The 72089-nt window shown below is 36.9% G+C and overlaps 2 protein-coding genes and 1 long non-coding RNA gene across 4 annotated transcripts; all 3 read left to right on the forward strand.

The window, feature by feature from the left end:
- The first annotated feature begins 13759 nt into the window (after positions 1–13759).
- Positions 13760–49334, forward strand: EPYC (epiphycan). Of its 2 annotated transcripts, XM_072973245.1 has the most exons (9): positions 13760–13796; positions 16146–16312; positions 19012–19017; positions 30704–30708; positions 36766–36934; positions 41618–41776; positions 42621–42823; positions 44114–44209; positions 48719–49334. In XM_072973245.1, the coding sequence occupies exons 2-9, from the start codon at positions 16159–16161 to the stop codon at positions 48887–48889; spliced, it is 963 nt and encodes a 320-aa protein (XP_072829346.1). In that variant the 5' UTR covers positions 13760–13796; positions 16146–16158; the 3' UTR covers positions 48890–49334. The 2 variants fall into 2 exon arrangements, with proteins under 2 accessions (XP_072829346.1, XP_072829347.1); XM_072973246.1 differs by lacking the exons at positions 13760–13796; positions 19012–19017; positions 30704–30708 and having other exon boundaries at positions 16159–16323.
- A 6693-nt stretch (positions 49335–56027) lies between these two features.
- CCER1 (coiled-coil glutamate rich protein 1) lies at positions 56028–57831 on the forward strand. Its single transcript, XM_006197890.3, has 2 exons — positions 56028–56070; positions 56201–57831. Exon 2 carries the CDS (start codon positions 56435–56437, stop codon positions 57671–57673), a length of 1239 nt encoding a protein of 412 aa, XP_006197952.1. The 5' UTR covers positions 56028–56070; positions 56201–56434; the 3' UTR covers positions 57674–57831.
- An 8996-nt stretch (positions 57832–66827) lies between these two features.
- LOC140700215 (uncharacterized) lies at positions 66828–69943 on the forward strand. Its single transcript, XR_012078542.1, has 3 exons — positions 66828–66869; positions 69251–69481; positions 69877–69943. It is a non-coding gene; the product is annotated as an uncharacterized lncRNA (long non-coding RNA).
- The last annotated feature ends 2146 nt before the right edge of the window (positions 69944–72089 follow it).

Raw genomic sequence — 72089 nt, forward strand, 5'->3', positions numbered from 1 at the left:
ACAGCCTCCACACACTTGCTCCCAAATTCTTCTCGACTGAGGCAGATTCAGTTGCTTTCAATGAAAGCTCATTTGAGTTCCCTAGAAGAAGTATTTACCTATTGTACATTTTATTTTCCTAGAAGATCTTTAAATTGCTGGCCATTTTAGAGATTCTGAGGTTCCATGAGGGGTCTGTGCAATGATTTGTTGAATTTGAAAAGATTCACTATTACCTTTTTCCTGCTCAAGTTCCAAATTAATTAGGGTTGACCATAAAATACAAGACATTCAGTTAATTTAAATTTCAGGTAAATAATGAATAATTTTTTCATTAAAAATATCCCAGATATTGCATGAGACAGGCTTACACCTTTAAAAAAATGCTACTTACTTGAAATTCAAATTTCACCATGTTTCCTGTATTTCATTTCCCAAATCTGGTAACATTCACTAATAATTGAGAGATATAATTGCAGAGTAACCCAAACAGAGGAGTCAAACATCACATTTGCTATTGATATAATAATCAGTAATATTGCCAAAATAATTAATAATTGCCAGAGTTTTGACTTTTATGTTTATAAGAATACTATAATAAATTATAATCATAAAAACTGATTAAAAAGCTTTGGCTTTTCCAGGTGGCATAGTTCAATAGACATTTTACCCGAAACTGGTGGGGGCTGATGACAGATGACACTTTTTTTAACTTAAGAAATAATTATTTTGAAAAATGAAAATTGTATTAAAAAAGAAAAAATGGTGTTATCTGTAATTTTAACAGATCTAAATACCTAAACGATGTATTTCCCTCTAGTTTTGCGTTTGTGTGTGCATGTGTGTGTGCATGAACATTTACACAGAATGTGATATAGATGTGCACGGACAGAGTGAAGAATTGGTATCATTGTCTCTCTGCTGCCTTCTGTCAATCTCTCCAGTTCTGAAGTTCGTCATGTTTATTAATTTTTATTCTCTAAGACCTATGGGTGACTGGCATATCAGGACTGAATAAAGACTTCACGAATAAAGGAGGGGCTCTTCTGAAATGCTGGGTAAGAGAAAAGTCAGGAAAATCCAACAATAATCACCTACTGAGTGGCGTGTCATACAACCAGTGCTCAGTAAGTGGCGCCAGCACAAGGGCTGACAGAAGAGGTACTGAACAGTCACCAGTACCAAGTACTGTTTCCAAAATAGACACTTTGACCGTGTGAGGAAACAGTGACCCTGCTGGCCTTCCTGCATTTTACTTGCAGCTGATGTATTTCTACATTAATTTGACTCAATAAAACTGAATAACCTGAAGAGCCATACAATATCAATTTTGAAATTATATTTTCTACATTTAACAAACGTTGATTGGAGCCCTCCTTTGTTCCAGAGACAAAGCTAAACAGTGCACATCCAAAGGTGAGAGAATAAAGCATGATTGTTGTCCCCATGGAATTTCAGTTTTGTGGAAATTAAATGTGATAATACATCAACACAAAATATTCAATAACAAGTATGGAAAAATAAAGCAGGATGCTACGGAGAAGGAGAAGAAGAAGAGGTACTTTTTGGAGGTATCAGGAATGCTTCTCCCAGACACAAATGATTGGTGGTGGGAGGAGAGTGCAAAGAAGACAAAAGGAACGACAGAGGTGAAGCACCTGAAACAGGAAAGCACATGGTGGGTGTACTTGGGGCACTGAATACTAATGTTGCTGAATCCTTGGCATGAAAGGAACATGGCTGGAAAGACATTAGGCCATATCATATTTGATGGCAAAACATATTTCAGCCACATCAATGATTTTTTATTTAATTCTAAGCACAAGAAAGAGCCATTGCTTCACTGTAGACATCAACCATGTTATCAGAGAATTTCAAAAATTACTATAGTGTAAAATGATGCACGACAACTTAAAGAAACTCAGACCAATGCATTAAGTACAAATATAAATTTTATAGTCCTTTAAATGAAAAGTTCCCTAGCTGTCATAAACAAACTGTCCATATTTTCTCTTCTAGAGAAAAGCATTTATAATTTTTTGAGGCATTTACTTGGTATTTAAATTGTAATAAAGAAGATTAAATAGAATTAAATCGTTAATTTTCTTTTTGTTAATGATCTTGGCAATTAAATAGTAAAAAAAAAAAAGTCTAAAAAATGATTATAACCAAGGAAGCTATGAGACAAGGAGAGAAAAAGTAGCAACTAATAGACGCTGTATCAAATGCTACCTGAAGCGGCAAACACTGGGGTAAAATTAATGTTTGAGGCACAGAAAGGGTGAAAGCTGGATGACATTTTGGGATCAGAACCAAGCTTGGAGCAAAAAGCCTATTCACCTACACCCGCCATGAAGGCCAAGATGAAAAATATATCATCTTGTAAACAACTCCATGAATTAACTTATTCACTCCAGAACAAGTGAGTTAACAGAGTTAGACAACGTAAAGTAACCCCCAGCCAAGAGAAGACTAGATACTAATTGTAACAGAGCCAAGAAACATAAGAGTTAGAAAACTTGGTGGCGAAGTGTTAAAACTGCTGGCATTTATATGTATGTGTAGACCTTAAAGGTTAGAAGTCAGAAAATATTCTCTATTAAGAACATAAATGTGCTGTGTAATACAGTTTCCTGCTCTGATAAAAGTCTCTTTTGATTTCAAATGTTTTCCTTTAGCAAATATTTGCTAAAGGACACAAAATTTCTCAAATAGGCATATAATGTACACAGTGTGTGGGTTATCCCTGAAGATTAATGTAGAAGCCCATCCATAACTAAAGTAGCAACAGTGGGACGGGTAGTACCCATAATAATATTTACCTCATTTTAACGTGGTCGATCTTTAATCTGGCACGATACTGTATATTTAGTCTAAGTTCTTTCTACATCAGTAGAATTCCGTAAAGACATACACTCCAAGTACAGTGCATGAGATATAACAGGTACATAAAAATAAGGCAAATTTGTGAGTAAATTGATATATTAATTTTCGTTGGTGTGAAAACAAAAAGACTGAATATTATTTTTAGAACAGTTCTGGATTTACAGAAAAATTGAGCATATGGTACAGAGATTTTCATGTTACTTTCTCCCACCCCCTGTACACATTTCCTCTATTATTATTATCTTGTATTAGTGTGGAACATTTATTATAATAAATGAACCAATATTGATACATTATTATTAACTAAAGTCCATCATGTACTTCAAGGTTCACCATTTGTACTATACAGTGCTATATAGGTTTTGGCAAATGCAGTGTCATCTATCTACCTTTACAGTATCATACAAATTAGTTTCCCTGCCCTAAAAATCCCCTCTGCTTCACCTCTTAACCCCTACCCACTCCCTCTACTCCCCTGGCAACCACTGATCTTTTTACTGTCTCTACAGTTTTCTCTTTTCCAGAATGTCATACAGTTGGAATCATACAATATGTACACTTTTAAGATTGGCTGCTTTCATTTAGCAATGTGTATTCAAATTTCTTCCATGTCTATTTATGGTTTGATAGCTCACTTTTTAAAATCATTTTAATACTGCTCCATTATATGAATGCATTCACTGTTTATACATTCACCTTTGAAGGATATCTTCATTGCTCCCAGTTTTTGGTGATTACAAAGAAAACTGCTGTAAACAGAGTATCCTCAACTCCTCTCCCTCTCTTATAGCATACTGTCATTTATTTTGCTTGTCCGTATGCTATAATCACCTAAAACATTTTTGCCATGATTACTTAAACAAATCATTATCTATTAAATAAATAAAGAATAAGAGAAATAAAATATTTTATATTATGGTCATTTCCTTCTCTTATGCCCTTCCTTTCTTTAGGTAGATCCAAGTTTCTGACCTATATTACTCTTCTCTTGTTTAGCAGTTTTCTTTTTTAACATTTTTTGCAGGGCAGATCTACTGGCAACAGTAGATTTTATGTCTGCTTAAAAAAGTCTTTATTTCTCCTTCACTTCTGAAAGATATATTAAACAAATACATAATTCTAGGATTTGGGGTTTTTTCCCCTCCAACACTTCAAATATTTCACTCCATTCTCTCCTTGTTTGCATGGTTTCTGACTAAAAGTTCAATGTAATTCTTATTCTTATTCCTTTAAAAATAAGTTTCCTCTACTGTGTAAGAATTTTTTCATGGTTTTCTCTTTGTCTTTGGTTTTATGCTGTTCGCATATGCCTAGGTGTTGATTTTGCTAATGTTTTTCCAATTTCCTGAATCTGTAGTTTGGTGTCTACAAATAATTTTGGAAAATTCTATTAGTACTTCAAATATCTCTTCTATTCCTTTCTGTCCTTCTCCTTCTCATGTTTTTATTTACATATGTTACATCTTTTGCAATTATCCCACATTTCTTGTATTTCATTTCTTTATTTTTTTTTTAACTCTGCATTGCACTTTTGAGTTTCTCTTGGCATATCTCCAGGATCACTGACTCTTTGCCATATTTACTCTACTAATGAGCCCATCAAAAGCATTCTTCATTTCTGTGACAGTGCCCATAATTTCTAGAATTTCCTTCTGATTCTTTCTTGGAATTTCTATCTCTTTGCTTACATTACCTATCTCTTCTTGCAAGTTGTCTACTTTTTCCAGCAGAGTCTTTAACATATTAATCATAATTGTTTAAATTTCCTATCTGATAATTTCAAAATTTATGTCATATCTGAGTCATGTTTGGGTACTTGTTTTGCTTTGTCTCTTCAGACTTTTTTTTTTAAATCTTTTAGCATGCCTTGTAATTTTTTGTTGAAAGCTGGGCATGATGTATTGAGTAATAGGCACTGAGGTAGTTAAGCTTTTAGCGTGAGGTTTTATGTTAATCTGGCTCAGAGCTGGGTTGTGTTAATGTTTACCAAAACTGTAGGTGCCAGAAGCCTCAATTTTCTCTAGTTTCCTTGTCAGGCATTTTCCTTCCTGTTGCCTTTGGGTTTCCCTAAGAATTCTTCTTAAATAAAGTCTGTGACTCTCACTTGTAATCTGTTGCTTTTATAATGAAGTCCTGTCGATGTGGTGGTAAAGTGTTGGGAAGAGTAAGCATTATATATTCTTATAATTAAACCTCAGATTATTAGACCTTAGCCCCTGGGATGAGATCTTCAGAACATTCCTTAGCTCTTTTCTCATTCTGTATTAGAGACGACAAGGCTAGCATGGCCTGGGGTTGGCTGATTGCCTTTTTCTCAAGTCAGATAGAGCAGCTTCCCATGGAGGGAGGCCATTATTAATTATCCTTTGGGTATATTTTAAAATATTTACTAAAAACTGTAGAAGAGTGGTAGAGTTAAGAAAGTACATTTAAAAAAAGAGTGAAATAATAAAGAATTGACTAAGGTGAAAAATGCTGCTGATGGAAAAAAACAAGATGAGTTTCAACACAACATAATTATTATTCCAGAAAAGTGATTACAATAAATTAAACAAAAATAAAAATTCAAAAATGCTAGAAGAGATTTTTCCTGAAGTTAAGAATACAATTAACATCAAAGTGAAGAACGCACCTTCTTTTTCTGGAAAGATTGATACAAACCCATAAAGGCCAAGCCATCCTTTGGTGACGTGACCAAAGGTTCAGTCTAGAAAACATCATATGAGCCTCCAGAGAGAAAGAGTAAGTGACCTAAACAGTGGAAAATAATTAGGCTGGCTTCAGACTTTTTCCACTGCAACCTTTAGCGCCAAAAGACAATGAAGCAATGTCTCAATGTTCTAAGAAAAATATGACCTAAGAATATCCTACCAAACAATTTATCCTTAGAGTAAAAAGTTCACAGACATTTTCAAACATGCAAGGACTCAGGGAACACAGCACACATGAGATAAAAATGAATATAGTTAAAAAAAGAATTGTACCAAATTGTATATCCCAAAATGAGGCAGATGTGCAAAAAAAAAAAAAAAAAAAAGAATGGATTATTAGTATTAAATACTACTGTGCATATATCTAAAGTCACACATCTGTGACATAATATTGTATAATGAGATGAAGAAATGGTCTGGATCCACATCTTAAATTATAGTTTCAACTCTGACATATTTTAGGTGTATAATCTTGGGCAAATTAACAATATGAACTGTTTCATGAGGTTTTTATGAAATGTGTTATAATATGTAAATAAAACTGCAAGACACATTAGAACCCCTCCAAATATGTTAGATAAGGCAAGCAACAGTATGTCATCAGACGATAGGAAAAATGACGATTCTCTGCCAAGTAAAAACATAACAGGAAAATGGAAAGTACAAATGCGAATAAGTACATACAAATTAGAAATATTTTTAAAAGATTTAAGTCAATATTTTTCATAATTTTAAATCTTTAAATGGATAACTTTGAATATTTTGGGGTAAAATGTCTATCAAACTTTTACCAATTCCTTCAATTAAAGTTCAGTAAATTTTTCTCATATTAAATAAAGGTAGAGCTAAATATTTTTAATAAAATATATTATATCATTTTATTATATGTTATAAACATTATATCTATTATATCATTTATTTTTTATCTGTACATATGCAGAAATAATAATATTTGGGGTGGCAAGCATTTGGATGATTATCTGACCTTTATCTTAAAACTTAACTATAGTCCCTGAATTTTTATAATGATGAATATATACAATTTGTACCAAAATAATAAGCCTTTTAAAAGTGCAACATAAAAGGACAAATAAAAAATAATTCAGTCTAAATTATGATAAAATAACCATTAACAGTATCTATAAAAAATAATTCAGAGTCTAAATTATGATAAAATAACCATTAACAGTATCTATAATTGTTATTTTAATTTTTTACTGATTAAGCATGAGTTAACATGAAAATAATATGGAAGATACAGTATACCATAAACTATGAATAAAGCAGAGATTTAATGATACTGGCAAAACATCTTGTTTACCAATGATTTGTTGATACCCTACATCCAATTCTTTTAGAAGACATATAAGAATCAGAAATTTAGCAAAAGAAAGCTCAGCGAAAATAGTTTTCAAAAAGTCTATGCAGAAATGTTCAAAGACTTTGCTACTCATGATTAATTCACTTTTCTTTCACTAGTCTTTACTGGGAACCATTCTTCACTCTCTTTTCAGCCTGTTGCAAACTCAAGGATAAAGCATTTGGCCACAGGTCTGAGTCTGTTCATTAACTCATTCAACAAATATTTATTGAATGACTAACATGTGCTATGGACTAGAAGTACGGCAATAAACAAAACAGATAAACTATGTTCTGTGGAGAAAATAAATAAACTAATAACTAATGCATTAATGTCAGATAGTTATGAGTGTTATAAAGAAGTTGGTCCTCTTCTAGTTGGAGTGGCCAAGGAAGGAGTAACTGAACAGGAAACATTTAAGCCAAGGCTCAAATGAAGTAAGGGTTAGCCAAATAGACATGATTTGTCCCAGCTCCATTGTTCTTTTTTTTTTTTTTTTTTGGCCTGTCTGTTTCTTTTTTGAGTGAGGAGTCTGCGATCTGATCAGAATCAACAGCACAAAGGGAAATAGCTTCTTGGGCTGTGAAAAAAATTACTTTTTTTCTAAGTCAGTTTGGTCTTGAGTTTTTTTGTACTTCTATCCAGGAGTCCTAAGTGGTAGGGAAACTCTCTAAGGTTCTCATGAAAGTCTGTACTATGTATCTTTGTGTGTGACACAAGGAAGTGTCAGCAAGTAAACATAAAACCTTGCTGCATAAGGCCATTTAACAGCTTGAAAAGTGTCACTGGATAGCTTGGTAGTTAGGTAAAACAGGAAAAAATATTTTTAAAAAAGAGAGGGAAAGGCATTAATTTAGCATGTTAGCCAAGAACCAATTATCATAAGTGGAAGTAGTCTTATGTATCTTAGGATAGCCCAAGCAAATCATTATAGTTTATCAAGTGGTTATTTATTACTTTGAATTACTCTGCATTTGATTCACAGGGTCAATCACTAATTAATTGATTCATTCAGAAAACACTGAGCGCAAATTGTGGGCCAAGGGCTATTTTAGACATTAAAGATACAACTGTGAATCTGACCAGTAAAGTTTATGCACCATGCAGTTTATATTCACCTGGGAGAGACACATATAAGAACAGAAAATTACAATAGCAGGTTGTAAAAAGTACTATGAAAAACAACTGTGATGAGGCATCACCTTCCTTCCCATGAAGGAAGAGGATCTACTTTGACAGGGAGTGGGGCCAGGGAAAGCAAGCCCCTTTGAAGTGATATCTACGCAGAAGTGTGAACAGTTGAAAAAGGGAGTTCTAAAATAAGGGGCAACAATATCAAGGGCAACATTTTGAGGAAACAATGATTCAAGAATAGAGTGGTCATCCATCTGACTGCAGCAGAGTGACTAAGGGAGAGGTGCTTTGGCTGAGCTTGGAGAAGCAGGTCAGCTCCAGCTGATGGGGACATGGCTCAGGAGTTTAGATTTTGTTCAAAGAGGAATATAAAGGTACTAAATGTTTTCAGTGAAAAAACATGGAGTTTTTTTTGCATTTACATTTTAAACGACTTTTTGCTGATATTTGGAGAGGGAATGATAGAGCCACAAAAAACGAAGCAAGACGACACAGTACTATGTGTTTTTGGTAGTCCAGGTGAGAGAGGATGGCAGAATGTATTTTAAGCAGAACTCTCTCTTTGATAGATTGGATAGAGAAGAAATACGAAGGAAATGGGAAAAAAAACCACTACAATAATTTAAAGGATTTGGGCTGAAGCCAACTAGAGAGGTGTGATATCATTTAATAAAATGTGAAGTAGAGGAACAAAGTTTAGGGTGGGTTCAAAAGGCCATTATTTTAGTCACATTGTGATTTTCCAATTAGACATCCAAATAAAGGTGTCAAGTTCTAAGTAGTCAATGACATAGAAGAATCCGCAGCTCAGAGTGAACTCTGTGGCTGGAGATGTAATTTTAGAAGATTTTAAATACGGTAGGTGTTCAGTGTTGTGGTAAAGAACTTGGGGTTTGCTGCCAGATGGCTTCAGCTTTGATTTTGGCTCTGCCTCTTACTAGCTGAAGTCACTTAATCTCCCTGGACCTTAGTTACTTCTCCAGTAAGTGAGGATGATAAACAATGCCAGGCACATAATGAGCATTCAGAATGGTAGTTATTATTAAATTACTCTTGTTTTTGTTGTAATTTTAGAATGGAAACAGATGAGATCACTCAAGGACTAAAACCTGAGATACTCCAACATTTATAGGCTGGGTAAAGAAGGAGAAGGCTGACAAATGAGAATTGAGAGGGCATAGCCAACAAGGTAGGGGAAAAAACCACACTGAAACCAAAGTGGGCTGCTGGGACTGCAATTAAGACAAAGCCAGAAAATTACCCATACCAAGCCCAAACTGCAGTAGAATGAAAAGTGAATGGGAAAAAGAGCAGAAGAAACAGCAAATGCATACCATTTGCTTGAGATATTTTTCTGTAAAAGGGGACATAGAAATGGGATAGTAGTAGGATAGAAAGTGGAGTCCAAAAGCCATTATTTTTTGAAGATAAGACATAATATCTGAACTCATAATTGAAGAATCTGTAGGATGACTCAAGTCTATAGGTACATTTTTGGACTCTGGAATGCTTTACAATAATTTGATTTTGAATTTTTTTTTAGAATTGGCATGTGCTCTGACAGTTACTATCAGAGCCATTGTATTTTGTACTTTCATTCAGTTCACTTGTGTTATATAGAATGCCTGCCTGACCCTTGCACAGAGCATGTGTATTGGTACATAGAATTGACCTAGCAGAGCAGGGAGATACTGAGAGATAATTAAAGGAGACAGATCTTGAGAAGAGGAAAGGGAATAAGATCCAGTGCACCATTGGGGGAATTTACTTTTAACTTCTTGCATAGTCTCAGAAGGGAAAACAAAAAAGACGTGTACAAGTGCAGGTAGATTTGATAGTAGAAAGTTAATTGAACATTTCTCTGATGACTTTTACCATCACTCTGTTGATGTGCCGTGAGGAGACAAAGAATATAAGATGTTTAACGGAGTAAATGTTATCATGTAGTCATCTTAGAGTGCTGGAAAGAGGATCAACAGCAGAAATACAATAGATCAGCTGGTCAGGCTTGAAGCTTATCTTTAAGAATTTAAAGTGACACCAATCATTGTCATATGTGATTTTCACTAGGACAATACAGCTGTTCAGATACAAGAGAGAAGGGAGTTGGGAGTTGCATTCAACCACAATGGGAGTTTTCCCAGATGAGTATGATGGAAGGAAAAGAAGAAAGAGAGCAGAAAGTACTTGAAAGGGAGTAATTATGATAAAGGTCCATCATATCTAAAGTTAAGGAGGGACCTGAAGATATGAGATGTAACAAACAGTGAAAAAGAGATGGAGTCTGGAATAAAGTTCTCATGAGACAAAAGGAAAAATAATAACAATACCCCACTAATAGGGCTATGTAATGCCTGATGATGACAAGCTAGAGGGTGTGACAATGATGGTGGGTAACTTAACACGAGAAAACAAGGCAACTACTAGACCACCATGAAAGAAGGATTGTGCACATGGAAGCACGTCACTGGAAACGATGACAGGGTATCAGTGGAGGGTATGAGTGAGCCAGGAGCAAAACCCATCAACAAGGAGACACTGGACTAGGAGGTCAAGCAGTTGATGACAGGGAAGCTATTGTAGATGATTAAACCAAATGTCCTGAGTTTCAGAATGGAAGGAAGTTTTTTTGAAAGAGTAAAGAGAAAAAAAAAATCATTTGGAAGAGCAAAATGTAGAGCAGGGCCACATCCCTCCATGTTTGAGTTAACCTGAGCGAAGAAGAGAAAGCAGCCACTACTTTGAAGGACTGCAGCGTAAAACCTTGGTCAGGATTCTCTTAAGGTGAAGAAAGCAAAGGGGAATTTACCAACAGAAATTGAGGACAAAGTAGAATTTTTAGATAGAGATCAGGATTTTTCAGATTGCAGATCAGGCCTGAAAGATTCTGGAGAAGGATACTGGATAAAATTTGGGGATACAGGCAGCACAGTGTATTTGGGTTTATGGTGATGCTGGAAGACCCAGGGATTTGGGCTTCTACTGATGAGGAGGTCTCTGCGGACATGTGGGAATTCTTCACAGGAAGGTAGTAGCAACGGTTTTATCCCTTATAATCAGTGGAGTGGGATATCTGTACCCTTCTGCAGCTTTTACTGATGTGGCCTTTGGGGCTGGGGACAAGGGCAGACACAGGTGGGCTGTCCTCAGAGTGACTGCTCCTCTCTGCTCGCCACTGCCATAGAACAGAGAGAAGGCAACCATTAAGAGAAGTCCTTTCTACGTAAAATTAATTGTTTCAGCAAGCAGGATGGTATTTCATTAATTTTTGTAAAGATTTGTAGCCAAAAGGATTTGTAAAATGTTTGGGACTTAAAGGGTAAAGCCATAAAGGCCTCAGTTACTAGATAATACAACTTGTCGTAATAACTGATCCCCTGAGGGTGTCTGATAACCAAGCTCAGGCTCTATTAAGAAAATTAGCATGAAACTAGAGGATATTTACCAGGGATAAGAAAGACTGGAACTGGTATTTAATCCCACCCTCCTCACTGTTCAGTGGAGATTAGGTCCTCCTGAGATTGTAATGTTACAAAGTTGAGCTCCCACAGTCCAAAACAGATTTTGACATATTGGAGAGGGTCCAAATAAGAACAAAACAAATGATTTTTTAAATGTCCATTTTTTCATAAGGAAAGAGAATTCAGAAGAAGACTCAGAAATAATTATTTCTGCTTTCAATTCCGTATTAAGCTAATAACTGTCTTAATATAATATTAATTATATATACAGTATTAGTTCCAAATATAACACAATAAGTAATTTGGTTATTAAATCATCATGAAAAAACTGCTTTAGTAGAGAGTGTCCTGAAGCCTAAGGAAGACATCACTTAAACACCAATAGTTTAAAGGATAATGTGAAAATGTTATTACTGGCAGCAGTCTTACAAGGTCAGCCAGAAAGCAAGGGACTAGGTAGATCCTACCTCATGGTCACCCGACAATGTGTGCAGAGCACTAGATTAAATAATGCAGGAAGAGGAGGAAATGTTAGATATTTTCATGGATATTTTATTCATCTATTTTTATTCTAAAGCATTTGAAAGAGTTTAAAAACTCATGATAGGTAAGCAGCTTTAGAATCTAAGAAACTGAGAGATATCACTGCCTTTTTACCTTCACCAATATCCCTCAGACAGGCTCAATAACATCTGGGAACTTGACCCAGTTTGGTTTTCTCTTTGTGTCACATGTGACACTGGATAACTTAACACCCGAGTGTCAGTTTACCCACCTGGAAAGAGTGATAATCACTCTGATTGAGAATGTGTTGAAAGAATTAACAATATATAAAATCATCTAACACACGGCGTGGGCCATTGCTGCTGAACAGAGCCAGTGTGGGGATTCAGACTCGGGTCTCTTTCCAGAAATGCTTCTGAAAGTAGCCTCTAGATGAAGCAGTGAGGCTGCAGGATGCCAGGAGGAAGTTGCTGCCTCCAAGATGGCCTCTCTGCTGTTTGAGAGGTCTCGGCAGATTTCATACTTTACCTGGTATCACTGCTTCCGTTACAAATAAAGCTGGGCCCGAGAAGAGTAATTCACACTAACAACAAATCATCTGGAAGCAGGTTTACAGAATGGGGATAATGACTGAGAGTGCCCTGAATAGACCAGCAAAGCAGCTCAGAGGAAGAAAGATGGGAGGGAAGCAGAAAGGGGAACGAGAGTTCTGAAGACAGACCATCTTCTCCTGCATCACTCTGTCCAGGACCAAACCTGCTTTCTAAATCTAGTACAGCTATTCACCTCTGGTCACCAAGGAAAGAGTCCTGATGCACAGGTGAGAACCAGACTTCTAGATTTACATAAAGCATACCAAAATACAAGATGCAAGTTTCACCTTTCTCTAGAACTTTTGCAGTCTGAGTGGAAGTGAAGAATGGAAATTTAACACAAATATATTTTCTCTCCATAACTGTAGTAAAAATCAGTTTCACGAACCATGTCAGGTACCGAAACTCTAAAATAAATCTTATACTTTGGGAGAAAAAAAATTTAATGTAATTTGATTTGTTTGGCTCTGACAGATAAAAAAGAGGAAAGGAGACTTTTTCTCAAAACATTCAGATCTTATTTATGCATTACTTTTGGACATAATTTTTTATAAATACTCATGCAAAAGGTTCATTGTTTCATTGTTTTCAAAGCATTCCAAGCAATCAAAATAATATGGATATTTTTTTCCATATCCAACATCATACAGGTAAGATTTCTGCAATATTTATTAGATTATTAATGAAAAGCAAAGGCAGCAATTTAAGACATGCAAGGTTTAGGAAAATTATTTCTTACTATATTCCTGAAATATTCATCTATTATCACTATATACATTAACTTCTTTTCTTAATTGGTAAAATTGTTATAGTTGAGGTAAACCATCTTTACCTATGTAAAATCATCTATAAATATATAAAAAGTTAAAACCAACTTTTTCTATTTATTTAAGGTGACACATTGGCGATTATAACTCCTTTAACATAATTTCAAGAGCTTTGTGTACTATCTAATTTGAATTCTGCTGCTTAATTTGAGTGACTATAAAATAATTTGGGGTTTTTAAAGACTGAGAAGCATTTCCCAACGTTGGCTTTTTCAAACAGAAAATTGAGTGTTATAAATTCCACCTCCCACAGACCAGAATTCACAACCATTGGTCAGGAGCAGACCACTGGCTCTGCGTCCTCAGTCACTTCGTGCCATTTCACCAAGTAGGAGCCAAAGGTAAGTCTTTACACTTGCTTTCTTCTTGGGTCAGAGACTTTTTTTTCCTACTATAACAACCTTTAAAAAAATAATTCAACTTGCTTTAATATCTCATGGTGAAATTTGATTCAATGGATTGGGTTTAATTTTGCTATTTTTATATTTGTATTATTCTTGGAAAATCTAAAACTTTGAATTAGCTTAGGAATTCATAACACAGAGCATTTTGCTATTTTAGTTGACCTTAATAGCCATGACAGATGCCAATAAAATTATAGTCGTTTCCAATATATTCCTGAAATCAGATGCCCTGACACAGAATACATTTTTTGCCAGTATTGACAGGCACTACTGATTGTCATTGATTGAAATATTATGCAAAATAAGAAAATAAATGAGATTTCAGGTGTTTAAAATATACTAATGATCATATTACAATTATGCATTTATGTATCTTTTTAGGCTATATATTTTAAAGTTTTATATAAGTATATTATTAAAATATCACTAAATGGTATAAAGTGGACAAGTTCAAAATTTCAACAAATATACTACATTAAATACTAATTATTTGAAGGAAGGAACATGCTTTTTTAACTAAACAGGGATGTATGTTCTTCATATTTCTAAGGTTCCCACACACTGCCTTATTGATGATAGCTTTATGGAATATGTCAAATTCAAGTAAACTCTAATATGCAGACATTTATAATCAAACAGAGAGTATGAACTGAGAAAAAGAATAAGCAAGTGCATAATTTGTTTGAACAATGAAAATTGACAGAAATGTAAAAGGAACATAACCTTTTTGGTTTAATGGTGGCCACTATCAATGCATCCCACCAGAATATGGGAGAATGGTCCTTGAAAGATTTGCAAATCACACTGTTTTATTAAGTAGTACTTTGTGGGTAATTGCATAAAACAGTTCCAAATCTGAGGACCTGCAAAGACCTCTGCAAAGGCAAGTGAAAAAGAGGCTTAGTTTATCCAGTGTGAATAAAAAAATTTATGTGAAGAAAGCATAGGAGGGGATAAAAAGGAGCTCCTTGTACTGCTTCTTATTCTCAGAGGAATTTCATATCCTTCTGCCTAAACCTGCTTCATAAAGACTCTCTTTCAAGTAACTGAAGGTCAGTTTGTCTGCCAGTGCATTCAAGTTGAAAAGCAATATTTATCATGAATTCCCTTTTATATGTGTGCATAGGTACAAACACCATATGTGCTCTTCTTAAAGTAAACCTAAGAAGTGTATCCAGAATGCAAAACCTTTCAAATTAAACATGCTTGATAAAAAGCTTAACGAATATTTTGCTTCCTCAATAAATGATCACTAGGCACCGCTTTTGATAGGACTAATTTAAATGCTTAAAAATAAACATGAGAGTTTTTTTTTCTGAATTAAAATGTATCCAAAGGAGTATATTTAAAGGAGAACTAAAATAGAATGCTAAGATCTTGATTGAATCCTCTAATGTGTGATGTTATCATGGAAAATAAGAATTGTGTTTACTAAAGAGTTACAAAAGAAAAGATTACTCTCATTCTGTGTGTGTGGAAATCCTCCTCTAAGGAAATCTTGCTAAATGGTGACTTTTAGACACCTATGCCTATTGATTCTGAGTTTAAACTTCAGATAGCTATTAAGAACTGAAATAAGACACTGACTAAAGGAAAAAAATAATTTTCTTGTCTGCTCCATCTAGTTAAGAACAAGTTTTGAAAATACGGCATGAAATATTAACATTGTGTATGTAGATATTAAACTATGTATGTTTTAAGGTTCCCCAGAGGATACAAAGAAGTAAAAGGGAAAAAAGTCATTATTTTGTCTGGAATAAGCCCTGTGCTTCAATGTACAAGAACAGGTCCAGCTGTATTACTAGCCAACTCTGTCTTGGTTTCCTTGCCTATAAAATGATGAGGGAGTTACAGTGATTATCATCATCGTCATCGTCATCGTCATCGTCATCATCCCTACATCCCAGAGTTGAAGAAAGAATGTTAATGCTTAGTAAATGGTAAAACTCTCAGAAAATGCAAAGGCTTTATGAATAAGTATATCACAATCCTTCTGAATCCCATTTTCTCCATGTTTCTCTATAAAATAAAAATCAACTTGACTGTAATTACAGTATCTACTGTGAAAATGTGGATAGGTTTGTGAATTAACTTGAATATCTGTCATCAATAGTCCTCAGAAGCCACACACAATTTTACACACTATGTTCATAAATTATCCATGCAAAGATAGCTACCAGCTTGAGTTTCTCAGTATTGACAGTGATTTATGGTTCCTATTTAGTACAAACTATTCATAAGTTATTATCAATTAAATATTTACACATTTTAATATTTTATGATTAGGAAAGTTTGAAAAATGAAAATGTTAGCGAGACTCATTCTGGGACTTGCCATCTTTGATGCTGCTGCAACTGCCCCAACTCTAGAGTCCATCAACTATGACTCAGAAACGTACGATGCCGCCTTAGAAGACCTGGATAACTTATACGGCTATGAGAACATACCGGTGGGTCAAGCGAAGGTAATTGATTCCACTCACTCTTGAGACTTTTTAAAGCATTGTATGAGGAGTTATTGGGGTTTCTTCTTTTCAAATATATTCTAATAATTTTATATTGACTGTTTCTCCAGAACATGTTCAAAGTGTTGGAGGTTAACACTGGGAGACTCTTTTGCTTTCTTACACTTCATTTCTTTCTATCTCCTTACACAATTGAAAAATGAAGAGTTCCTATCAAGTTAGAAGAGAGAAAATTAGAGGAAAAGGCAGCCTGTGAGGAAAAGACAAGTTCAAGCAATGTATATATAATGAAATGATAAAGAAGTTTGGGAAGTTTGAAGGAAAGAGAAAGATGTGAGATTAAAATACAATGGAAGAAAATAACAAGGTTTGGAATGCCTCAATATTCCAAGAGCAAACGCGCTGCCCTAAATGACTGGGTCCCCTCAGCTGGAATGTTGGCACTGGCAAGGTTACAGTCCATTACCTAAATCTGATATGACACGTTCCTAATTAAATGGTGGGGTTTTTTTTTACATAACTAAAGGATACAGATTAATTTTTCTGAATTAGAAAACAAACAGACCTTGAAATGCTGGAGTATAACTAATCTAAAACATTGACAACACTAATTAAGTATAAATAAACCAAAAGGGAAATTACATCACCTTTATAGGATTATAACCTATTTTGGGCAGTCATTCAAGTGTAAATTTTCTTAGAATAACTGCATTTGATAATTAGGAAAATGAAATATTTAGACAAAACCACGCCCCTACATTGCATAGGACTTAGATATATCCTTGTTAAGACAGTAAACGTTCTCATTATTGTTTTGGTCCCTTATTAAATACAAGAATCAGATTTTCACAATACAATGGTTTTCATAAGTCTTCTCCCCTACCGTCCTTTTCTTTCCCTGTTTGTCTTTCTTTTGACCTCACTCTCTCGCCCCAAACACAACATCCTCTCTGTCTGTCTGTATCTCCTCTTAACGTTTTAGTAAAACTGTAGGCTTGACAGCAAATCATTTTTCTTCTGAACATTTGGTTATGACTCTGTTTTTCTAAGTTTTATTAATATTCACTGTTTGATTCATTTCACCGTGTGGCTTCTGCTATGAGGAGGGGATTTTATGTTTAGAATCTATAGTCATTAATACCAATCTTTCTGTATGTGATCTCTGTATTTCTACCTTAATGCATCAATGTGGAGTATAAGAGGAAAGTTTTTCAGTGCTTAATTCATCTGGTCTGCTCCTTTTTCCATATTGCATAAATATTTTTGTAAAAAAAAAACTCAGTGCATATCTGCAGTTATCTACCAAATTAAATATTTTAACTTAAGCTTATTTGTCATTCCGCAAAAAAATATTTCAGAGGATTGGTGAGTATCATAAGAGAGTTCCCTATTTTGAGTAGGGCTGGGGAGAGTGGATTCAAGGGATTATTTATTTCCTTCTGAAGACCAAATTTCCTCATGGGATTACCATTTGAGAGCAAGGCTGCCCTAGGCAAACTTGTGAAGGCAGTGAGCTTTCTCTGCAGACCTCTTTCAAGCCACCCCTCGTGTTAGGATCCTTTCTGTTGCCCAGGAGGCCCTAGACATTCTCGTGATATTCTGAAGTTCTTCCTGCCATCAAGAAAATTAAGCTAATAAAAATATCTGTATAAAGATTATTTAAGTACACAGTCTTTCTTCAGCATTTGCTTATTCTGGAATAACAACCTTTCTGCAAGGTACTGAATATGTGGCATTGTATCCTTACACATCCCAGCCCTTATTTCATGCAAACATCTCCCATTTTCACACTGGCCTAGCCAAACTTGGAAACCTCACTAACTGAGGGTTCAAGAGAGCTACTGACAATCCCTTGTAGTTGATTGAAATATACAAGTCACACCTGATTTAACAATCCTTTGTGGTGAAGTTATCATTGGAAAACTGGTTTTAGGTAAATCATAGATAGGTAGATAGATCGATCGATCGATCATAGATATACATTTGCATATACATATGCTATAATGAAACTATAACACATTTGAAAACATAAACTATACATCATTTTGAAAAGAAATTTATGAAGTTGTTCCAGTAACAAAAATCAACCAACCCACTCATCCACCACCTATGAAAAAATATCCAAAAACAAACAAAATGAATATAACAAAGCAAATAAGATGACATGAGGAACAAAATTCAGGAGGAATTGCTGGGCCTAAAATCTGTTTCTAATATAGTATCCAGTGGATTCTGGATATTCTAGATCATCAGAAGTCACATCAGCCATCAATGTGGACTACTGTTACTGCATAATCATTTTCAAAAATAGAAATATTTTCATTCCCCTTTTCCAACCACAGAGCAGGTAATGGATATACTACCACCAGCAGAGATCAATAAAGCTCTATTGAGAGTCTCCCCTGAGACTCAGGGATGGTTTGGCTCACTAACTAGATAAATCACTGGACTCATAAATGCAAAAGCCTTGCAGCAGTACAGTAATTCAATGGAGAATGAAAGAAACGCATTCCTCATTCAAGAAATTTCCTATTGGCTGATTATTACTGATATTCTTTTATTAATTGTTCTTGTTATTTACTGATGAATGCATACCCTATCTCACTATAAACTATTAGCAATTTTGAAAGCACATATGGTAATACTTCAAAAACAAAATCTACATGAGGAGATTAGGATGACAGGAAGATAAAGGTGGGGGAAGTAATATGATAAATAACATAATTCAGTCAGTAATTCAAATTTGGGTTTCAGAAAACAAGTTTATATTATTACTTATTGCATTTATTTTCTATTGCTACGTTACAAATTGCTATAAGTTAGCAGCTTAAAACTATACTTACTTTTAAATTCATGATTTCTGTGGGTCAGAAGTCCAGGGCCTCATAAGGCCAAAATTAAGATGATGGCCAGGTCTGTTACCTCACGTGGAGCTTGGGGTTTCTTGTATCTGTAGGACTGAGGTCCCCATGTGCTTGCTGGCTGTCAGCTTCTCTCAACATCTAGCAACTTCCTGTATTCCTTGTTACACGGATCCATCTGTCTTTGAAGCCAGCCACAGATAGTTTTGCTTGCACTGAATTTCTCTCATGCTTCAAATTTTGTCCTTAACCTCGAGACACTGATTTAAAGGACTCATAAGTTTAGATCAGGCTGACCAAGATAATCTCCTTTTTAAAATTTCAACTATATTCCATATCAAAACCTATTACAGGAGTGATATCCGATATGTTCGTGATGTGAGGAATCAGAAAGGGCAAGCACACACCAGGAGATGGGCCACTTAGGAAGCATCTTAGAATTCCACCTACCACGTAATAATATGCTATTTCATCTTACATAATTACATTCGCTTACTTGCGCATGCACTGTTCCTGTATCTCCAGTAAACACCAAGGCTGTTCTACCTCCCAGTGCCATGGAGCACTCGATTGCATTCACTGTACGATGGTATGGAAGGCCTTTACCGCAACACCACCCAATGTTGGAGGAGAAATTTCTCTCAGGCCTCAGTGTCAGAATGGGTTGCAATTTTTAAGAAACTTGCTTATTTTCTGGGCAGTACATTTTGTAACTAAGTATGTTTGTCATTTTGCTCAGAAAGCTGGATCTTAATTTTTGCCTCATTCTTCCCTGATTTGCTGTTACTTCCCCCACCTTTATTTTCCTGTCATCCTACTCTCCTCACATAGATTTTTTTTTTTGAAGTATTACCATATGTGCTTTTAAAACCGCCTTATATACATTCTGGAATGAGACAGGGTACGCATTCATAAGAAAATTAAAGAATATCAGTAATAATCGTTCAATAGGAGACTTCTTCAGTGAGGATGCTTGTCTTGCTATTACTCTCCACTGATCTGCAAACTGAGGCCAATTTTTCTCTTTCATAGGAAGAACAAGTAGCTAGACTGTTTAAAATCATCCTTACAAAGAAAACTGCCATGAAACAAATGAGTTCAGCTTCAAAAATATCATTTATAGGTGGAGAAGTTATAAGCTTCATCAAAGGAATGAAAATTAAATTTAGTGGAGTTACAGGAATGGAAGGGAACTCAGCGAAGGCAGCTGTATCAATTAACAATTTGGCAGTGACTCCTCTTGTCATCACGATAACATGGTGTTACATAAAACGTTTTAGAATATACGTTGATGGCCTGGAACACCTGAAACTGCTTAAGTAGAATCAAACTAAATCAAACTTTCGGACTACTCATAGAAATCAATGTCCACTGTAGACAATGATATATAGGAAGGATCTTAAAATTAGGTTATCTAAATGGAATAAATAGAACTTTGTTAACGCCAGAGGATAGCTTGCCTCAAAGCTCATCTCTATATTTTCTGAACAAAAAGTAATTAAATTAGTACTATTTCCACTATTTATTTCTTGTGGTGACAAAAAAAAAAACCATACAATACTTTTATCTTTATATTTGGAATTACGTCTCATTTTGCCTAAATTATACAGTATCTTTTAGAGTTTCAAACATACAGTTGCTCCTCTTATTGGAAGAAGTAACTTGTCAAAGTTTCAGTCAGCCTGAACTAAATACTCTTTTCAGGATATGGCAAAAAGTAAAAGCTAACCTTTCTCTTCACTCTCCCTTTTCACGGAAGATGCTCTGGAGGATGAGGAAAGAAGTTTGCTGACGATCATTTAATAGGGTTGTCTGATTGACTTTCCATATGCTGCTTTCAGAAGCAGCATTAAACAATTTGATTCTCATTTTAAGCTATTTGAAAACTTTAGCAAAATAAAGCAACAGAAATGTACAATCATGTAGGCTCATCAGGGAAAAAAAATCACTGATAGTATTTGCCCGTGACTTGTTTGTGCTTGTATTTGTATTATACATTATTTCTGAGACCACAAACATAGCTTAATTCTCACAGCTGTCCCTTGAAATAAGACTTCTTCTTCTTCTTCTTATTACTATTATTAAGAACAACTGAGGCTGCCCAAGGTTATTCAGGTAGCAAGTTTCAGAGTAAAATTTAAATCAGATTCTTTTAACGCCAAACCAGAGAGAATCTGGTACTAAAACCTCCATTAGTTTTCTGCTGCTTCTCTTTTATCTTTACTTCTTTTAGCTGTGTCCAATATTGAGATTTATTTTCTCTGAAATTAAGTAACTTGCTTATTAGGAATCCAAGAAACAAAGTTTTCAAGTGATTGCAATTAACACACTATCTGAGCACCTCTTCTAGCTGTCAAAGTATTTAAGGGAGAGAGAGGAAAGATAATCCTTTTGAACTGAAAGCAGCTTTGCCAAAAATATGGGGTTTGAGCAATCACTGCCAAGCACTTTTCTTTCTCACTCATTTTCAAGATAAAGTAGAAAATAAGAAATACAGCTTTCATTGCCAGTGTTCATGGTCACATTCTTTGAGATAATTAACAGGAATCACTTAAATCAATTTGAGCACCAGACTTATGCTTGGAACAGAATCCCGTGCACTTAACATACCCACATGCCAGCGTATGAAACCCTTAAGAGTATTCTTTAGTAACCCAGGCTGAGTAGCCCTGAGCGTTTTAACATGTTTGGAAACCAATTTTTGATATAATGATAACAAAGAATACTTTCAGGATTTATTATCAACTGGTGGGATAATTTGGGATAAAGATACATTTAAAATTCTGTTTTGTTTAACAAAAACTTTAGTCTGTGCTAGAGCAAAAATTCAAATAACATGCTGGATTTTGAAGACTTAAAAAAAAAGGGAGACAGACTTAAAATTTAAACATTATTTGCTGAAGAACTGAGCTTACTGGTTAAAAAAAAAAAGGGGAGACAGACATAAAATTTAAACATTATTTGCTGAAAAACTTAGCTTACTGGTTAGGAATTGAGTGGCACAGTGGAGACCCGAAAGTAAGCAAATAATTGGTGAGGACATTTGCTTCTCCATCTGGCTTTGCCAGGGCACTTAAGCCATTAACACCCACACTACAAAGAATGGTGGGAGAAACCAGTAGCTTTGGGTGTTGCTCACGTGTACACCAGGTTCATCCTTGAGAGGCAGTTTTTTATGGTGTTGAGTGACATGGGCTATGCAGTCAGACTCTCTGTGTGTGAGTCTCAAGCCTGTGACACCAACTGTGTGGCCTTGGATAGTTACACAACCCCTCTGAGCCTCAGATTCCTATTTATAAGATACCTTGCAAGAATTAAATAAAAATCTTAACTCTTTCACTTAGAGCCTGGCACATAGCAAATGTTCAATAAATGTTACCTTTATCATCAAATCAATCATTTAATCAACAGCCACAGAAGCTTAAGCCCTGGTGACCAAGGAAGCCTTCGTGGAAGGGATGGGATTTGGACTATAATGAAGACCAACTGTATTGGCCATAAGTTCACTTTAGGTCCACTTAACAATATCTTGCTGAGAGCCAGGAATAGGAGCAGGTAAGTCAGACTAAGTCCCTCCCTGTCCCTCAGTACCTCTCAGTCTAGTCATCTTATAAACACTTTCAAAACAATGAAGGAAGTGAAAACAGAGAAGTATAAACAAGATCTGTAGTTATCTACTAGGACATAAAGTTTCTAAGGTTTCTATGAGTTCAGTCACAAAATATATACATATGCTGAGAAATGATGTCTCCAAACCTGTCATCAGTCACAGACCTGACAGCAAATCTAAGATATAAATTATTTTACTCACATGTTTGTCCACCACCTTTTTTGAACAGTATTTAAGGCTATTTACATGAATAACTGCCGTAAGTACAGAAATGAGTACAAAAATTACAATAAATGTAAACAGATAAACTAGAAAAACATAAGCTGTATACAATATTATCTTATAAAATAGTCTATAAAATATGTAATAGAGTATATTGTATTATATTCTCCACAATACACCTTATATTATATACTATTAATTACATGTTATGTTATATTATGGTATAAAAATATTGATTAAGAAAGTAAGGTAAAGAAAAATTAAGAGTTGAGAACATCATACGAAGCCAGGAGTCAAATATATATTTGGAAATGATACTACTTTATAATATTATGACACATACAGGGATATATAATATTGAAGTTTTTCTGGGCAATAGTGTTAGGTTTTAAGGAACCTCATACATGCTCCTGCTATGCCCTACGTAAATTCAGAATCAACTGAGAGACGGAAATGGGACTCAGACAAATAGAGTAAAAATATCCCCTTATTACTGATAAGGGCTAGGTTGAAATATATGACTTAGGTGTGAAGCAACTATGGGCTTCTTAATACACAACTTCAGCAACAGACTAGGTCATCAGTCCTAGGCAATGCTGATCAATCACAGGCTGCAGAATACAGTGATCCTTAGTGCACTTAGTGCATATGAAGGGGCAAAACGGCACGCGTGCTCCCAACAGGCAGGCATCTTCCCCTAAAGAAGATGAACCACTCAGGCTGATTTCCTTCTCCCACTCCCCAATCATCCTGATCATTCTTCCTCCCTTAGGAGGAGTGAGTGAAGGGGCCAACAGAGGATGTACCACTTCCCAGGATGGTGGCCTGTCAAACCATCGGGCTTAGCCATCAAATTCAATATAGCTCTCCACGTAGAGAGAAAATCAGCCCATTTTTTAGGACAGTAATGCTCCTACCTTCATGAAGCCTGCCCCCATGCCAACCACCACTCCTAGGTGTCCTCTGGAAGTCTGTGGATCTTTGACCCTAGAAGGCTCTAAAATGGACCCAAGGGCATCAGTGAATTTATCTTAAAGGCTTCTCCGTACCTGAGATTGAAACTTCACTCTCAGTTCTATGTTCTATGTCAAATTATATCAAGCCACATTATCTAATAACAGAACTTACGAAAGCTTCTGCAATGAAATGAAATGCTACATAAATCAACGCCAGTAAGACAATTCCAGAAACAAAAAGAGGACACAGATTTGCATATAGCTCCCCTACCTCTATAATGTTTTTGAGGAAAAATTAAAAGCGCACATTAATGTTTCTTGTACATCAAAGTCTACACTTGTTTAAATTCAAAGAGGTTACAGTACAAAATCAGAATTGCTTGCCTTGTGATTTAAAAGTCCAAACAATTTGCAGTCCAAACCTCCCCTGTCTCAATTCCTTTTGCTTCATCCCTACTAGATAAATTCTTCACGCTTGGATCAAGCTGGATTCTTTCAGTAACTATGATCTGAGTGGCCGCTTCTAAATACAGATATAGTTCCCTCCGAGGCACATAAATTGTTATTCAGTCTCCCATGACCTTGATACTTGAATAGCATGAAGCATTAATGGCACACACAATATTATCACAATATTGACCCTAATCCACATCAAATTTTAAAAAACAAAACAAACTATAGTTACCAAAGGGGAAAGGGCAGGGGAGGGATAAATTAGGAATTTGGTACCAACAGGTACGCATTACTATATATAAAATAGGTAAACAACAAGTATCTGCTGTATAGCACAGGGAGTTATATTCAGTTTCTTGTACTAATGTAATGGAAAAGAATCTGAAAATATATGTACATATGTGGATGCATATGTGTAACTGAATCACTTTGCTGTACACCTGAAACTGACATTGTAAATCAACTACACTTTAATAAAAAAAAAGAAATCACTAAAAAAATTTAATACTGAGCCCCTAAAAAAGTTATTCTAGGCAAAAGTATCTTCCTCACAACTACTCCATACTCTTGCTGGAGCCCCAAGAAGAGAGTTGATGGTTCCTGAGAAGTCAGACGGTAGAAGAAATCTTGGTTTAACTTCATCCAGATGTTGGTCATTTCATGCTCATTGTCTCTAGTCTGCAAAGTTTGAGCTCAAAAACAATTTGAAGAAACCTCCCACCTGGAGTTAAATTATGGCACTCTTTTACCACTATTAGAGGAGCTGTTCTCAAAGTGTCATCCTGAACTGGCAGCATCAGCATCACTTAGGAGCTGGTCAGGAAGGCAAACCTCAGGTCCCACTCCAGGGCTCAGGAATCAGAAACCCTAGAAGGGGTCCTGCCATCCATCAGTGATTTAACAAACCCTCCAGGTCGCTCTGATGTATCTATGGTAAGAGCATCACTGAACTAGAAACATCCCCAAACTTAATGTCTCTTTTCTCAGAGTATCATTTGAGATATTTCTGTTTCTTGTACAATTTTTAAATAGCCTGTCTCCTAGCACAGGTGACTGACGGCAGGCCTAATCGCCAGGTCTGCCTGAAGCTTCTTTTTCTTTATGCAAATGCAAAGCCCTTGAATTCCCATTTTCCTGCTAAGCCCTGGGTTTCTGGTACCTGGTGCTGCTTTGACTGTGTGTTCTGTCAGGTGACAGGCTCTCTTGTAAGCAAAGATTTTCAGCCTAGTGTTTCTCTAGCCTGGAAGCTATGTGCCCCAGGGGCTTTTACCCTTGCTTGTGCTGTGGAATTTAAGAAATCTGCCTCCCGGAGAGTTCCTGCCTCTTAGGCTTTTTGTTTCAGCTGGAGAACTCAGCAGATTCCTAAACTGAAGATTCTGTTGTTTCTGAAGCCTGTGGCCCTTGGGAGGCTAGTAAAAAAACAATCCTTCTACCGTATTCTCATCCAGACTTTACTCAACATATCAAAGTTCCAGGACTTAATTAACATTTCTGTCTCTTATGTCCTATTCTGCAGAACAAATTTCTCCTCTAGCATGGTGGTTTCTCAACTTTGGCCATATATTTGAATCACCTCTCGAATTTTAAAACATCCTAATGCGTAGCCCCCCCTCCCCGACTATTACAATGAGAATCTCTGCAGGTAGGACCCATGTATTTGACTTCCCTTAGCCATTTTTTCAGTGTGAGTCTGTTACTATTTTTAGTTTAACCAGTTTAATGTGCTTTTTAATTTGGTTCCTTTACTTCTGTAGTACTGTGCTAATGAGAGCCTTCTCTTTTCTTTCTGGTTCAGACCTTTGTTTTTCAGATATAGTCTTCTAGATTTTTTTCTTGTAGCATCTTCCATAGAGACATTAAAAATCAATAAATTATAAATCTGACAAAAGTAACATTCTTCAAAGAAGTGTTTGGAAATCTTTACCTTGAATTTTCTAACCTTGAACATGTTCTCCCACCATATTAGTTTCTAACCCAGGTTTGGACTTGACCTGTTATTGTCCTGTCTAGCCTTTTTTTAAGATGCCTTATTTTCATTGGAACTTCCCTAATTCCACAAATTTCTCATTCTAACACTCCTAGGGCAAAGTACGGTAAACCTTGTCTTGAGTTTGCTAGGAACAGAGGCTTACGTTGTGTTTGTTTAGGCGCGCACGCGCGCACACACGCGCACACACACGCACACACACACGAAATAATTCAAGAATTATTGCTTGGTAAGGTTGTCATCCACCAGGTTGTACAATTAATTGGCTTGTGATATCAGTGTACACTATACGAGGTGCAGATAGATGGGCCCCAAAGGATACTCACTGTCACATCATGCCGTTATTTTTGCTAACAATGTGGGCTTTGATACAGTAAATGGTATGTATGCCAACATACATTAAATACTCCATTTCTTAACATATGTAAGAAGAAAATAAATAAAATATATCTAAAAGACATTGAGGCTGGATCAATGTTTTTGTAAGGGTGTTCTCTCTGGAGTAGTGATATCAAAACTCTGATTAAAGACATAAATATGAAAGAAATCAAATCCAGGACATTTAAGATAAAAATCCACCCTAATAACTAACTATGTTGAATCTATAACATACATAGAATGGCGACTGAGGAGATGCACACATTTTGGTACTGAGATTAAAAAGGAGGATCACAGGGTGAGATACTGCCACAGCCAGTTAACTACTACTCAGCCCCCTTCTCCTATTGGCAGGATGATTTTTGTCATGCTGGTGACGGTGAAGCCTTACGACAGACAACAAATTTAAAGATTCTGAACCCACGGAAGACAGCCCTCTCTTCACCTTATGCTGCTACAGAGCTGACTTACCTGGGGGCCTTTGTTCTGGTCTACAGTCACCAACAAGCTTTCGATTATAATTAGGCCCCTAAGTGAGGCTACAGAGACTACAGAAAACATATTGGTGGCCATAAGAGGGTTCAGGTTAGCATTCTGGCTTAGTACAGTTTTTTGAATTTGTTTAAAGCGATTCTCACCCTAAGAGATAAAGCCAAACTTCTAACTGTGTAAGATTTTGCAATATTTTACCACTGATACTGAATAGCAGAAAACAAATTTAGTGTAATAATTATTTTGAAGGCAGTTGGCTATTAGCTGCTCCTCCGTGGGACATCCTCTGTAAATGCACATGTTTTCCTATTTAAAATGACTATAGTTACCCTCTGGTAATATACACACCGTCATCATCATCACCATCATCACTATCATCACGAGTGCACAGCAGTTGTATGCACAGAAGTTCTACATATTAAAAGGCACAGCTTGTGCATGCATGACTGGGACATTGTGCTGTGTATCAGAAATTGATACATTATAACTGATGGTACTTCAATTAAAAATAAATAAATAAATAAGAATTTTAAAAAGCCATAGTTTATTATACTTTGTGTCTCAATAAAGTCTGTTAGAAGGAACAATTTGCTTTGTTAGGATGGGAAAGATTAAAACTTAAAAAAAAAAATACTGAATTACTCCATCATAAAATAAAGAGCTGAGTTTGAAAGGTTCCAAGCATCTTGGTTTTCAGTCCAACTTCTTTGTTTTCAATTACTGTGATTGACTCTCTCCACCTCCTCCCATCCTCATGAGATTACTGATTTCAGCCCACACTAAATTGTCCTTCTGGCATCCTTACTTGGGGAACAGGGGCAGTAAGGGGAAAGGGAACACGAACTGACTTTGCTATTAGATAGTGTTTCTAAAGCCTTTGCCAAATTCCCTACCAATAATATTTGGAGACATTCAGTTAGGGTTAGAGAATACATTTTGTGAGAAGTAAGATATTGGACACCTATTAAATTTCTGGAGCCTAAGGGGATGATGGTGAATGGAGTCCTGAATAAACTGGGATAAAACTGAAGTAAAAAATCTTTCTGGCAAGTAAAAGTGAAATATTGCCATTTTCTGACAACAAGAAAAGGAAATGAGAAAATAAACACGTGAACAAAGAAAAAAAATGCTAAGGTCCCAAAAGAGACACAGACTAGAAAGGGTATGATTAAATGAAATCTTCAGATCACCAGTTCTTGTTTCTTTTAAATTGAATTTTACACTTAAACATTGCATTGGATACAAAGAAGCATTACCATTTAGGGGTATGGATCTACGAAGAATAACCATAAATTACGATAGATTTTTAAAAACAAAGAAAACATGTACATGTTTTCAGAAATAATATCCCAGCAAGTCAACATCAAATGCTATGATGATTATGACGACTATGTTGATATAAACAAAAGCCATTGACTACTTTTGATTTTGACTTGCATATACTCATTCATTATATAGATTTATTAATTTTGACTTAAGTTAATAAAATACTGAGATTTAAAAAATAAATGAATTAAAATAATGGTGAATTCACTAAATGCAGTAATATATTTCAGTAAGTACTATACCAAACAACCAAGATCAAAAAACAGTTGTTTGTAAAAAAGAAATTAGAGGGGATAGACAAAAAATGTGCTTGTATTTTTTTCCCCGATGTCAATGATGTCAATGCTAGATAAATCAACTCCAAAAATATTAGAAATTGTCCCATCGGTATAACTAGGAAATGGATAAGAAAACAAATTGAAAAGGTCTATATTAGGGCAACTTACATTAGCAGCTGTAACAAACAATTCAAAATTCCAATGGCTTAATGCAGTAAAAATTTATATCTTGCTGACATGAATACCCAGTTCAGGTCAACAGGTTTACTGTCTCCCAAGTTGTTATTCAGGGATTCAAATATCTTTTATGCTAGAACATCACCATCCTCACCTTTGGACTTCAAGGTCATGGCAGATCTTCTGTTGACAGATTGAAGAGAAAGAATGTGGAGAAAGTGTACTTACGCTTTGCTGATTTAGACCAGATGTTGCACAAAACTTCCTCTTCCAATCAGTTGGCAAGAACTATCCACATGACCCGACCTAGAATCAAAGAAAGTGGAAAATGTATATAAGCTGAATGCTCAAGAAGAAAATGAAAGTTTGGTGAATATATGAAATTGTCTTAGCCATCATGTTTAACCTGGCTAAAGCTTAATTCTACATAATATTTATTTCTCACAACAGTAATAAAAATTGTAATAAATGCTGTTTGAATTTTACAATCTACCCACATCAATGTTATATGATTTTTTTTTAATACGTGTCAATTTCAGGGAACAGAATGACTGCCAAGCACTTCCACAGGGCAACATGGCCTTGATATGGTCTTCAGCCTTCAGGTTCAGCAGCTGACTAACGTAATCAGTCATGGTCAAATCAGACTGTAGGTTGACGAACGACACCAAGAAAAAATCATGAGGCTTAAAATATGTACAAGAAAGTCCATTTATGAATGTGAATATTAAGTCATTTCCAGTGATGATAACGCTCACTTTTTCGATCTAGAGCCCCTTTCTCAGATTTTTTTTTTTTTTGGCTGAGTACAGGTTCAATGTTAAGAAAGTTGTGTTGTTCTGTGGCAGTATTAGTAAGATTCTAATCCTGGCCTTCCTACATAGAAGCTGTGTGATCTCAAGCAATTTATTTAGCCCTCCCTGCTTCCATCCTCAGTTTACAAATCTATTAAATGTACACAATTATTATACCTTCTACAGAAGGTTGTTCTGAAAATTACATGCAAGTCAATGAAAATCTCATAAGTTTCTCACATGTAGTGAGTATTCCATCTATGCCAGTTATTTTCACCCAGCCCGTGACGAGATCCAGGAAAACCTCTCCTCTCCATGTCAGAAATGATCTCTTTAGTGACTATTACTTATGTTCAACAAATTTAATACTTCCTCCAAACAATGCTGGCTACAATAACATACTATTCTTCCTTGTATTTGATTTTTCTAGACCACAATCTTCTTCAGTTTACTTTTTCTTTCTTTAACTATATTATCATCACTAATATCATCAAGAGTCAAGAAGCTGCTCCCAAGGGCTTGGGAGGAATGGCCTCTTTTCATTGTGCATTTTTAAGATCAGTCCTACATCATAAGAACAATCTAAAGTAACTTCAGTTTCTTGGGTTGGAGACCTCACTGTGACTCTATCCTTCACCCTATTTATATACAAAAATCTGTAGTTTTTCCTGTTCCAATGGAAACAATTACATCTTCATTCTTGGATGAACATCAAAGAGTCAACAAGGATCTCAGTATCTATACATGCTTTTACATTTCTCTTCCTTCAGGGCTTTACTGTACTGCCCTGTTTCCCAACTGCACATACAAAGAAAAGATTAGTAAAGTTTCCCATCTCTGCCTAAGTTGAGGTGTTAAGTAAAAACTATAGGAAGTACACTTGAGAAAAAGAAGATGTGAAGAAAGGTAGAGGAAACTTTCAGGACTGGTTATTAATTGACCTCTTAGAGCTAACACGTACTCAGGCAGGGTCATTACAGTCCCAAAATCCAGGTGGCATCATTTACGTAGAGTACCAAATGAATAGTGCCTTTAGGAATTCTGCAATGCAGTGGCTCTCATTCTGAGCATATAATTTCAACTTTCCCTTAAATATAGAACCAACACCCTTAGATCAGCAGCAGATTCAAAACCAGTGTCATCAAGTGAATTCAGAGCACATTTTCTTTCATTTCCTTTCACAATATGTTTGCACCTACAGTGAATGAAAGTCCATTGGCAGATGTGGAGATGTCTGAGCCATTAATTACTGTAATCTCTTTTACATTTGCTCTCTTGTATTTTTAGTATGTTGATATTCAAAATAAACCTTTAAAGTATCAAAAATGCCACTGTTTACTAATTCAACAGTACTTATCAAGAGGCCTACAAATTGCTAGGTACATTGGGAATATAATGATTAAAAAAACAACAATATGATACATGGTATTAACCCTCATGGGAAAATAGATTTTAGTCAATATTCACATATAAACCATAAAAAACTGTACCAGTTATCTTGTACTGTGTGACAAACAATACCAAATTTTGGTGGCTTAGAACACCCATTTATTTAGTTCACAACTTCATAATTGAGCAACTTGGGCTGTGTTATGCTTTCAGTTTGCACTGGGCTCACACTCATGTACCTTCAGCCAGCTGCTGGGTTGGTTCAGGGCTGGCTGGCCTAGATTGATCTCAGCTTATGTGGCTTTCCTCTACTCTGTGTGCTCTTTCAACAGGCTAGTGCCAGCTTGTTTATATGATGACTGCGAAGGGCTCCTAGGGAGTAAATGAAAACCTGCAATGTTTTTGGAGAACTACCCTCAAAACTGGCACAACATCAATACATTCTGTTGACTAAAACAAATCAGAAGGCCAGTCTAAATTCAAAATTCAAGGAATAAGAAATTAGCATCTACTTTTTGATTGTAGGAGTTGAAAAGTCATGTTGCAAAGGATCTAAGGAAGGGAATAACTGCAACAATTAAAAAACAAAACTACCAGAAATTCAATGGTGGATGTGCCAATAGAAGTATACGAAGTTCTGAGGGCCACCAAACATGTTTGTCTAAGTTGCATTTATCATGAGATGTTTCCTCGAGGAAGTAAGACTTGAACTAGATATGAGAGACAGATAAGTAGTTGCAAGAAACTTGGGGAGGTGTTGGCTATCTCTATCATTCTGAATGTGGTGATGGTATCACAGATGTTTGCATATGTCCAAACTTACCAAATTGTACACATTAAATATATGAGGTTCTTTGTGTATCAATTATACTTTCAATAAAGCTGTTAAAAATCAAATAAGGGAAAAGAGATGAGGAGTGGAGGGAGTTCCAGGCAGAACGACCAGTGCATGCAAATGTCCTTGTAGAAGAAGGAGCACAGAGAGTATAAGGAACTGAAGACAGCCAGTGCTCAAAGGGCACAACTGGCAGGAGAGGGAGGAAGGGGACATTGGGAGGGCAAACCATGCAGGACTCTGTGAGTCAAAGAGTTTTACATTCATGTTAATAATAACAGCAAACATTTCCATAGCACTTACTATGTATCTGACATTATTCTAGGAGTTTCACATGTATTAACGTCCTCCTTCTAACACTATTTATTTATAATACTATTTATATCAGGATTTTACAAATAGATGTTCAGGGAGGTAAAATAACCTGCCCAAGGTCTCACAGCTAGGCTAGATTCAAACTCATCTAGGCTGGACCCTTCCTCTTAATCAATATGTGACAGTGCTTCTGCTAGGCCATCGCTCCTGTGGTTACCAAGAGCAACAAAAAGCCACTGAGGGATTTTAAGCAGGAGTGGACAGGGCCAATTTTGCAATTTTAAGAGTTTATTCTCACTGCAGGGTGAATATATAGTAGAAGAGATCCCAGCTTCCTGTAAGTAGACTATTTCTTCATTCTAGGCAAGAGAACATAGTAACTTAGATTATGGTGATGGTAGTAGACAGGGAGGAAAAATCATGGTATTGATAGATGTTTAGAGAATATTAGTGACAGGTAAAATGGACAGTTGATCATAACTTAAAAGTAATACTTGGCTCAGATATTCAGTCTGGTTGATGAGATAAAGACTGGCGAACTTTATGTAATTTATAAGTTCACTCATTCAGTTAGTGATCCTTTCATTCATTCATAATGGTAGGCATCAAATCTGAGTAACCTGAAATCTTTCACAGCATTCTTTCCATCACATATATATTACATTTTCACTGAGTTCCTCATTGGAAACTTAGTGCAGATTAAGTGCAGAGATCAAAAATTATTAAAACATCAAAACCCAAAATACATTAAGTTTCATTAATTTAAACACAATGCTTAACGGCAAATGGTTTGTGACCATCCTGAACAGATAATATCAGCATGTTCAACAAGAAGTCTCTGCCGAAGGGTTTCAGTGGCAAATGAGACAACCAGGAAGAAGTGTGACTGCTGTTTCTGAACACACTAATTTTTCATACCTTCACTCTGAAATTAAGACAAATAAATTAAGCAGGATTAATGACAGTAATATGGTTGTACAGATCACTTAGATGTGCTTTTTGTTAAGGGACAAATGGATTTGATTAAAATTATCTTTAACCAAACGTTATTGTCACTTAAAATGGTGCTGAGTACTTTTATAGAAAGACTCTTCTATGGACAACTCTGTTGATTATCGGAGAATGAGTCTCAAATCTTTTGCAGTATTGTTAGTAACAAAGTAAATATTACCGATGAAAGTCTGAGTACACAGAATCTAGTACCAGAAATGCAACTGAACCACTTTCTATAAGAGCTCTTATTTCTCCAGCAAGCAGAAATTTTGTCTAGGACATCTCAGGGTCATTTCAGCCCCCCTTTTCCTGAGACTGCGTGGAGGTGTTGAGTTGTTTACATGGAATGAAGGCCATGCCAGGTGTGAAGGCTGAGGCAAGGCTGAGGACTCCTCTTGGCACTATTATCTCTCCAGCCTGACATCTGCTGAGACCTGACTCTACCCAGATCACTCTGTAGGCTATGAACTTGCATCTCTGGTAGAGATGTACCTCCTTCATGGACATGCAAGGTGCTCTAAACACAATCTACCATGGCACCAGTTATCTACAGTTCCAAGGCCAGTAAGCAAGATACTACACATAGACAACCAACCAACTCCAAGATGTACCCTGCTGGTACTAGGTCAACAAGCTAAAGCAAATGCAGCAGTGACAAAACTCAAGGTCATATGTGGGACTGACCCTGCATTGTGTTTTTAAACTTTATGGAAATATAATGAACTGATTAAAAATTCAGTTGAGCAGGGAGCAAGTCAGAGTAAAATAAGGAGGTAAAAAGAAAAAGAATGGAGAAAAACTCCAAAAGAGTGAATATTTATATCAGAGGCTCAGTTATATTTGCATTTAAGTGTTACCAATTGTAGCCTAAGGAAGCGGGGGTAGGGGGATGGGTGCAGGGGGTGGGCACGCATGGCAGGGATGTTTTCTGGCCACTTGTGTTCACTCCCAAATTTAGGTTTCTGCAGCCTAAGCGTAAAAGTCTGCCGCATGGAGAGCCAGGTGGTCACGTTTCCCTGGCCTCGTTTCTCTGCACGCATTGCCTCACAACTTCATGTCACAGTATGAACATTGCTAAAGAGGGAAAGAAGACAGAAGCCTAAATCACTTTTATCTGATGGTGAGAATAAAGGTGTCTGCAATGCCAAAGGCTCTCCAGGCACAGGACTTGGAGGTTACAGTTCTGCAATTCTGCTGAACTGAAAAGGCATTCCTTTTCCTTGGTCTTAAAAGTTGTTCAACATTCACATTTTATTAGCAAGTAAGCATGGACAAAACAGTTTTTGATAAATACAAAAGCTGTTTTGCCTCATTGTACTGACAACAAGTGAGATCTTACAGCTTCACATCAAATCAGTGGAAAAACAATTATCTGTAAGAAGTATGTGCAAACGTTTTTCCTACAAAGCTACAGATTCAAGGCAATGTGTCTGGAATGTGTTTCTCCCTTTAGGATGCCTCCATTTCATGAAACATCTGTCTCAATTTCCGCTCTTCCTGGAGCCTCCTTTTGGTCTCTGCAAATCCATTCCTTATGAATCTGCCTCCTTCTGACCCTGCAGATGGAAACCTTATGTCTTTCTGTTTAAGGAAGTGTGCCCAATCTTCTGAAGCAGAGATTTCTGGACAAGTTTTAGAATACCTTCATGGATGGCTTTCTAGTGCACCAAATACATATAATTTGCTTTTGGTTTGCTTTCATGCTTTAAATGCATTAAAGTAGGCACTAATATATTCTTTGGTATTTCTTAGCAAAATCTCTAAAATTAAGCTTAGAGCTGCAAATTAGATGCATTTTGGACAGCAAATTTTAAAACTGCATTCAAGAAGTGCTTGTTGATCACCTATTACGCTACAGCCTTGAGGTACAAAGATAAAAGGCATCACTCAAGGTGTACATCAAGTAGGCTCGTATTGGCAGAAAACTGATGGAACCAATACCATACAACGTAGGAAGGGCTGAAATGGAGAAACTAGAAAACGGAAGGAGACACAAGTCAGCAAAGTGAACTGACAAAAGAAAGTTCAGCGTTCCTTTTTAAAAGGATAACTTTCATTTGTGAAGCCATGTATTCAAATGTTATCAATGTGACATTAAGTTGTAAGTCTTCAAATCTTACGGTTATCTTAAGACATCTATCTAAAATATTCAGAAAATATCTGACTTAATTATGCATTTAGTTTTTACATGAAAGTAATAGCTTACATATCATTTTGACATTAAATAAGTTAGAGTTATTTGTGTGTTTTTTTTGCTTGTTTAATGAAAGCAAGTCAAGAACGTAGAAAGAATCCAGAAGCTCTATCAAGGGGATAATGGGAGAACTGGGGAATTCTGAGATGCCATGAGGAAATTAGGCCCCAGAGGGTGGTTCCTGCATGCTGACAACCAATTGTCTTAAGCAGATTTCCTGCCCAAGGTTACAAAAGGTTGTCAGGGAAGCAGGTGTAGGGAGGTAGGTGTTTATTAAATGATACAAAGGAATAGATTTTGAGACGAGGGAAGGAAGTTCAGAGTGTGTGGTTTTTCTAAATGCAGAGCTCTCAGAAGCAACAGCTCATTGCTTAAAATATGCAAGTAAGAAGAGAAAAGCAAGTGTAATCTAAAACAAAAGCCCTGAAAAAAATCTGTATTTTTTTCAATTCTATAAAAGTGTTTCCTATTGTCAAAGCTCTCAAAAATGTCAATTTTAACATACCCAAATCTTGCTGGTAATACTTGCTATTCAGATAACAGTGAAAATACATGAGAAATGGTGTATCATAATCAAATTGTGTAGTTTTCACGGTTCCATGTATTTTATTTTAGTGTAAAGGATATTTTTTCACTAAAAAGACAGCTGGAGACCTGTAAGTCTTTGTAAAGGGACAGAGTATTTAAATCTAGAAAGCCAAGCATTAAAAGGACTGGAAAATATGCATCAATTCCATATTGGTTATTGTCTTCAAGGAGAGTTGAATTTTGGCTGCAGGGTGAAGGGGGTTTTTGGGTTTCACTCTGCACACTTCTGGATTAATTTGAATCTTTGACAATAATAATGCCTTCTTGCAATGCTGTGTATTTAGAATACAATAAATGAGATTTTTTTAAACCTATGACATAAACACATAAAAGTGTTTAAAAGAGCAAGAAGACCAAAGGGGGGAAAAAAGGCACTGGAAACTATTACTAAGATTTGAGAAACAAAGTTAATTAAAAACAACAACACTAACTAGAACCATATGTGGCCTCCCAGGCAAGCCGCGTCATACTGTGTTTAGCTTGGAACACGAGCGGCCTCTTGTGGCAAAGATAGATATAATTTAAATCTGTGTCCCTGATACAGAGGGCGATGGAAAAGGCTGCCTGCCTGAGGAAATTCTGCTTCTTTTTCAGATTGAAATAGCGACAGTGATGCCTTTGGAGAACAGAGAGCTCCTCACCCCGCCCCCACAGCCAGAGGAGGCTGAAGAGGAGGAGGAGGAGTCCACCCCTAGGCTGATCGATGGCTCTTCCCCTCAGGAGCCGGAATTCACAGGGGTTCTGGGCCCACACACCAATGAAGGTCAGGTCCATCAAAGCAGAATTGTAATGACTCCCGTTTGTTCATCCCTCAAAACTGCCAAGCTCCAACTCTGCAGGGAAAGCCATGTGACCCACAGAGAAAGCTTTGCAATAGGCTAGGTTTGAAGCAGAAGATTCTGTATTAAACTAATCAGGCTGTTTAAATAATTCAGTGTTGGCATGATGGAAATTTTCAAGTAACAAAAGATTCTGGATGAAAATATTTGTCTGGCATGATTACCCAAAAGCTCTGTGGTGGAATGCATTTCTAGAACAAAGGATATACTATTAGCAAGGTCAGTGTCTGAGAGATCAGGCTATGGCAGTTCGAAGTGATAAAGTGATGGATGATGATGATGATGATGATGATGATGATGGTAGTAATGGTAATTGTGTTGACTAAGCATGTACGTTCTGTGGGCCATTAACACTCAGCACTTCACATCATCTCATCTGATGATCACAACCTCTCTGTGAAGGTATTAGTACTAATTTTTTAAATGATTACCAAAGAAACTGGCTTAGGAAGCGTAGGAACTGCCAGGGATCATGAAGCTCTTCGTTTCACATAGTGGGTTTGAAGCAAGCCTGTCAAATTCTTGTCTGTGTGCTTACTGGAAAGCAGGCCTCTTTTCATTCAGTCTTAGGAAGCAACAGAGAGAGGAAAAGAGAAGAAAGTGTTCCATAACTTTGGACTTCATTTTGTGGGACCTGAAGGTGATCTAAACCAGAGTCTTTTAGTTCATGAGAAGGAATTCCTGGTGCTAAACATGATTCTATGATTTGCCTGTATTTCTTGTTAGAACTTGTCCATGTCAACCTTGGGGGTATTCACGTGGACTCACACCAGAATACTTATACACACACACAGAATGGCATGATGCGGGGGTTACAGGAAAAATGAACAGAGTTCCCAACACAAACGTTTAGTTAGTATCCATTGTCTCTGTACTGTAAGTTCTGGAGAGATATACTTGTCTTAAAAGGACTGCTGTTTTCACAGACATGTTCGTCTAGGACAGGGAGACAAACACAGAAACCACCTTAGAGGCAAGAATGTGTTACAGGTAATGGAAGAAAAGTCTCTACAGAACATACGGGGAGAACACAGGAGAGGAAAGAGCATTCAAAGCCCAGCTTTGAGACTGCTGGATAGACAGTCTTGAGCAAGGCAGGCAATATTTTCTTGCCTTTGTTTCTCATCTAAAAATGAGATAATAAATGATAGATCTTACCTCATAGAGTTGTTGTAAGGTTTAAATGAATGAATTTAGTGCCTGGCCCACAGTGAACATAAATGTTATTCTTATTATTCTATTGTTGATAGAAGAGTGTATTTTTTTAAACTCAACAAAATTTTCAGTGTACAGTCCAGTACTGTTAACTAAGGCACTGTGTTGTAAGCAGATCTCTGGAACTTAATTCATTTCACAGAACTGAAACTTTATACCCGTTGAACAACTGTCTATTTCTACCTCCCCCTTCTTTGGTTACCACCAATCTACTCGCTTGGAGTTTTTAACTGTTCACCAATAAACAGTGTAAAAAGTTGTCTTTTGTGAAACACTGCCTATACGCCAGGCCACTAAAATGTTTTATGTACTGTAACTCTTCGAAGAGACACCACAATACTAAGTACACACTAGTTATTATTATCTTCACTTCATAAGTAGGAAAACTAAACTTCCAACATACCATACAAGTTGCCTGAGATCATGGAGGTGGTACGAAGTGGTGCTGGAATGAAAACAGAGGCCACTAAATCCTGTCCTTAATGAACACATCGTATTCTTTCCACACAGTCAACTTCCTTTGGGTAGTAGGATGCTCTACAGACCGAACCAGGGGGATACACACACAATGAGAAAGTCCTCAAAACAACATCTCTAGAATAGCACTTAAAGTAATTTCAGATCCTTCAGAAGTGACATCGTTACCTGTACTTGGGGTCTTTCAGCTGAGCCAGGAACAATAGAAAAGCAGAATGCCCAATCTGTTTAAAAGCTTTAGCTAAAATTATGGCTTAATAATGTCAGTTTTGAAACCATATTAAAAAAAAACTGTGACTTTAAAAAAGTTTTAGTCTGAGAATGAGTAATGAAGTTAAAATTTTAATTGACATTTTAATTTCCAGAGAAGTACTGCCAGAAATTCTAAAAATTAAAATTAAAGTTAAATCTGATAAATTCATTAAAGTCAAATAGTTTGGAAATATTGAGAACATTAAAATTCAAAGTATTAACTTTTACTATGAATATCAATTTCTAAAAATAATACTCCAAAGCCATATAAAGTAGGCTTGACTTTTGAATGGAAAAACTAGAATTAAATTATAACTAGGGTGAATATATATAATTACCCTAAGCAACTATTGCTAAATTACCACAACCATGAATATACAGAAAATCAAATGTCTTTATAAAAATTTTATGATAAGTGGCAGATACTGATGTATAACATTGGAGAAATTAGCAAGGATTAAATACTTTACAGTTCCCTCTTAAATTTTTATCCCCTAGATTTCCACTCCTGAAGTAGTTTTCATTCCAGAAGTTGCTTTGGTAAATGACTTTTCTATTTAATGATAGCAGTAAGACCTTAGTAGATGCCTTACTAGATCTTGATCACAGACCAGAAATGGATTCTTCAACAAAGGCAACCAAATGTCCCAGTTTGCCTGGAAGTGAGGAGATCCAGAGAGGACACTTTCAGTGCTAAAACCAGGAAAGTCTAAGCTAAAAGGGGATGAACTGATCACTGAGCAATCCCAAGAAAGTTCTTCCATCACGTTCTTCTGTCTCTCATGGCTATTTCACTTTCTCCATCCATCTCGTATCTCAGAACCCTTCTTTCCTCCTCCCTTTACTCCTCAAGCTGATCAGAGAGCTTAGAAATCACAAAGACGATGAGATTTTCCAGTCAGCAGCTCTTTGTCTTTCTGTCTTCAGATGTATAATTTACCTGCACCTACATCCGTGCGCCTAAACCCCCTCCTCCTATTACTACAGAGGAACAGTCTGTCCTCCCGTATGTGGGATCCTTCTGTGTTTTGAGTCCCATTTCCTGCTGCCCTCTCGGGATCCTTTTTATAGTCAGCCTCTCCTCCATTGGATCCTTTGCTTCAAATCTCTCTCACTTTAGTCCATTTTCCTCATCACACACATCACAAACTTATGTTCTTATAGTTATCATTCTCTCTCTCGCCTCTTTCTTGAAGTCAGATATCTCAACAGCATTGTCCCTATGTGCTGGAACTATTTCCTCAGCTCCAGGTTTCTCCTTCAGTGACCGTATACTGGCTTCCAACCTCAGCCCTCCACCGCTCTTACTGATGCCTCCCATAATCACCACAGTAACCAAACCAAGAGAGATGTTTCAGCCCTTAACTTACCTGACATCTCAGCAGCCTTAAACTGTTTTCTATTCCTGTTCCTTCTGGTATCTCTCCACTTGGCCTCCATAATACTGCCCATCCTGTTGTCCTCCTTTCTTCCTGCCCACTGCTTCTCTGTCTCCCTTGGAAGCTTACTGTCTTCTACATGACCAATACGCAGAGAGTGAAGGAGGGGTAGGTGTGCGCGTGCAGACACGCATGCCAGTGTATCATAGAGAAAACTAGATTAATATGCTGCGATAGACTCCAGCCTGACAAATATCTTTTGGATCTGTTGCCTCTTCTATTACCATTAACCCAATCAAGTAACCATCATCTTTTATCTAGACCACTCATCTCCACTCTGCCCACTGGCCTCTGTCAGTCTTCCAGCTTACCTTCAAGCAGGGCGATACCTTAACATGGAAATCTGATCATGTAATACCCCTGCTTACTCACAGGATAAGGAACAAAACCTAGAAGGCTCAAGCCCAGTACTCTCTGCGCTGTGGCTGCCTGGACTACCTTCAGTCCCTACAGAGTGAAGGGACTTGGCACATGCTGCTTCCTCTGCCTGCACACTCTCTCTCTCCCCTGCACTGTCAAGTCCTTCTCTGTTTGCAGGTTTCAACTCAGTTATCACCTCGTCAAGAGAACTCTGACTCTCAGACTGGATCAAATTCCCCTATTTTATGCTCATAGGCTACTTCATGACATTTACCACAATTATCATTTTACCTGTTTGTGTGATTAACATTCATCTTACATGGCAGATCATAAAATAGAACTGCGTCTCTTTGTGCTCACCACTGTTTCACCAGCTAGCACAGTGCCATTTACATGGAAGAGATTCAATAAACACATACTGAGTGAACTAACATTAATGATTACTACCCTATCTTCTTGTTGTGTTTCAGTGGGGTTTTAAATACTGGACCAAAGACCTGATAAAAATATTATATGTGATGTTTTATGATGATCAAAACCACAATCTTAATATTTAAATTTGAAAATAGAATTTCTAATAAGTATAAAAGCAACATTCATGCAGTATTTACTCAGTAATGTAAAATAAAATTTTAAAACATTAAGAGAATATACTAATTATTGGGGCATCCTTAATTGGCATACTTGATATTTTAATATTTCATTTACTTTAATATTTCATTTATTTAAAACTATATGAGAAAACATGAAATATGCCAGGATAGTCTATATGAGAATCTAATCTTCAACAATCATTCTTAAACATATTATTTGTTAGAAATTGCTTTTGTCACTTACATATAACTATTTTGCTCTATCTTTTAGACTTTCCAACCTGCCTTCTGTGTACTTGTATAAGTACCACCGTGTACTGTGATGACCATGAACTTGATGCTATTCCTCCGCTGCCCAAGAACACTGCTTATTTCTATTCCCGCTTTAACAGAATTAAAAAGATCAACAAAAATGATTTTGCAAGCCTAAGTATGGAAGACAGCACTAATACCCTTCTGTTTACAGATTTTCCTAAAATTTTTGCACTGTAAAATGCTGGTACTGTAATTTGAATATCAAAATATGACTTATAAATCTATTGCTTTTATTTATTATATATTTAAAGGTTTGTTTTAATTATAAGAAAAAAATGATGAATAATTAAAGGTTGCTCTGAAATGTATAGTTGTTGATATTCTCAAATCATTTTCAACCAAATAGAAATACTAAGTACTTATGTTTTATAGGCCAAAACTCATTTTATAACATTAAGCACAGAATGTCATATTCATATATTTACTAGGACCTGGTTTGCTTGAATAGATTCCATTAAAGCACAATTGCTTTATGACTGATGAATGCAAGCGTACATTCTGACTTTATAATTGTTGCCAACTTTGAAGAATTTTGGTACTTGTCTTCATTGTGTTTCAATCACTTGAAAATCTGTTTTTAATGCACTTGTATTTTAATGCTAATCTATTTATAACTACTAGAAAATACAACAATATGCCATCACTGAGAAAAATGTTTTAAATACTAAAATTCAAACTATGTTTATGAAGAATATAGGGAAAAGAGCAGTTATTTTAAATACAGTGTGCCAACTTCCTTGCTAAATTTACACTTTCTTATAAGTGCACAAATATGAATAGTATTTTGAGAAAATAATCCAATTTTATAAAGTTGTTAGAAATAATTGTTTCATTAACTGTCCATTGTTAATTAAATTCATACTTGTATTTGCTGGTATGTGGGAAAATTTATATTTATATTTTTATGTGAGCAAACATATTCAAGAATATTTAACTACTTCCCTCATTTTTTCTTCCAGATGATCTAAGAAGGATTGATTTGACATCCAATGTGATATCTGAGATTGATGAAGATGCGTTCAGAAAGCTGCCTCAACTCCGGGAGCTTGTCCTCCGTGACAACAAAATCAGGCAGCTCCCAGAACTGCCGACCACTTTGACATTTATTGATATTAGCAACAATAGACTTGGAAGGAAAGGAATAAAACAGGAAGCATTTAAAGTGAGCCCTAAGTTTGAATATGAAAGACTTTCATCTTCATTCCCTTTGCTATCAATGACTAGCCATTTTATTTCCACAACAAGATTCAATTTGATGAGACTTTTAACTCTTAAATAAACTTTACAACACTATGTATCATGCTTTGGGAAATTACTGTGTTCTGGTACCTTCTGAGGCTGCTCAGGGACCAAGAACAGAAAGCAGAGCTGGAATAAGAAGTGGGTGTCCACCTGGGGCACCAGTCTATAAGCTGCACCTGGAAATGGTGTAAGCTCGATCACTCATATTTACCAAAACTCCACTTAATGGGAGTATTTTATGTGGTTAGAAAGACAGCTGCTTGTAGAGTATGGGTGGTGCCTTGAGGATAGAAACCTTCTGAATTTGTAAGAAGGGCAGTAACAGTTAACCTTATGAATTTTGTTATCTAAGAGAAGGAAGCAAGTCTGGGGCTCGAGTGACTTGCTTGGAATAACAGCATAGAGTCTGAGAACAGTAACCAGTTCAGCTTTCTTATTCACTCTTACTCCATTCAAGCTGCTCCTCCAAATATATGTTTAACAGCCAAATTTAGCATACTGTTTGAGGGACATCCTGTTACTCCCATGGAGGCGATAGGGGTGGTGTGGACCTGTTAGCACCGGGCAATGGTGGAAAGCTTGTCTCTCCACTAGCCCTCCTGTGACTGCCCCCTGGTGGGCAAGGAAGTTAGCGCCCCTCATTAGAGCCTGACAAAAGTCCTAATCTAGTCTCCCCGCTCAGATTTTGTTGGCGTGGGTGGTAGTGAGTCAGTTTGTCCTGTGGTGTTTGGCTAGAGTTGCCTGTTATTGTCTAAATTTATTCTGTCTTGCTAGGCTGCCCTTTCCCTAGGACTTGGGCTAGAGAGAGCAAGGTTTTGTTGGGGAGGAATTCTCATTTCTCCATTCCTATAACACGAGGGCAGTTCTTGCTGTGTCTCATCAAAATCTTCAAAATCTTATTTCAGAATGTCTTACGTGGGAAGTCACTACTTTGCTTAAATTGAGGAAGTTTGAGTGGGCAAAGCAAGGTTCTTCCTGGAGATTGAGAAACATATTTCATTTGCATCGAGAAATATTTGCTTGCTATTAATTCCTTCAAAACTCATTTGAATTGTCTAGTAACACAGAAAACTAAATTTGCCTCAATTTTACAAAACAAGACCTGAACAGGCATGTTTTATTTTACAAATAGTTGCATGGACAGGGAATGAAAATTACAACTGTGGCACCATTAATTTCTTTTAAGTCCTTATATTTGGAATATTTACAGGATATGTACGATCTCCATCATCTCTACCTCACCGATAACAACTTGGACCACATCCCTCTGCCACTCCCAGAAAATCTGCGGGCCCTTCATCTCCAGGTAGGCTTCTACTAGTAAGTTATGCCCAACACCTCTATGGGAAACAGAAGCAAACAGGAGGGAGGCAGGATGCAAAAACTGTTTATAATGGCATGTTGACATGCTGTGACAGTTTTTCTTTTATTTCTCCTCTCTCATGCATTCTCTCTCTCAAGCTGAGTACAAGGTATTTGTACATTCATGACTCTATTTATACTGATTTATTTCTGATAACTTTAGTCTTTATTTTCATTCTTTGCTAAGTCATAATGCATCTTTTTGGCACACAAAGCTTCTTAAAAAACAAAAAAACAGAGCTTCATCTGCTGAAGAAACATGTAAAGATTAGAAATGGAAGAGAAAAAGCGGGAAAGAAAAATCTAATATGATTTCTAGCTTTCAGGGGAAAAATATCAGTTTTAACTCTTGATTTTATATACTGAATTAAATTCAATCCTAGGGCATTCCTATCTGCTGAGAAATGACAGGCTTCCATCTCTCTGGATTAAGCAAATGCAGATTTTTCTAAACCAACATATTTGAAAATCTGTGTTAAATCCCATTAAGCTACATTTTATCCTTGAAGTAATGAGTGAAAACACATTTTCAAAATGTTATGACCTAATATTTTCTAAATATATTTCATTTAAGTATCTTAAAAATATGATCAATTAAAACAAACATTTTTGGTTGTTGAAACAAAGAAAGATCAATTATTTCTTTTTTCAGATGTAAGTTTTGAGCTAGAGCCATAACCAAGTTTCTGTAATAATTTCATCTGTTCTATGGAACAAATCTGTGGAGAATATGTCCGTCATGTGCTCAAAGACACAACATCGTAGTGTAATATTACAATCTTTTAGCAGAAAAAGTACAAACCATCACAAGAAGTGATTCTGCTATGCAAGAGCAAGTCTCTGATTCCTATGATTTTCTCTGTGGATTCTGTAAATATCTACCTCTGTGTCTTTTTTTTTTTTCCATGCTTCTTTTTGGTGTCTTTTTGTGTATATTTGTCCTTTAGTGTTGAATACCTGTCTCTTTGAGAGTTTTCTGCCTGTGTTAACTTCCTTAATATGTATATCCTTTCTAGTCCTCATCCTATTTCTGGATGGCTCTCTCTTGTTCTCTTTTTCTGGGGGTGAATTTCTATGTATATGTTTCTTGCCTTGTTTAGGATTGGAAGGAGGATTTTCAAGGGAATCCTCAAGGAAATTTTGGAATGTGTTTTCCAATTCTGAGTTACATTTTAGTACTGTGACGATACTGACTCCATAGAGTAACCAGGTCTCTGATACATTTAAACATAATCTGCTCATATATACAAAGAAGTTTTTTTAAGTAATTGGCTTTATATTCCCTATTCTAAGGTTTAAAAAGTGCACCCTTTAAAATATTTCTCTTTTACAGTCACCTCACTTATATCCAGCAGAAAGCTTTTCTTAATTTACAGTCTTCATTTTATATTTATTTTTAATGGTCATATAAACACGTCCTTTTTTGATTCATTTGAAAAATGTTTTCCAACATAAGTATAATAATTAAGAATGACAGCCCTAGCAAACACAGATTCCATCAGCTTAAATTCTATTTGACACTATTTAAAAATTGGACAAGTATCTAAACCTCCCTGCATCTCAGTTTTAGTTTATAAAGTAGATATTATAGCTACTGATACATGGTAAGTACTTAAAGGTGAAGTGCAATTATTATTAAAAATATGTACCTATTACCTATCAAAGGGAATAGTACAATGCATAGTCACTAAGTCTATTATTCCTCATGGACACTTTGTAATAATAGAGTCAATCCACTTTGTAATAATAGAGTCAATCCATAGTTACTAAGTCTATTATTCCTCATGGACACTTTGTAATAATAGAGTCATTACATCTGGAAGATGTAATGCTTATAATCTTATATCCACCTAACAACAGAGCCTCAAAATTTATGAAGAATACACTGTCAGAATTGAAGGGAGAAACAGACAATTTGACAGTAATAGTTGTATTTCTCAATACTCTCCTTTTAGTAATGGATAGAACAACTAGTCATAAGATCAACTAGGAAACAGAAGACTTGAACAACGCTATACACAAACTACACCTAACAGTCATCTACAGAACATTCAACCCAACAACAGCAAAATATGCATCCTTCTCAAGTGTACAAGGAACATCTCCAGGATATATGATATACTGAGCCACAAAACAGGCCTCAACAAATTGAAAAGAATTGAATTCATACAAAATATTTTTCTGATTACAATGAAATGAAAATAGAAATCAACAACAAAGAAAATGAGAAATTCACAAATACGTGGATATTAGACAACACTTTACTTAATAAGCAATGGGTCAGAGTAGAACTCTAATAAATTAGTTCAGCAATATAACAGGTTAATCAACATATAAATATTAATTGTATATGTATACACTAGAAATTAAAAACCTGCAAATAAAATTCAGAAAACAATCTTATATATAATAGTCACAAAACTTAAAAACTTTCTAAGAATAATATTAACAAAAGAAGTATAAAATTTGTATACTGAAAACCACAACATAGTGTGGAAAGACTTCTGTACAGCAAAGGAAATAATCACCAGAGAGAAGAGATAACCTATGGAATGGGAGAACATTTTTGCAAATCATACACTTGATAAGGGGTTGATATCCAAAATATACAGAACTCAAACAACTCAATAGGAAAAAACAAATAACCTAATTAAAATATTGGCAAAGAAGCTGAATAGACATTTCTCAAAAAAAGACATACAAATGGCCAACAAGTATGTGAAAAGGAGCTCAGTACAACTAATTATCAGGGAAATACAAGTCAAAACAACACTGAGATGTCACTATACATGTTAAAATGCTTATTATCAAAAAGCCCAAAGATAAGTGTTGGCAAAGATGTGGAGAAAAGGGAACCTTTGTACACTCTTGGTGGAAATGTAAGGTGGTGCAGTTATGGAAAACAGTATGCAGGTTCTTCAAAAAAATTAAAAACAGAAATACCATGTGATCCAGCAGCTTCACTTTTGGGTATATGTCCAAGGGAAATGAAACAAGTATCTTGAAGTTATCTGCATTCCCATGTTCATGGTAGCATTATTCACAACAGTCAAGATATGGAAACAACCTAAGTATCTGTCAATGGATGAATGGATAAAGAAGTTGTTGTGTATATATATACCACAGAATATTATTAAGACTATACACTAGCAATGAACTAAATCACAATGGGATACCACTTCACACCCCCTTGGATGGCTAAAATAAGACAGACAGAAAATTACAAGTGTTGCTTAGGATACAGAGAAAATTAGAGCCCTCGTAGATTGTTGGCAGAAGTGTTAAATGGCCCAGTTATTTGGGAAAACAGTTTGATACTTTCTCAGAATGTTAAACATGGAGTTACCATATGACCCAGCAGTTCAACTCCTAGGTATATATGCAAGAGAACTGGAAACATTATGTCCACACAAAATTTGTTCACAGATGTTCACAGAAGCATTATTCATGAGAGCCAAAAAGTGGAAGCAATCCAAATTTCCGTTATCTGATGAATGGATAAACAAAAATGTGGTAGATCCATGGAATGGAATATTATTGAGTGATAAAGGAAAAAAAGAATACATGCTATAACATGTATGAACCTTGAAAATGCAATTCTACAGGGAAGAACCCAGTCACAAATGATGATAAATTGAATGATTCTCTTTGTGAAACGTCTAGAATAGGAAACTCCATAGAAACAGAAAATAGTTTAGAGGCTGTCAGGGGATAAGGTTGGGGAAAATGAGGAGTTATTGCTAATATTTATGGGGTTTCTTTGGGGGATGTTTAAAATGCTCTGAAATTAAACTACGATGATGTTTATACAAGTCTCTGAATATACTGAAGACCACTGAGCTATACATTTAAAATCGGTGAATTTTATAGTATGTGAAATATATTCAATAAAGCTATTTTTAAAAATCTAGTTCTGGGCGCTCCCCAGAGCTGTATCTTCCTGATATCTGCATACCCTCTCCCTCACTTCACTTCAGCCATGTTGACTTTTTTTCTTATTCTCGAACTTTCCATGCTAGTTACTTGGAATTTGAACTTGGTGTTCTGCCTGGGATATTCTTACCTTGGCTCTTTCCAGGCCCATGCCCCCTTGTCATTCCATTCTCAGCTCCATTGCTATCGCTTACGATAACTTCACAGTCACCATCCTTTCTACTTAGTTCACATTGCTTTTGGACATGACTTGTTTCCTTTACATTTGTTTTTCACCTCCTTATCTTATATTCCCATTACTGAAGTACAAGCTCCGTAAGGGCAAGCACATGTCTCTTATGCTAACTGATTTACCCCCATTGCTTAGAAAGTGCTTGATGCATAATAATCACCTGTGTGTTTTTCGAGGAGAGAAGGAATGAACGAATAAAAACAGAGGTGAAGCAAAATGGACTATATTATTAATTGATACTGAGAATGTTTTATCTTGTCTAATCATTTCCTTTAATCTTTTTTTTAGAATAACAACATTCTGGAGATGCACGAAGATACCTTTTGCAATGTTAAAAATTTGACATATATTCGTAAGGCACTTGAGGATATTCGACTGGATGGGAACCCTATCAATCTCAGCAAAACTCCTCAAGCTTATATGTGCCTACCTCGTTTGCCTGTTGGGAGTCTGGTCTAATTTCAGATAGCAGTTAGAGTTATGATGCCTACTATAGAAAAACAGTTCTCTCTTAAAAAGAAAACTCAGCATGGTATTTTCAAATTGTATACTGAAAGGTGACATAATTACATAAAATGCAGCTATAAGTTTTAATATATGATAGCAATTTACTAATCTAAGAAACACCAAAAGAATCAGGAATAAACCAAAAGATCTATAAAAAGAGCAAAACTAAAAGACAGAAAATATTTCACAGATATTCTTGTAAATCACTTGTATTTGCAAATTTTAGGAATTCATATCCTATATAATTTTAAATTAATCATCTAATAAAAATTTAAAATTAACACTTTAGATGTATTGCCAAGATTTAGATGTTTTTAATTAAACTTTTCTATTCTTTTTTTTCACTAAAGCATGTTTCTGTTTTCAAATTCATTAAAGAGAATGAAAAATAAAAATATAGAAAATTAAATGGCCTTGTGGGAAAATATTTTTTATAATCACAACATGTAAATAATCATGATAATAATACACACAGCTTCAGTTTTTGAGTGATAATATTTTATTATCTTAAAGACCTGCCAATTCTTTCTAGACCTTTTCTAAACTAACTAGTTACTTGGCATATTTCTGTGCCTGTGAAAAAAAATTAAATATAGATAATGATATGAAAATCACAGTAGGGAGGAAGTTAAGGAATACCTTCTAGAGAAAGTTGATCTTCCTGAAATATACAATAATACAGGCACATGGCTAAAAACTGAAAGATAACAAAAGAGTATAAAATGAAAGGTTTCCTTCCAGGAGCAAACCCTAAGTTCCACTCCTTAGATAGTCAATGGTTTCTTGCATACTTTTACCAAGTTTTCCATGAGAAGTAAAAACTTGCACATAAATAACTTCCCTTCTTTTACACAAATACATAATGGGTATGTGCTGCAAGTATATACATATCATCATTATGTATGTATCAGTACACGTAAACATAAATTTTTTTAAGTACAAAAGATAGTCAGTATTCTGAACCTTGCCTGTTTCACTTAAAAATATTTCTTGGTGATTTTTCCCATGTCAGCACATATAGCTCTACTTACTCTGAAAACCACATATCAGTCCATGACATGCATGCACATTGTTACAATAGGAACCAATTCTTGGACATGATACATACCAGGCATCTACTGAGGTGTTCTTCCTGTATTAATTCACAACATCTTAGGAGCTGGGGATAGTAATGACTATAGAAGTCACAGATCAGAGAGACAGCTTAAATAACTTGCCCCAGGTTAAGGGCTGACTCCAAAGATCTATCCTATTCCACATTGTCCTGCCTCAAATACCACGGGCATGCCTTTTCCCTGTTTTGTAATACAAGAAAATGATGTACAGACTAGACACAGAAACCATTATGAACTGAATGTTTGTGTCCCTTCAAAATTCATATGTTGAAGCCCTAACCCCCACTGGGATGTGTTCGGAGATGGACCCTTTGAGAGTTCAATTAGGGTTAGATGAGGTCATAAGGTGGGGCCCTCATGATGGGATTAGTGGCCTTATAAGAAGAGGAAGAAAAAGAGATTACTCTGTGTATGTGTGCATGTGTGCATGAATGTGTGTGTGCACACCTCACACGCACTAAAGAAAGACCATGTGAGGATATGAAGAGAAATCAACCATCTACAAGCCAGGAAGAGAGCTCCCACCAGAAGCCAAAACAGGTGAGACCTTGACCTTGGACTTCCTAGTGTCCAAAACTTCTATTGTTTGAGTCACCGAGTCTACAATACTTTGTTATGGTAGCCCAAGCAGACTAATAAAGATGTCAAGCTCAGTGTTACTTTTTCAGATGTCACAGTGACTTCCAAATGGTCAAAGGCCTTTGAGACACATCTGAGGAACCATTTCTGGGGTCTAGAATAGTCATCTAGATACCCTGGCTCCAGAAGATTAGTAGAAAGATGGATTAAGATGCTTAGGACCATGAAGGTAAAGAAGACACCCAGTGGGCAGAGCTGACTTACTCATGAGGCACAAAAGGTACAGTGCCTGGGAACAGTGATAATTTTAGGAATTCTGCATATATTTTTATTTCATTTCAATAAACAGAAAACATGTTGATAACAGTAATAGTTAAACATGCAGTAAAGAATTCGGCCTGGAATATACTTGTCTTTATAGCAACAAGATATAAACTATAATTTTAATTTTTTTGTGGAGGAAAGAGCCCATAAAGTCATAATACCCTGCCCACACATACTATCAATGATCTCAGATCTCCCTACAAATGGCACAGAATTTCTCTCTGTCCTCACCACCTTCTCAGTACACCATGATTACCAAATCAGGAGGGTTGGGAGCAGGAATTTGTAGCCAGAAAAGGAAGGAAGGAAGGAAGGAAGGAAGGAAGGAAGGAAGGAAGGAAGGAAGATAAAATACTGGCATGAAAAGGTATCATTATGCAAAAGTTATGGGGTCAGCTGACATTCCTGCAGGCATTATGACTACCTACTCAAAAGGCTGCTTTGCAAATGTAATTCACCATAACTCTGGAAGGACAAAGTAAATTCTATAACCTGGAAAACATGATGATAACATTTTAGTATTTCTTTTATGTGTTTCCTATTTAAACAGTCATTTCCAAAACACCTCACATTCTTAATTGAAAGCTCAAATTCTAAAACTGACCCTTGATTAAACAGTCTTTTTTTAAATAACCTAACCTTTTTTCTTTATTTATTTGCTACATACATTTACTTTTCTCTAAATATTACAGGTTATTTTCTAAGGGGGAGGACACTACATTTTATTGCTCCATATTATAGTGTACTTCAAAACTATTCATAAGCAAACATTTCCATGTTAAAATTCCTAAATAATTATTACCAAATAATTATTTCAGATGACCTGACTACAATATGTTGTGTTAATCCTCTGAAAACTCTGAGTTGCTATAGGGTTAATAATATTTTCAAAGTGCGATAACAAATAATACCTAGATAGAGTACTATGAGTGCAAAATTCACATCCTTACTTCTCTTTAAGTCTGTAGCAACATTGTCTTTGTAGTTAACTTTCCTTTCATAATTTGCTTAAATAATATGAGAATTCAAAACAGAAAATATTACAGTGGTATTCCATGATGCACATTATGCCTCACTAATCTGTAAACTAACCCACAACTTCCCAAATTATGAAGAAAAGTAATCAATAATTTTGAATCCATTTATCTCACTTTGAAAAAAGTCAGAAAGGCTTCATACTCTGTACTTAGCCTCTGTAACCACTAGATGGCGCCTACCTTCTTGGTTTTTAACTTACTTGGTGGAAAAGACAAGTTTTTGAGAATGCGTAAGATGAGTTTTATTTACATTACTTTTTGTAACCCATAGTAATGCACTGGTTACAAAGATGAATCTAAAATATTTGTGGTATTTCATTTCTCTGACCAAATGTATCACGTATATCCAATTTTTCTCTAAAGAATTTTATTTACAAGTTTAATTAGTGGAGGTTTGTTTTTCAAAAGCCTATCGAAAAATGCTAAAATGCTAAAATCAAACAATGTGCCCAATTCCACTACATCAGGGTAAAGAATAATACTGGCAACTTGGAGTGATTTAAGTAAGGTATTTGTGATAAAATATTTTTTACAGTATCTAACTTCACAGTTTCTTTAGTATAAGGACTTCTATTACTGAATTTTGAATGAGTTACTACTGCCATCAAGTGTTAGAATTCATACTTTTCAAGTCATCCAAATGCACAAAAGCCAACACCAAGAATGCAATGTTTTCAACTTAACAATGTAAAGCTCTGGATAACACAAAGCACAACAAAACCTATGTTGTCATATGACATTTATCAGAGTTTCAAAATGCAACAATATCATTGAAATCTCTCCAATAACGTTGAAACTAGTTAATGTGAAGGACATATTTTGCTGAATTTACTTGAAATATGTGACCCCCAACGATTTCCTGCCTCCTGGTGGTCATGCCTTTGTGTAATCCTCTCTCCTTGAGTGCTGGTAGAGACCTGGGCTTTGCTTCTAACCAAGAGGACATGGCAAAGGTGATGGATGTCACAAAAATCAAGACCCATGATTATGACACACACACACACGTGTGTGTGTGTGTGTGTGTGTTATCTGTCTGCATTCACTGTGCTAGGAGGCACTAAGGAGATCCCCTTGGCTGGCTTGATGGATGAAGTGAGCCGCCATGTTGAGGAAGTCCACGGCAGGCATCTGTGGGCAGCCCCTAGGAACCTCTGTTATTCTCTAGAACCTGCAGGTTTGCCTTAAACCTGAAGGCTTCCTACAGCCCCCATTCAGCTAAAGGGTAAGGCCCTTAGTTACACAGCCACAAGGAAGCAGATTCTGCATATAACATGAATAATCTTGGGAACAGATTTCCCCTGAATTGAGCTCCAGGATGAGAACCCAGATGGCTTTGATCACAGCCTGGTGAGACCCTGAGCAGAGGACACAACTAAGTTGTTCCTATCCCCTGACACCTGGAAACTCAGATAACAAATGTATGTTGTTTTAAGTATCTAAGTTTGTGGGAACTCTTTTATGTAGCAATAGAAAATGAATACAATATATAAAAACATGGCCTGTTGTATTTTAATGTTGAATCAAAATACTTCATTTTGCAGCATTTAAAGATTATGGTCAATTTTGAAAGTCTTAAAAATTTCCTAACTGCATTTCTCATGGCTGTGTTTAACATGCTGTAGTGCTAATTTTCTTAGGTGATTTACCAGTACATGAACAATCTGTATTATAATGTCAATCCATGAAAAACTAAAAATCATAAATCGTTAATTTGCTGCTTCTCTTAAGAGGAAGAGTGTTGTTAGACAATCCTGCATTGTTTTTTAATAGAAAGAATGAATTTGAAAGATATATCGCTCACTGTGAAAAGGAATAAAGCCAGTATTATTTGTATGAAGTTTACATCAACTGATCAAAAAAATGAAGTCAATTATCCATGGGTTAATCTTTTGTTAAAGAAAGGAGAAATTGATGGAAATTCCACTACAGCAACATGGTCAATTTCTAAAGCTCTCAATTAAAACTGAATATCATATACCACATATGTTCTTAGAAAAATAAATCTGGAAAACCACCATTCCATTAAGTAGATCAGGGAGTGAGTAACCGCCAAACATGAGTCTACATCCAAAAAGGGACACCGAGGACTAAAAATGTCAGCCATTTTGCACTTTGCGTCAAGCAGGCTTGTCTCTTCAGCAAACCACAGAGCAAACGAAAGTGAACAAAGCCTGCGGAGTCTACAGGTCCCATGGCAAAGGTTGGAATGCTGATCCAAGAACCCCCACACTGTTCTCAATTTTCAGCTAGGAAAGCATAAACCACCTTTGCAATCATCAGGGCTTCCCCACATTTTGCTCTGTCATTTAATGGAGGCTTATACGGACTCAGGTTCCCAGTGGGCAGTGTTCAATTTTGCACAATTCCACTCACCACAGGATGGTAGTAAAGGGATATACTGACTGGTTTTCTGTAGGATCAAGGCTGGTAGCACTTTCTTGATGTTTCTCAGAAGTGGATCAGCAAAAGGACACAAGGACAGGATGTCTATTTTTGCATCAGGCACAGATAGGCTTAGTTATCTTTACATATACTGTATCAACTTCTATAAAAGTCCTAAAGCACTGAATTATAATAATTATGATAGTTCACAGTTACTGAGTACTCACAGGGTACCTATACTATGTGTTTTAATCAATACCTTACTGAACCCCCAGCACAACTCTATGGGGCATGCACTATAACTACACGGATGGTATGTGTAAGGAACTAGGGGTTTTCCAGAGGTTAATAATTGGTAAGCTGAAACTCAAGGACCTTTTTTTAAAATAGATCTTGTTTTTCAGAGCAGTTTTAGATTTGTAGCAAAATTGAGCAGACGGTACAAAGATTCCCTATATACTTTCTCCCCCTACTTATGTACAGCCTCCCTCATTATAAACATCCTTCACTAGGGTGGTATATTTAATTAAACCTTTGACATATTATTATCACCAAAAGTCCACAGTTTACATTAGTGGGTCACCCTTTATGTTATACGTTCTATGGATCTGGATAAATGTATAACAACATGTATCCACCATATAGTATCATCAGGGTAGGCACTTGTCTGTTTAAACCATAATATTCTTAACCATATTACTTAACCATAATACTATAAAGGCCTCCAATGTCTCATGTTGTCTGGTTAACAAAAGGACTAAAGAAAAAACAACATATTGGTACCCTAGCATTCTTAGGAACAAATTCACTGTATACATTCTGGTAATGCTTTATCAACAGACACTTGCACGATACATTATAATTCGTAAAGTGCTTGCCCATATAGATTTCTTGTACTTATCACCATAGTCCTATTTAAGGTGTTTGGACTGTGTAGAAGAATGATCTCCTTGAGAATTTGGACTCTGAGATCAAACAGGCATAGGTTTAAATACTAGTCCTGAAGTTCATGGGTTCCACGACCATGGGTAAATTAACTACCCAGCTTCCTGAACTTTGCGATGTGGTAACAATGCCTACCTCACAGAGTAGGTGTGAGGATTACATGCCACGAGGCCATTAACACGCAATAAGCACACGTAATAAATATTTGCTGTCTCGTTTCGTGTACAATGAAAAGAAGGTCCCAGGAGTTAAAAGGAGCTCATACTGGCCACAAGGTAAGGTGTGGGGCACAGTTTTCTGACGCCAGGGGCTTTCTCTTTACACACCCCCCCCCAAAGGTGTAGGATATTGTTTTTCAAAACACATGTTCCCCACCCCTCAACGCCCCACCTCGGGGTTCAGCTGAAGGTCCATTTTCTACTACCCCAAAACTCAAGGTGGTACAAATAAACTGCCTTAAGCGTTTCTTAACACGGGCAGCACAAATTCAGCCTCTGCCTTTTTCTTCCTCCCTCAAAAACTGCGTCACAAGGCCCCTGAGAATGTTCACGGGGCACCTCGTTCTGGGCGGAACCTGCCTCACCGCATGGAAGAACGACCTCGACTCCAATTGGCTGTCGCCCAGGGCAACCAAGGATGCGGGGGGCACGCGGGGGCTCCGGCCGGTATTTAAAGGCTGCCGCCGCCCGCCGCACCTCAGTCCAGCCAGGACGGTGACGGGGAAGCACCTGGGTTGAGAGGGAGCAGCAAGGTAACGCGCACCCCCTGCCTCCCTGTCCCCAGCCCACGCCTCCACCGAGGCGGGTGTGTGTGGGGCCCGGGAGCAGGTCTCACTGCGCGTCACCCACCAACACCTTCCTCCCCCCACCATCCTTACCCAGCCCTAGTCCCACCCAACCCACTTGGGCGAGGCCACCCGGGTGCGAAGAACCAGAAATTAAGCTTCCGAGCGAGGAGAGAAGAGGGGTCCTTCTGTAGAGAAAGGCGTGATCCTAGTGGCAGACACGTGGTGCTGCACAGAGAGACAAGGCTCCTCAGACCGTCGTCAGATCTGGCCAAACTTGACGACAGCTTCCAGGACGCTTCTATTTAGACCTCTTGGAGCTCTCTGAATCATGACCCAGACCCTCAACACAAGAGAGGACCCTCTTAACCTGGGTGGTGGCTGGGCATCCTCTGCCCCGTTACGCACCTGGTCTTCCTGCCACCGAAGGCGCAGGGGTGCTCCGACTTACAAGCGGCGGCAAGGCCGCTATTGCCCCAAGGCCGAGTATGAGCCCCCAAGGAAACAGCCAAAGCAACAGCACGGCCCCGGCCCTTGGTACCACCCACCCCGACGTCCCTGTTGGGCCCTGTATTCTAACTGGGGACGCTGGGGAGGGCCTTGGTGCCCACCTCCAGCAGGATTCTGGAAGCCCCCTGGCGGGGTGCAAGTGATCCGGGTATATGGCCTGCACCCACTCTGCCTTTGCTGCTGCTCCTGCTGGCGCGGGCCCTGGAACCCCGGCTGGCCGAGGCCTCCCGGCAGGAAGAAGCGCTGGGGCCGCTGGGGCCGCTGGGGCCGCCGGGGCCGCGGCCTGCGCCGCCACCCTCGCCGCCCCTTTCGGAGGAGCCCGCCTGTGGATCTGAGCACGCTGCTGCGGCCGGTCAACCTGTATGGGTGGCGGGCACCCGGCATGCGGGCGCCGCGCAACACCACCCAGTTCATCATGAACCAAATCTATGAAGACATGCGGCAGCAGGAGAAGCTGGAGCGCCAGCAGGAGGCACTGCGGGCGCAGCAGGCCCAGGCCAGCGGCATGGCCTCCCCGGCCGGCACCTTTGGAAACGCACCCCCCAGCGGTGGCGAGGAAGACGCGGAGCTGCAGGAAGCTTTTGTGCAGAATCCCTCTCTAGTCTTCAGTCCTGACCTGGAAGAGGAAAATCAGTCTCCCACCCCTCGACAGCTGGAAGAGGAAGAGGAGAGAAATGAGGAGGAGGAGGAGGAGTGTGACGAGGAGTGTGATGGAAAGGAGTTGGAGAGCGATGAGGAGGATGAAGAGTCAGATACCAAGGATGAAGCGGAGGTGGAAGAGGCTGACTATGTGGGGGAGGAGGAGGAGGAGGAGGAAGACGAGGAGGAAGACGAGGAAGAGGAGGAGCAGGAGGAGGAGGAGATGGAAGAGGAAGAGGAGGGGCTGCAGGAGGATGAGCAGAGGGAGGAAGAGAATCATTTGCCTCTGGAAATGCCTTTATCAATCCTAGTGGGGGCTGAAGAAGAGAGAGAGAACTTTATTAACTGTACTTATTTAAGCCCCCAACAGCTAATTCCCGAAGTCCCACAGGAAGGTCTCCTCATGGTACAGGACATTTAACTGTTAGACATCAGGAAAGGGGCAGAGGAATGGGATGGAACTGATATGAGGCTAAAATGATTTAGCAGCTTATTAAAGACCAATTAAAAAGTGAGTTCCATTAATAAAGATATCTATGTAAACCCCTTCTTTGGCCATTATAAAATGTTTAAAAACTTGGTGTGTTTGTGTATGACTGTGGGTGGGGGTGGGGGAGCTTTCCAATATAATTTAACTGGAAATGATTAAAGGCCAAATATTTTATTATTACAGTTTGAATATTTTCATTTGGTGTTTTCCCCTCTAGATGCTTGAGGTTTTTTGTTTTTTAAATTCTGGCAATGCTGAAACCTGTTTCTTTTATAACAAATGTATACACCTTAGTTACTTAATGAGCCTGGAATCAACAGATATTTTTTGACTGTTTCATGCCTGAGAAGGCTGTGCCATGTCTATTGTATGTCCATCAGTGATCTTAACATGATAGCTGAAACCATTTTGAAATGCCTATTTTAATATATTTTTTTTCTTGTAGACTTTCCACTTTCAGCATTCATTGCTGATGGTTGTGTTTTGGTAACCCCATCTGCAGTCTCTGGTGGCATTGCTCATGTATATTCCTTGTTCCACAGTACTATGGATCTTCCTCAGAAGAACATGAAGTTGCTTCTGTGGAACTGGTTATCTGCCATGGCCTCAACAATCCATAAATCCATGCATGGAGAGGATTCCCCATGGTCAGAAGTCAACTTGCCCATCTAGTTAAAATCCAAGGTAACTGCAAACACTGGAACAGAGCTTAGATTTTGGAGCCTTGTTCCTAGATACATTTCTTGTCATAAGTTCACAAGAATAATAAAAATAGTTTTTGCAGAATGGATTTTTAAAAAAAAAAAAAGATGATTGGCCTTTTGGGAGTGGAATTTTTTTAAATTTCTTTTCCAGTTGTCTTCCTTATAAAGGAGAGTAAAACAAGTATGTTGTAAGTGCAAGATGACATGAGCTACTTTGTAATGTCTAAACAATTTCCTGTGGAGAATTCATCATTCTAAATAACAGTTTCTATTCATTTTTAGGAAGTAATGCATTTCTTCTTGGGCCCTGAGTCTCATAACTTAATAAAGGTTCCAGCCACAGTATATTTCCAGAACAACTCTAGATGAAGAATTTGAGCCTGTCTTCCCCAAAATTACATCTTTTGACAAACTGTACTTCTAGGTAGAGCTTGAACCACTATTCAGTATTTAGTGAGGAGAAGATTTTATCCATGACACTCAATCACTAAATTTTAAGTATGTTCTTATTAAAGAAACACTTTCATTTAGAATTGAACTTTTTCACAATTACATCTGGACAATTCTCAAGTTATTCTTATGAAAGATTCCACTTTTCCATTACAGAATTCAGCACACATTAATTGCCTCCACGTGCACGCAATATTATCCACTAGTCCTTGTAAAGGATGTGAACGTGAGCAGCGCCTCAGGAGTTTAGTTCATGGACCACTATTGTTTATAGAACTACTAGGGGCCAAGCGCTGCAAATAGTGATAAGGATACAACAGTGAATACGGAAAATCCCCACTCTCACGTTGCTTGCCGTTTAGTCGACAGGACAGACAACTAAAATTAGACAAATTAACTCACTGCAAAAACTCTGAAAGAAATGCACCATTATGAGTATATATCACAAGGGAACCCAAGAGTGAAGCTGGGGATGTTCACTGGGGGCAGAGGGAGGCTAATAAAGGCCAGAGTTGGGAGGAGCTTGGGAGAACTCAAGTGCCTCTGAGGAACTGAGGACAGAAGGACCAGAGTGTCCTGAAGGAGCAGCCAATGAGCAGTGAGAGAGGTAGGCAGAACCATATCTGCTCATTGCTGTATTATCCGTATCTTCTGAATAGACACCAGCAAGAATTAATGAAAGGAGAAAACAGTCATCGATGATTCTCTACCTGAACTCATTTTTTATTATCCAGATAGTGTGATGGTCCCTTTAGTAAGCCTGAAGGCTGATATGAAAAGATGAAATCACGTCGGGGCACAGGAGGGTTGGTCATCCCAGTACACCTAGTCCACTTTTCAGAGAACTTCCCACCCACTACCACGTGATGACTGGGTCCTCGGGGTTGCTTCTCAGCGTGGTTGGAGCCCCACGGTTCTCAGCCCCATGGAGACCCTCGCACTACTTGATTCAGGAGTATCAGTGTGTTAGTGTGGCTCTGAATAAACTCAGTCTTTAGCTTCAGAGGTAAGCACACTTGAAGGAAAATCACAATTTCCTAAAATTCTCATAAAGTTATTTCAAACTTAATGAGTGGACACAATGCTAATGGGGTGTCACTTAGCTATGTCTCTCAAGAATGCAGGTATTTTCTTTTCAACTGTCAGAAAAACAACATAAATCATAAATATGTTTAGAAGGCGTAGGCTTGATAAAAATCTTTGGTGTCTATTCTCGGGTGTTTTTACACTCAGAGATGCTGGTATTTTCCTTTCTAGTGATTGACAGCATTTCTTGATTTATCTTCATTACTTTGTTTCCACAGTAAATTAAAAGGATTTTTTTTCCCCTGTGAAAATATTAGTCTTCTAAGGATGGTAAATACACTTGACATTTAGAGATCAACTCTGAATTCTGAGTATGGTTTCATAAAATGTTATAATATCTGCATATGAGGACAAGTCATTCCAACATATTTAGTTCCATTAAAATAAACACAAGAGGTGAAATAACCCAGCTACACCAGACCGGCAGAGTCTGGGAAGAAAACAATACAAATAACACCCCATAGGTGGTCTTGGGGCAAGGGAGTGAACAGGATTAAAAAAAAAACAGCTGCTTTAGTTTAATTTTGATTTTAGGGGTATAATAAAATGATACATGCATCTAAGCTGTTTGTATTTAGACAGGTTCAAATTAATGTAATCACAATTGAAAACTGCTCTTAATATTAATGCTCCTGAATCACGTTGGCCTTGATTATCCGTGTATTTAAAGCAAAATCAGAATGTGGCTTAGCTGTTTCAGTACTAGCATTTTTCTGCATCTATCTGGGTTTTAGCCAATTAATGGAACATAGCCTGACTTCAAGGTGAGCGGATGGAAGAGAGTCTAGGCATCATCTGTGTGTTGTCACTGCTGCTTGAGAGACTGATGGCAGAAGTCTTGAGTCTCTGTCATCCTCAAACATAGCTGTCATACCCCATTACCACTCACATCTACCGTGAAGAACAAACAACTGAATATTTAAGAAGCATTTCATGGTAGACTGTAAATCACTGTTAACCATTATACAAAAACTATGTTTTATAATCAAAATTATCATCTCAGTTACTGAACATTAGGTCAGTCTAGATTTATTAACAAGACTCAGGAAATCTCATTGCAATTTTGTTGGACTGAGATATCTAGACATTACTGTTGTTATCACTGAACTAAACAGGAACCAGCTTGTCTTGGAAATTCAGTTTTGGCTTCCATTAAAGAGTGTACAAAGGCAGTGGCCTGGCACCTTAATATTGAAAGTATGGTCCAAGAACCAACGGTAGAGGCACCACCTGACACTTTGTTAGAAATGCCAATGCCCAGGCTCCACCCAGACCTACTGAGTTAGAAGCTGCCTTGCAGAAAGACGTCTAAGTGATATGCATGCACACTAAAGATGAAGCAGCTCTCTGCTTTAGGGGTTTGATTCATTACAGAGCCCTCTTGGGAATTTAATGATTAACATTGAGGTTTGTGGGTTCAAAATTTTATTTAACACCTGTGTGACTAAGGCATGTTCCTGAAATTCTGGCTTCTTATTTTCCTCATCTGTAGTGTCTATCTATCTCATGGGATTAAATGAGATTATGATGATTAAATGGGTCAATATTTACCAAACACTCAGAACAGTGATATTTAGTATCTATCAGTTATAATATTTAATAAATGCACACATGAGACCATTGACACATTATGTGGTATGTAAAAGTCAGTTTTTAGTAATTAGGGCAACTATAAATGCAATATCTCATGAAATAATTAACAAAATGATTCATTAACTGTCTTGTTTTCTCTTGGAAAACTGCAATCAGGTATACTACTTTGAATTGCACATATCATAAAGACCAATTAAATCTCTAAAGCTGGATTCATTCCCCAAATACACTTTCTGTCCTTTATCTCCTCCCCTTACCACCGGGTCATGATGTTTCCTTTCTTTGTATGGCAAACATTGATACCCTAATAGCTCCTGCTAAGAATTACTCACTCAAGTCAAGATCGTCCTTCCCCATACAGGAAAAGCATCTTTTCAAAATCAAAATGCATGTATCATAATGCTTAAAGAAGGTTCTGTCTTATGCTGCTCCTGATGATAGTGAAAATTCCAATAAATGTTAAAATCCTGTTACAAGTCACTTACGTAGAACATTAGGCTGTTCAGAACAGTGATCTAAAATTTCAAACAACATTTAAGCACGTGCAAGATTTTAGCATACATTATCACATATAACCACACTATGAACCAATGCTTTATTTCCCTTTTACAGATGAAGGACCTGAAATTAAAAGAAGTAAATGGTTTCAGGACCTAAAGTCTAGGTCCGAAGTTGTGGGTCCACTATATTAATGGAACATATCTCCCTGTTATCTTATTTAAACAATCTTTCTAGGAACAAAATTTCCTTTAATAAGCTTGACTTGAGTTCCAAAGACGGTAGAAAAAAAAGAGAGTCTCTTCAATGTGGGGCTGCATGCCAGGCAATCAATGGTACCTAAGGAAGGAATACTGATATCTGTGTCTCAATTGTAATTTTTAGTAGTAGTTTAACAGCTTTTATAATTCATATGATGACAATCTGACAATTGTTGATTAATACCTTTATGTGTGTGCCAATATACACATATTTGGTAGGAAAAAAATATGAGTGGAAAAAAATTAGTCTAAGTTATTGTGGCACTAGTCATCTATAGTTAAAGCAAAATAAAAATTTTACTTTAGAAAAATATTCGTAAGAAGTTATAGGTGTATAAGATAACTGATTAACATTCATAATGCTAACATATCATTGAAGGTTCTGTCTTATGCTAGCCCTAAAGAAAAACTATTGGTATTAGCATCTTCTCATGTTTTCATATGGCATTTGAACTTTCTATAAATGATCGACATATCTGTTATCATGAAATATTTGAGTATTCTCTCCTATAAATATATTTAGACTTTTAACATGTCCCTTTTAGTTCTAGTGATTTAAGACTTTAAACTGGTATTAATTTATCAGTTCTCACAAAAATTGCTACTATATTAGGTAATTCATATGACATTTTTCATTAAATAGCACTCTACAAAAAGCAAAATTAGAATTCTGCAATATATAATTGTACTTTTTATAATTTCCATTGATTGTAGAATTCCCTTGAGCTGGAAGATTATTATATACAGTGACAAGCTGAGGTCAACACTAAGTATGTTTACCCCTGCTCCCAGTGGATTTTCCAAAGTCAATGTTAGTTTTTTATTTTTTCCTTAAAAAAAGGGAATATTTTGTTTTCCTTTTGCTTATAAATTTTTAATGAATTCCACACTATTTCCTGCAATAAACCCATGACCTCAGAGTATATACTAGCACAAATATTCAAATACAAAACAAAGTTAATAAAACTAACTTTCCTTTCTCTCATTTACTTTCTATCTTGCTTCTTATGCAGAACATAAGCTTGACAACTATTAATATTAAGGTGCCACCTAGTGGCAAAGGTAAAACATTTAAATAAAAACATTAATGATCACTGTGTTCCTATTGTATTTACACATTTGGAGCAGGACAAATGGTACACTGATACATTAAAGGGAGTATTGTAAATGTGTTGGCACAAAGAATCATATTAAAATATTTATATTGTTTATTTGAATGTGTTCCCATATGCCATGGTGTTTAATAATAGCATCTTTTTGCCCTATGAATCTAAGCCATAAATATCAACTATCAAAGTTTGTAAAGGAAGGAGGAAAAACATAGACCCACAAGAGTCCTTGGATTTCTATAGACTGTCATTTATAATAATTTTACACTGCAAATGAAAGTTTAAAGGCATTACTACAAGATTCTATTTTGAATTCCCTTTGACATTAACCCCACTAATTAACATTAGCAATCTGTACTGACAGTATGTGTGTTTTGCTTTTAATACTGACAACAGAAAAGAAAGTTAATAAATTTGGAATTTATCTTTATATGCTTGAATATTAAATCCAAATTGCTAAACTAAATAATGCTTAATGCTTTAATCCTGAGAAATAAAAATGAGACTATATGTCCATTGGCCTAGATTTAAATGCAAGACTTGTGATAGTCAATTACCTCCTGGGACTTGAGCATCATGTAATTTATTAATGATCACAGCCACTAATAAGAGCAGAATTTGTTAGGGAAAGAGGCAAAACCTGTTTATTTGTACGTCTGGTATCCAGAGGATACTTTATACTTTGTTACTGCCTTATTTCCAGCTCTTTCCAGCTGTTTAACCACTTCTATTGGGAGCATAAATCAGTGCTAAGGATTGGCTCTGCCTCAGACTGAGACAGTTTTCACATTTACAACTTAGTCATGCATTCATCAATCGTCCCAGAGTAGATTCTTCTCTTTATATTTCCCTCACATTCACTCCATTAATAATTCCATTATCCTTTGAAAATTATAGCTGTCTGTGATTCTTTTCTGCCTAGAAAAATCTATAGGGTAAGGAACTGATTTTCTATTTCCAGTGCAGAGTCTTGCATATAAGAAGCCCTCAATAAACAGCTTTAATATAAAAAAATAAAACTACATCTATAAAATGAATTGTGATTATTAGGTAGTTCCAACAGGGAAGCATAGTGACTTATTAAGTGCATACTAAAATCACTTTCAGTAGGAAAACATAAAGAAGAGTCAGCAAGGAAGAAGCTGTTAAAGTAGCAGGTACCCAACCACATCTCTGGCACCCTGAACTGTGTTATACAATAGACTGGTGCTCACAGATAGACAGAGCCTCATAGCAACTGAACACAGAACCTTTTACTGTTAGAAGAAAGTTTTTGGCTCCAACATGCTGGGTCACAGGATCATGAGTATGAACCTCCTTGATAATGCTCACAGCAATGATTCTCCTCTAAAGTGCACCTGAAAATACATTTTATTATAACTCTGCAACTTAAAATACGTGGTTTAGAAACTTGAAACAGCCAACACTTACTTTATTCCATGTTTAAACCAGCATTTGTTGAGCCCTTACCCTGTGCCAGGGCCTGGGCTAAAAACATATGCTTAGCTTATCAATGAGAGAGTGGATGCTAAGAGCTATTGAGCACCTTAGCAGAGTCATACAGCTAGTGGGTGGCAGAGGCTGGAAGCCACACAGTCTGTTTCCTTATAGCATTTACTCTGTGAAGTGGATGGGAGTAGGGTGAAATTTTAAACTCAGTCCAGATTATTCAAGGATATAACTCTGAGTCAATATTCAAAGGCAAACGTTTGCAGTCATACTGTGTATTGTAATTCTGTTCTGGAAAAATGCTGAGTCTCAGTAATTGATGTCCAAAGGTTCTGTGATAAATTATTTATGGGATGAGAGGTTTCAAAGAGATAAAAGAAGCAAAGTGCAAAGCTGAGCTAGAATATTCACATCATTAGAGACGTTTCCTGGCCCCTTTCCCTTTTCTTCTAAGGTGAAAGTATAACGCTCACTCTGATTACAGAATTTCTAATTCTCTAAATTAGGAATCATCTGTCACTAATGGAAGTGGGTGGAAATGAAAAATTGCTAGCTGCTGGCAGGAGAAGAGCCTGAGGGCTGCAACATGGCAGTCACAGTTAGGGGAAAAAAAGTAAATACAGTATAAAAAGTAAAGGCAGTAGCCAACAGAACGGGGTCAATTGAAAGCATCTGGGTCTAATGAAGAATCCAAGTGTAAAAGCTGAGAAAGGTTTGCCGTAAGGAAGGTATCAGGAATTAGAGTAAGAATCTAAATAGGAAATGTGGATGAAACAAAAAGAAATAAGAGCTTAGCTAGGAATAATTCTACATAAGGTATTACAATGCCTGTGTCCTAAGATTACCAACAGACTCAGCCATATGTATGGGCAAAAGAAGGGCATTTACATCTTGGTGTACCTTTAAAGCCCACTTTCCTTAAAATAGTTTCTACTGGTCAATGGCATGTTCATGGTCTGTCTAGCTAGTGTAAACATCTCACCTTAAGCTTCCGTACACCTTTAGTTTAAGACAAATTTTATCCTAATAAGTCATCTATTAGATCTGTATATATCAGTTTAGAGTTAGCAATTAATAATGCCTGATGAATATATTAGCCTGGATTCGTTTATTCAGCATGACAAAGTTGCTGCTTTGAGGGAAAGAGGGCCTGTAAAGTAATAGAACAGGGTTAAGATTCACTGGGGATTCAAATAGTGTGATGCATTGATGATGAAGGTTAGGAGGAGAAAGCTCACTGGATTAGACTACATATGCAAGACAGCTCCACAAGGGTTTTGTTAAAATCCTGGAGGTCAAGTATGTTTTAGAATGCAGAATTTTTCAGCATTTAGAGTGTTCATTATCATTAGCCATCTTTACATGAAAACTATAGGACACTCAATTTTAGACTCATAACACATCTACTTTGCAAGCACAAGTTAATCTGTGTAAATGAATTTAACATATCTTAGGGGTATTACAAATGGGCTGACGAGATATTTAAATAAGTTTACCAGGCAGTGATCAAATGTCAAGTTTAGTTATCCAGGTAGATAAATTTACAATCCATCTTAATGTATTTAAGAATCTTTTCTATTCCATTAGCAAAGTTACTACTCATTCCTAAGATATTTATGTATAATTATGTGATTATATATGTGTCATTTTATATTACAGAACATAATTATTATAAATATTATATTATATAATATAAATATATAACATAAAATATATTATATATAATATATATAACATTATATATATTATATAATAACGACTTTGCATAGTAGTTCCCTTTGGTGGCCATTATTTGTTGATTACCTATAAAGATGTTTAGGCTAGGATAACCTAAAAAGAGATGAGAATAATTTATATTTGCCTTACAAATGTTAATTATGCCTTGTACAGTAGATTAACTTCTTTTCTTTAAATTATGTTTTTCTCTTTTCTTGGCAGGGGAGTGGTATCTTTAATCAACCCACATATAAAGCAGCAGGTAGGACTCTGGAGACCCTTCATTCATTCGCTTATCCATTGTGCTTTGTTTCCCTCCTAAATGTTGGGCATTCGGTATATCCTAAGTGCTACAGATAACATCGAAGGGTTATCGTCAAAATATTTAACTACTGGTACTATGCCTACCAATTAACCAGAACAGACACTGACCAAATAGTACCCTGGAAATGACTACATATAAAGCAGTCTCTGCTTCCAAGGAGCTTACCATTTACTGGGGAAGACTGAGGAATTAATAGCTAAACAGTATGACCAACTGATCTAATGAGGGTAAACACAAGACAATAAAACTTCTTCCTTCAAATAATCCATAAAGCTGTTTTCTCCCTATTTAAACTTTTGCCTACAGTATATAATTCTTGATACATTAAAAACTCACAATCCAGAAGCATCTAATTAACCCAAAATTGTTCATCTTCAGAACATATGATTTAACTCAAAATTATTTTTTAGGGATTTTTCGGAGAGAGTTAACTTTTGAAGGTAGCCACTTTTTTTTTTTAAATAGGACGTACATTTCTCAAAGTTAGTAAATCATCCCTTTAAACCTACCTTAAAGATTTGTTGCTTTCTTTCAAGTTCCCATATTTATAATATAGCATGTAAAGATTACTACATGAATCAAATTTCATATTGAATGTGCTTTCAGAAAACGTAGTGATTCCAAAACATCAGAAACTGAAGCAAAGAAAAATAGCCCATTTTCACCTCAATCAACCAACTAAATTATCTCCCACTCCACTTGCTCTGATTTGGGACCTAGTCATAAATGCTCTGAAGCAAATGAGTTTAAGGAGAAAAAAAGTTTGTTCATTTCCAAGACTTAATTGAGATAGAAATCTTTGACATGTTAGGCTCGAACATTTTCAGGATTCTAATTAAAATCTGTGACTACTTTAAAATTAAAGAATTTTCCCCAAATGTAATTTTAATCCCTGTAATCAAATGTCAGGATATCTATTTTCTAAATATATTTCTAGATACAGAGGAAAAAGAAGTCAAGCCCTAATGCATAAGCAGAAGCTATATGCAGTTCTAAAGTTTAGGAATCAGTACAAAGTTAGGCATAAATACATATTCTAGGCCCACCAGTTAGCTGGGTTTCATAGGTGGCCTACTACCTCATTTACTGAAATATGAGAACACCTTACATGTTTTTATTCTTAAATACGTCACCAGGAATTATGCAGCATGTGTGGTGCATTGCAGATGTTGATTTAACTCATAATTTCCCCTAGGTGGCGATCTTTTCAAAGAAGCGTTGCCTGAACCTCACCTAAAAGAATAGAGCTGGTGGCACCTAATATTTATACCTTATTCTAGCTGATGGTTTCATCTCTATCGGGAGAACACACACACAGACACACACACACACACACACACACACACACACAGACACACACACACACACACACACAACTTAAGGATACTATTGTTTCGAATTCTGTCTCCAAAATCTCACAAAATTGAGGAGATGAAGTGTTACCTACTTTAAATACACGTTTGAGAAAAAGACGTTTCAAAACATTAGTTTGCATTAAGCTGGGGTTTTAATTAACCCAGGAGGTGACTGAAACATTTCACTCAAATTTTAGTTTCTCGATTGTCTAAAACTCTTTTCTAAAATTCTGAGATTATTAATTAATGAAATGCTTCATTGATCTCTTCAGATTTTTTCTCACACTCTTTTGTGGGTATTTCACTTGTAAATGAGACAAAGTGGTAAGCAGGGCTAAGCCTACTGACATTTTAGACTCTTCCATAATATATTGAAAAACAGAGACAATAACATAGAAAAAGAGACTACATAAAATAAATGTAAAAAAAAGATATACAGTGAAAAATATTCTAAAATTCACGAAGATACAATCTTTTTTTTCTCTTCCCACATTCTTCTTACCCTGATAATCTTCTAAGACACTCACCTATTCACACTCAACTTTTGTGTGTGTGTGTGTATAAACTTAGCTTTCCTCTGCTTTGGAATTTCACCTTTCATTTTTGCTTTGTGTTTAAATTTTTCATTGTTCCATCTTAAGGTTTAACCTTCAAGAGATGTAGGGGTGGCAATGAAGCATGATTCCAGCATCTCTTTCCCTTCTAAATGCTGTCTCAGAATAATTTGAAATATCCTATAATCCTCCAAAAGAACAAATGGATATAGAATTTAAGTACCAATTAACATTCATGTAGATATTTGCAAGGCAAGTTCACTTTATATATTTTAACACTTTTAACAATCTTGGGCAGTCAGAAAAGCAGGAACTGTCACTACAGATAAACTTTGAAGAAATTAAGGTCTTTAATCAGGGTTAAAAACTGAGAAGCCAGCAATCAAAGCCTGTTCTTTTTCCTTTGTAGGTTCCACAGGTTTTGGCTATATCCAGCTCTTGGCAATGACACCCAAATTCTGTCCCCTCTGCCTTCCCTTGGCTGCCACCTGCCCACACATACTGCAAGTTTACTGTTGTATCCCATGAGAGGAGCTGTTTCAAGTTTGAAGGGAAGTTTCTCTGGCTAAATGGCCCCTGGATCGATCGAACGTCTCAGCTTTCTGCTTGGTACCCTGAGTGGAGGCCATCAGCAATAAAGGTGAGCTCTGGCTTTCAGTGCACTCACACTAAAACTTTTCCCTGAGTTTCCTTTGACTCTTTGACAGGGTAATTTCCATGTCTCTGGCCACTGCTCAAAATACAAAGCCCACCATCCCCTGATATCTCAGTTTATAATCCCTCCTCCCTTCTGCCCTGAAGACTCACTGATGTCCCCTCTCTCTCACCCCTCTTCTCATCATTGCCCTCCTATAATCTTTCCCTCGTTACCTTCGGAAACGTCGGATCATGACAAGCTACGTCACTTACATTTGCAGGGCCCACTGCAAATGTAAATGTAGGCCTCCTTGTGCAAAAGGCAGGGGGTGGGGAGCCTTTTTCTTTTCTTCTGGGATCTCTCTCTAAACCTATTCTCATGGTTTTTCTTATTACCAGTGTCATGCTCCCTCAGATAAGGGGCGAAGACAGACTTGCACAGGAACCTGAGTCCTGCTCCGCAACTGTGAGTGTGGGGCTTGTATTCCTGATCCCCACCCCTTCCCACGCCTGCATCTAGGTCCCCTGGAGGTGGCAGCAGTCACTGGGCAGTGGGGTCAGGGCAGAGGGAGCAGGTGGCTGAGATCTTGCCCAGGGAGGCAAGACAACAGGTGATCTGAGGTTCTAAGCCCCCTGTGAGTTCTCTATTATCCCAATTTTATCAAAGATAAAATTGACAAGACTTTCAATGTGATAGTCACAGAGTACACAGTCCCTTCTGAGAGCAACGCCCTGTGTGAGGACACTAGGAGCACACACAGGAAATCTGGTGGACCCTGCCGTGGCTTTGCCAGCATTCCCAACCTTTTCACAGACAGAGCCTTCTGTCCTCCTGAAATCTGGCTCCTCTGAGGAACTTGGCTTCCTTTGGAGCTTCTGGATCATGCATTGCTTATCCTTTCATGTTCATGGGATCTGGGGTGGGGGTAGGAGTCCTTAACTCCCAGCTCTGTAACACTGCCTCACTCATTAACCATTACTCTTCTAACCGACTGTAAACAAGGTGCACATCATGACCATAGCCCCTCTACACCTCTCTTCCTCTTCACCCATCAGCCTCCTGTGTGCTGCCCACCTTCCATCGATCATTGCACTGCCCCTAGAGCACAACCTTCCTCTCACCTCCTAAATCCTGCCACCCTCCTAGCTGTGTTAGAAACCCACACAACAATCCATATCTCACACATCATTGGCCTCAATCCCACTGGCCTTCAACTCCACCTAGTCACTTCCTTTCTTGTCCTATACTCAGTCTTGCCATAATTGAGAGCCATTAGACCAATGAAATCTTAAATTTTAACTTCCTGTACTTTGGCAAATTTCTCCTTATTCTATTCTCTAACCCCTTACTCTCATAAAGAGTGACACTTTTTTTTTAGGGAAGAGTAACAGATTCTTTGGATGCAGTAGAAACAAGGTTTTGATTCTGTCTTGAGGGTTTTAAGATGACCCATACCAAATTGTCCTGTCTTACATTGCACAACTTTTGTAGTTGATGTTCTACTACTTTTGATAGTGTTATCCCATTTCCAACAATTTTCTAGTCTCTCTCACACACACATGGACACACACACACACACACACACATTTCCATTCTGCAAATTTGGGGAAAGGGAACTCACTTTCCTCTCCATTCTGCCAATTTGCATGTAGGCTCACAACACACTTTACTTTGATTCCACGAGACTCTCAGACCCTCCAACACTCATTTTTCTTTCACTCTGCCAAGTCCTTTCTGGCTTCACTTTAATCAGTATATCTAAATTTCATGATCTAGTACTTGAAATGCTTTCTTGAAAATATCCTCAAATCTTTTGTTTTTCTGTTGAATCAGCCCAGAAAATTGGTTGAACTTGAGGTCAACAAGGATCAAAAGTAGTACAAAACATTGCATGCTTCATATGTTTCCTCTTGGTTTTATCTAATCTTCACAATGATCACATGAGGTGAATATAATTATCCCCCATTTATAGGTAAGGAAACTGAGGATCAATAATGTAGTCATGTTTTTTCTATAGTTGGAATCTGTGGTTCTCAAACTTTGGGTTGTGCAAATATCATCCAGAAGTCTTGTTAAGTAGGATGTCTGGGTCCCACCACAGAGGTTCTCATTTGGGAAAGTCTGCCTAGGGTATGGGAACCTATGTGTTTCATAAGCTTCTCCAGTGACTGACTGTGATGCTCACTTGGAGCTTCTATAACTGTCCTTTCTGCAGGTGTTTATTTGGATTTTTTTTGGTAGAAGAGAAACTTTCCAGGGGTGGATGGCAGTTTGGGAAGCCCCCATTTTTCCTTCTGGGCCTTGGCAATCCTTTTACTATTAACCTCTTGAGAGCAAAGTGAGATTAGAATGATCTCTGTCCAAAGTCAGAATAATCGGACATTGTGAAAAATAAATATCATACAATGAATAACATAAAGTCTAAAATATCAGCTCTCACTATCAATTATATGAAAAAAAGTTTTATTTAAATTATTGACTCAAGTTGAAAGTGCAGCATTAGTTATTAGCAAGTTGGCTGCTTTTTTTTTTTTTTTTTTTTTTACTGATTTTGAGCATTGTGACTTTAAACAATATTCAGCAGTATCCATAAATTGTTGCAATATTTCTA

The sequence above is a fragment of the Vicugna pacos genome, chromosome 12, assembly GCF_048564905.1.
Source record: "Vicugna pacos chromosome 12, VicPac4, whole genome shotgun sequence".
Lineage (NCBI taxonomy): Eukaryota > Metazoa > Chordata > Mammalia > Artiodactyla > Camelidae > Vicugna > Vicugna pacos.

Coding starts and splice junctions, on each gene's coding strand:
- EPYC (XM_072973245.1), top strand. CDS start 16,159: ATGAAAATGTTAGCGAGACTCATTCTGGGACTTGCCATCTTTGATGCT. Junction 36,935..41,617: donor GGGCCCACACACCAATGAAG/GTCAGGTCCATC, acceptor TCTATCTTTTAG/ACTTTCCAACCTGCCTTCTG. Junction 42,824..44,113: donor TAAAACAGGAAGCATTTAAA/GTGAGCCCTAAG, acceptor GAATATTTACAG/GATATGTACGATCTCCATCA.
- CCER1 (XM_006197890.3), top strand. CDS start 56,435: ATGACCCAGACCCTCAACACAAGAGAGGACCCTCTTAACCTGGGTGGT.